The following is a 72,089-nucleotide window of genomic DNA, read 5'->3' as shown; positions in this document are numbered from 1 at the left end:
CCATATCTTGAGTTACCATTTTCAAAGTACTTCAAAGTTTATGTTGTACACCTACACGTAAATCACAGTATTATTCAACTGAACAGCTTCTCTTGGACTGCTTCCCAGAGGGAAGACATTTATATACAAAATTGTCTTTTTGGCAGCAGAAGTTCTAAGTAAAGTAAATAGTTCTGATTGGTCTGGACATAAAACTACAAATGCGCAATTGAAAAAAGAATAGCTCTCTACCATAATGGCCCCAAAAAGCAATGTTAAGTAGCTTTAACATGAAGTATGGTTATCAGATCTCTTTCCACTAAGATGGAGAGAAGATTTCAGTTTTCATGTGGTAATAGAAATAAGTCCCATTTGTGCAATTTTCCATTCAAAGGATGATATTTGTCACTAGAATATTTCATGCTATACCATACTCCATATTCCTTGACACTGCTGATGCCAGCATATTAAAAGTTGAATGGCTAAAAAGTACTTGCTGAAACTTTATTAATTTTGTATTTCTGTCATTTAACATTAGAAATAAATATGTGGTAGCTTATAAAGTGAGAGTTACATTAGTTACTTTCCACATCCAAATCTATGATCCTATTATTCCATGACCTCCTATTTATATAGAATATTGGGGAAGTATGCAGATAAATTATATTAAGGCAAATGTACTAGGGATTCCATATATAGAGATTATTTGGAATTCAGCCAAGCTTCAGACAACGAGATGGCATGGTGGATAGAGTGCCAGGCCTGGAATCAGGAACACTTATCATCCTGAGTTCAAATTTGGCCTCAGACACTTACTATGTGGCCCTAGGCAAGTTATCTAAGTCTGTTTGCCTTGGTTTTCTCATATGTAAAATGAGCTGGAGAAGGAAATAGGAATCTACTCTAGTATCTTTGCCAAGAAAACCCCAAACGGGGTCACAAAGAGTCAGACACAACTGAATAATAGTTTTCAAATGTACGTATAAATATATTACATATATTGTAACACATATACATATATGCGTATTTAGGCAACTAGGTTGAGGGTGCAGTGCATAGAGCTCCAGTCCTAGAGTTAGGAAAACCTAAGTCAAAATCTAGCCTCAGACATTTAATAGCTGTGTGACCCTGAGCAAGTCATTTAATCCTATTTGCTTCTGTTGCCTCATCTGTAAAATGAGCTGGAGAAGGAAATGGAAAACCAATTCAATATCTTTGCCAAGAAAACCCCAAATGGGGTCAAAACGAGGTAGACACAGCTATACAACAAAAATAAAGAAAAGAATAGGCAAGGTTCTAGTCCCCATCATATTTTACTAATAATCCACAATTTATCAATCAATAAGCATTTAACAATTGCTTGTTATATGCTAGGTACTCTGTGATATATTCTTGGGACCCAAATATAAAAACAATACATTATCTACCACGAAAGTGCTTACATTCTATTAGAGAGATGAAGCATGTTTACAGAATAGCAAATAAAAGGTATATGAAAAATTAAAAGCACAGTGATCGATAATAGTACGGTATTAACTTAGAGAATCTGCAAAGGCCTCTTGAAGGAAGCAGCAGTTGAGCTAAGCTTTTAAGTGATATGAAGGTTCTAAGAGGTGTGGGTGGAGGAGGGGAATGATTTAGGAACATTTCATACTTGAGAGATAATCTATGCAAAGGAAAATGGGAAGGAGATAGGATATCATGTATTGAGAACAGCAAATAGGCTAATTTACCTGTAATGTAACATACATGAAGGGAAGTAATATGGAAACATTATAGAAAGAATTGACAAGGTTATATGGTATTCTAAGGACAATGGTGGATAAATGGGAACCCAGAGCTCTAGACCTTGAGTCAGGAAGTTGTTGTCGTTCAGTTGTTTCAGTTGTATCCTACTTTTTATTTATGGTTTTCTTGGCAAAGATACTGGAGTGGTTTCCCATTTTCTTCTCCAGCTCATATTACAGGTGAGGAAACTGAGGCAAACTGGGTTAAGTGACTTGCCCAGAGTCATACAACTAGTAAGTGTCTGAGGCCAAATGTGAACTCAGGAAGGTGAGTGTTCCCGACTCCAGGTGCAACACTCTGTCCAATGTGCCACCTAGCTAGCTGCCCATGAGTCAGGGAGACCTAAGTTTCAAGTCCAGCTTCAGACACTTACTAGCTGTGTGACTCCAGGCAAATCACTTAACCCCTGCTAGCCTCAGTTTCCTCAACTATGAAATAGAGATAATAGTAGTACCTACCTAGCAGTGTTATTGTGAAGATCAAATAAGATAATTTTTTTAAAGCATTTTAAACAAGCACATGCAGGAACCATATTCAGTCATGAAGCCCTGCTATGAATCAAACTTGTCTCATTGTTGCTGTTACCCCTCATTGTCATGGTTACAGCTCACTAAGTAACTACTACCATATATAATCAATGTTTGGCCTCAATAAAGTGAGTCTCATCAGTGTTGGAGCAGACCCTGGCACATGTATCTAGTTTCCCTGCTCCAAAAGAATAAAGCTTTTTACTTATGACCACTGTTAGCTCTTTGTTTTAATTTTATTTCTTAGGATTAATTGTGGTTATAATAACCCATGTGAGCTCTTTGATATTTTCAGAGATATTTTCATATTGACATCTCTGTGTCAGTATGGGGTTATTATAAGCAAGTGCATAAACTCTGTCATTTTTTGGTCGTTTGCTTTCAGACTTGACAGCACACAGTAGAATCTATAAATGTGGAGTCCCTTCTCCTTTCCCTTCTTGATCAGAGAAGTAGCATGATCAGATGCATACTTTAGAAATAATTCCTTCAGTTACTAAGTAGAGAATAAATTGAAGAGATGTAGGGCTGGATGTAGGGAGATCAATTAGAGAACTTGTAATTGTTTAGGTGAGTTGATGAAATTCTTGTTTAGTAGAAGTAGATTATATAGGTGTCAAAAGTTAGAATTGAAAAGAAAACAATTTATTGGATATGAAGGTGGTGTGAGGGAGAGTGAAAAGTTAAAGATTACTCCAAGATTGCAAATGATGGTAACTGGGAGAATCGATGGTATGAATGGTATTGAGTGAGTTCAAGAGAGGCAATTCAGTAGAGTTGCTAGAGCCCTGGATTGAGAATATAGAAAAATTGTATTCAGATCTTGCTTCAGGCACTAGCTATGTGACCCTGAGTATGTCACTTAACCTTTCTGGTCCTCTGTTTCCTCAACTATAAAATAAGAAGTCTTGAACTTGTTGACTTCTAAGGTCCCTTCTATCCATAAGTCTATGATCTCATGATAAGTTCTAACTGGTTATGTGATTTTGAATAACTTAAAATGATTTAGACTTTAGTTTCCTTATTTTTAAAATAAAGGAATTTTTCTAGGTTTCCCCTTCACCTAATTGAGCTAACCCTGCCAGACATCTGGGTACAATAGTTGATTTGAATTTGAATTATTGAATTGCTCCTACAGGTTTTTTTTTTCCTGTCATGTCTGAACTGCATATCCTCTACCTTACTGCTCTGCCAGGAATGTGCCAGTAAGTGTTTAACAACCAGCTCTCCAGAAAAAAAAAAAGTTATCACATTACACTTTTAAGTTTAATTGACATTATTAACATTTTGCTCCATCACTTTCTTAAGTTCACACAATCAGCAAAACAATAAATCAAGCCCTGATTTGTAGCATTTGATGATTTCCAAGCTCTAACTGCTCACCAACACTGGAAATTTAACAATAAGCTAGGCCTAACACACAACCTAAAAATTTTGGCTTCAAAAATTAAAATATTTGACTTCATTCAAAGCTCAGATCAGGAGTTACTACTTCTACTTTAAATTTTCCTGAATCCCCATATGAATTTTCATTATCAAATTATCTAATATTTGATTACCTGTTTACATGTTGTATCCTCCCAAAGAGTATAAGCATTTTAGGGCAGATGATTTTGTTTAGCTTTATATTTCCAGTGCTTCACACACTGCCTGGCATACAGGGGGAAGTTAATAAATGTTCATTAAGATTTGATTCCTGAAAATGAAGAAGATAAGGATGATATTGAGAGCTTTAGAAGGTGAAAATTGTAAACATGGAACCAATACTTTGCAATCTTTTGCCATTTGGGTGTTTAGACAAGGTGATCTCTTGTCTCTATTCCTCTGGGAATGCCTCCTAATTACTTAAGGTACACATCAATACTTAAACACCATTACTGTACCACACACCAATTTAATTTTCTTTTATAATAGTCCCATTTCCTCCCTTTATAATCAGATATTAAAATCTCTTTCCATTAGCATATACATACTGTTGCATGTAGAGCAGAAAGATAATAGGTCTAGTTTCTAGTTCTGCCTCTGCCACTAGTCATTTAACATGGCATGAGTTGTTTAAGGTCCTTGGAGCTTAGCTTCCTTTTCTCTACTTTGTAAGGATAACCTTTAAGTTTCTTTAGTCTTTAAAATTCTATGGTTCCACGGGTACATAATAATCAAGCATTGAATTGGCTATTCATTTTCCTTTATCACTAGCATACTTTGTGAAATAGAAAATTCTTTCATTATATTACTTTTTAGATTTCATGGAAAAGCTATAAAAAGACAGGGAAAAACCTTACTTTTCAAAAGACAATGATTATTTAAATTGACACATTCAGTTTTAAAATAGTAATTTATTTAGAAGGCATGACCAGGAGGGGACTGTTTGGAATGGGCAACATCAAAGAATTAGGCTTTTGTTCAAGATATAGCACTAGATTGAACATAAATATCCTCAATTGACAATATATTTAGAACTTGGATTATATCCCTTTGAATGTGAGTGAGGATGCTTAACTCACATATTCCTCGCCACATTGAACACCTGACCTACACAATTAAACTTGGTCTTCAAAAGGAAGAGCAGAAACAGACCTTAAGAAACAGAAAAGTAGAGCTGGAACAGAGGACCTGGCCCACCACATATAGACTTCAGATTCCTGGAGAGAAAGTCTTTGATGTTTCTTCAAATACCTGCAGACAGTTATATACCTTCTTTCTCTGCTCACCAGCATGTCTTCTCTTCTTTTGCCTAACCATCTTTGTGTGACATGATTTAATGCTACATTCTGACTAGGACAGAGAATAGCTAGACTTTAAATTCCCTCATAGTTATTTTGTTTCCGTTAAGGTAACCTAAGATTCCATTAATTATGTTGGCTTCCATATCACACTGTGTGATCATATTGAGCTTGCAAGGAAATAAAACCTCCATGAACTATTTTCAAGCCATATTATCCTCTTCCTGTACCTGTACAATTGATTGTTTTTTCTTTCTTTCTTTCTTTCTTTCTTTCTTTCTTTCTTTCTTTCTTTCTTTCTTTCTTTCTTTCTTTCTTTCTTTCTTTCTTTCTTTATTTTAATACACATTTAGGACTTTACCTTTATATCAGTTAGAATTGCTTGGATTTTGATTTCTCATTTAATATTTTTATCCAATACTTGTTAGTCTGAGTGATATTTCCCTTTCTAGTGAAATGTGAAATTATATAGGAATTGAATTGTCAAATAAAACATGAATAGTTCCACTTTTCTTCTTGATCTGTCCTTGTCATCCCATTAACAAGCATCAGTCTAATTCTATATTTCATTTTTCTCTTGCCCCCAACATGTTGTCCTTCATTTTCAAAGAGAACCAATGATGTCACAGGTGATGTCTTGACTCATGGGTGAGTTGGATTTAAGTGAGGCAGAATGGCATAAAATCATCAGCCTCACTCTCTTCCAGAGTCATCAAAATCTAGTGGCAAGCCAAAAATCAAGATGAGTGGCAATGGCCCAGGATGCAGTGGATGACCTTGGCATCTTCTATTACTGACCAAGCTCTAAGCATTCCACAGTGGCTTCTTCAGGCACCTTCATGACTGTTAGAACAAATTGTTCTCATCTGCCCATTCTGCTGGTGGAAGGCTTCATATGCATGGGGTAGACATCCCCCTAACTCACCAACAGTTCTGAGGCCCTCAACCTGGTTTAGCCTGTCCACCAAGACAGTTGTACCGGGGTGTGGCCACTGCACATACTATGGCCTCTTGGAGCCACAGGTAAGAATTGATTGAACGGCGGACACCAAAAATGGATGAGCAATCCTGAAAAGGGCTTGGAAAGGCTTCATACCAGAGATGCTAGTCCTCCTAAAATACTCCATATACTCCAACATAGCTTAAAAATGAAAAAAAAATGTTGTTTTCCTTTGTTTCATCACACATCTACACTCATTGTGGGATTTAGATTTCTTTGTACCACTCTTGTGTATTTTAGCTTTACCCCTTACTTGTCTCTTCTGTACTTAGCTACCAATATGATATATTTATATCTATAGATATAGATACATATATAAAATATGTGTATGTAGATATATATGAATATCTAAAATTTATACACAAATATTTATGTTCTATCCATAGATATAATCTCTCTCTTTCTACACACACACACACACACACACACACACACATTTATATGTACATATACAGAGACAAATAGAGAGAGAGAGAGAGAAAGAGAGAGAGCCCATCCTCTACTACTTGTTAGGAATTTTCATAAATGTGAGGTCAGAGAGATTGAGACTAAACTCATAATTTTTTATTTAAAATAAATTCCCTAAAGCAGAAAAAGAGGTTAGGGTTCATTATATTGCCTTATAGGATTTAAATTAGTTGATTATTGTAACAGGGTATTGTGCAACCTCATAAGATAGATACTTATTTGCAGATTTCCTTTAAAACCACATTATTCACAAACTGGTTTCTTCCTCATTAGACCTCTTTTTCCTCACTCGACCAACTTAGATTTATGTTTTTAGAATTTTTATTTATGAAAGATTTACATTCCTTTTTTGGTTCAGTTTTTCCAGAGGAGTTAGAGCTCATGGGATTTTACTTCTATCTCTGTATTTTGTTGAGTCTGATTTTTCAAAGTCTAGCTTTGTGTCCTACTATACCTTTCCTTTCACATTACAACATTATTTTCTCTCGTGGTTCCTGTCATTTGTTTTATCAGCACTTCCTTCCTATTTGGTCTGTGTTACAAAATAGCAGTTCCTCTGGTTGCTGCTTCACCTTATTTTTACAATACTTTTTTTTTTTTAGTAATCCTGACATTCCAAAGTATTCAATACTAGTTTTAATGATATTTTAGAAGAAAACAAAAAGATCAATTATTTAAAAATCTATAAATTATGGCAATAAGCAAAATCACCACAGGCTACCAATTGAGAAGACTTATTTTTAATGCCTTTATTATGAATTTGATGACATTAACAAACATGATTATTTCCACATAAAGTTATAAGGAAATTCCCCTTTCTTCTATCAGCTGTTTGCTGCTGAAGGGGGCAGATAATGAATTCTTGTGGAAATAAAAATGATGTCATCAACTTGTGAAGGATGGACAATATTTCCACTTTTGTCAATGAAGAGCTTGGTTATTGACAACGGCAGAAAAAGAACAATTATTCATTAAAAATTGATAATATCCATATGGAAAAAAGATAGTTGTTTTATTTGTTTTGTTTTACATTAAAAAGTGAGGATAAATACAGGATGTTAGGAGGACCAGAGAGAGAAACACTTCTCAAGTGAAAAGACTGAGTGAACCTACTTGAGGTCAGAGAAACAATTGAGGCTACATGTTATTGTGTGCCCTCAACACATTTACACGTGACTGTTTTCAAGGCTGAAAGGTTAAAACTCACAAAGTAGCACAACATATAAATAGGATTATTAATTTCATAATCGGCAATTAATTCATTTCATAAGGAGACCCATTGACCTTTGAGAGTTTCTGATTTTATCCAGTAGAAGGAATGAAGAACCCAAAAGAAAAGATCCTAGGTTGCCATCAGGAACAATCAGCTAGCAGGAAGAATTAAGCTACTGCATTGGGAATCTGGTAACTGAAAGATAACTCAATTCTTTTGCAGTTTAAGCTATTGCCATTCATCTCCCTCTATAGTTTGTGAGAGGTGGGTAATTGATCTCTACTGCCCACTTTGTTTTGGAAGAGAAAAGGGGGAAAAACAGGCTTTGCTGCTGATTTACAGCAAGTACATAGTTGAAGATGATTGGATGAAGCAGCATCCTATTAAGTGAAAATTAAGCTGGGCTTGTTTACATTGCCCAGAGTCACATTTCCAGGATGTTGTCAATGAGCTCTGTTTTATTTTACCAGGGCAACTAAGGGCAGCTAGGTAGTTCATTGGATAGAGCACTAAGCCTACAGTTAGGAAGACCTGAGTTCAAATCCTGCTTCAGACACTTAATAGCTGTGTGACCTTAAGTGTGTAAGTCACTTAACCCTATTTGCCTTAGTTTGCCTCATCTGTAAAATGATCTGGAGAAGGAAATGGCAAACCACTCCAATATCTTTGCCAAGAAAACCCCAAATGGGATATCAAAGAGTCAGGTGACTGAAATGACTGAACAACAATTGGTATAACAAGATAATGAGAGGTGTTTGGATGATGCAGAATCTTGTTGAATAAAGAGCTAATTGATATTGTCTGTGCTGCCCAGAGAGCCAACTTAAGGAGATTGATAGTACTCTAACTTGAAGGAATTGCTTTTGTCAGTAAATCACAACACTTTCTCAGTGTCTTTTTAAATACGATTGCGAATTTAAAGAGCTTATCACTAGTTCATTGATGGACAGTGAATGCATTGAAGACTAGAAAGAGAGCAGCAAGTAAAGAAACAGCTTCATATGGTGCAGGTTGTTTATTAAAGGAGCTAGGACATCAAGAGTTACAGTTTAGAGTTGCTAATGATCTCAAACGTGGATTTTCTTTACTCGTGTAACTTTATACCAGGTTTCTTGAAGTATGTGCCCATTATCCCCTATATAACATTGTTTGTATTGGTAAGAAAGTGTTACCCAAGGTTTGTGTGTGAACTGTGATGATTTTATTATTCTACTTTTGCTTCATTTTATTAACTGTGATGGTATGACTACTGTTTCTTACACCTAATCATTAAAAAAAAAAGTTACACATTAAAGAATTAATAGCATTGGTGGCAGCCACATCGGTGATAACAGGAGCACCGCATTGACTACAGAAGCAAAGCATGGTCTGGCAAAGCTCAGTCCAGCATACAGTTGCCCCCTCCCCTGTCAACTAAGTGTTCCTTCTGGTCAGCTTGTGACTTTGATGGGACAGGTAGACTGATAGGCTCAAGAGATCTGGACCCTGAGCAGCACAATTCAGTGATTAAAAAAAAAATGGGAAAGAAAATAGCAAAAGTTAAAAAAAAAAAGGGCAGAGAGGTTTGTGGAGGAGAAAATTCTCGGTTGATAAGTACTGAATAGGAAAATTCAATATCTTTTAAAATGGAAAGGATTTATAAATGCTGAAGGTATGTAGGAGCCTCCCCCCCAAAAAAAAATTTAGATCATCCTCCAATATTCAAAGGGCATTTATGCCGCTATAATGCTTAGCTTACTCTCAGGTCTATCTTGTGTCCTGGGAAGACAAGCAGTGAAAAATGAAAGCCACTATGCTTATTTTTTTTTTTAATTTATAACTACTTACAGCATAATTCCCTAATTTTTCGACAACAGTAGATCATTTATTGTAAACATCTGTCACTTAAAAAAATAACTGGCAAATCTTTCTATCTACAATAATAAAATTCAAAAAAGAATAATTACTAGTCTGTATAACTGAGAGTATTCTGTTGACTTCTTTTTCTGGAAAATTTGGTTATCTATGTGTGGTACACATATATGGTAATTATCTATTAAGTGGAATATTTGCCTACCCATGACACCATTCTAGGACATGCTGGATAAGGGAGAATTTTATTATAGTGTCAATATCAAATGAGTGTGTGTGTCTCTGTGTTTCTGTGTGTCTCTGTGTATATGTATATACACACATACATAAATACACACATATATTCTTTCAGGACTTTGTATGCGTAGCTTTTACTTTAATACTCATCTAAAAATTTGAAATCTTTTTGTTTATTTATGACCAAACATATGACTTAGAAACACATCATTGTTCTTCAGATTTCTACTTGCATGGAGGGGAATTAAAACTCAGGGGACAGAAACACTTCCTCATAATTAGAACTATCCAAGAATAGAAAGGGCTATATTAGAAGATAGTAAATTTTCCTTACTATAAGTCCTTAGAGCAAAATTGGATGATCACTTAGAGATGTTACAGTGGCAATTTCTGTTAGGGTAAAGGTTGAAGTCCATTGCCTCTGAGATTACTTCCAACTCCATAAATCTGTGATTTAAATATGTGATTTAGAGGAACTTACATTCCTCTATTTTTTTTTTAATCTGGAAGGAAATTTTATGCCAATGACAACTTATGGGAATATACACACGAATATAAGTATGTGTTGTGTGTATATGTGTGTATGTGTGTGTGAGTGTGTGTGTATACACACACACACATACACACACATATGTATATGATGAGGAAATAAAGCCTATAATACATGCAAATTAAGTATGGCAATTTTAATTTTCCCCTTTCTTCATTACCATCCACAATTATCTGAAATATAGGTGTAAGTTACTATCTTTAAGAAATTGCTTTTTCATGTCAGTTTGTTGCTGTATGGTCTGTTACAATTCTAAGTGAAATCATTTTGCACTACCCTAAGCAATTTCCTATCCCACTCTCAAAAGCTGTTTTAAACCACTTCATCCCTCTTCAATTCTGCCACTACATGTCTTCCCCCAACAATCTTGATTGAACACCTTGCTACACAGAAAACAAAGCAAAACTGAGACCATTTGCAAACAGCACCCTCTTCTTCCTTTATCCTCTTATCCTATCACTCAGAAATTGTCCCACACAATATCGTCCTTCACTCCAAACTCCCATAAAAAGCTTGCCCTTCTCATTGCCAAGGCTAACCCTTCTCCATGCGTGCTTAATTCCTTCTCCTGCTTACTTCTCCAGAATATTCTCACTGTTGTTCTCATTCTCTCTCTAATCTTTACCAACCAATACCTCCTATTGATGCCTACAAATATGCCTGTTTCCCACTTTTTGACTAATTGCAACAGTTTTCTAAAAAGTCACCCTGCTTAAAGTCTCTCTCCATTCCAATCTGTCCTTTAATCAGTTGCCAAACCGATTTTCCTAATGGTCTGCTCTATGTCACCTCCCCATTTAATAATATCAAGCTTTAATAAAATCCCAGCAACTGTCTATCACCTCCAAGATCTAACATAAAATCCATTGTTCAGCATTTCAATACCTTCACACCCTGACTCCTTTCTATATTTCCAGTCTTACAGTTTACTCTCCTACACATTCTGGTATCATGCTACACTGGCCCACTAGCTGTTCCTCCCACATAACATTTCATTAACCAGCTTTTGCTCTGATTTGTACTGGCTGCCCCTCATATTTGGAATGTTCTCCTTTCTCACTTTCAACATCTAACTTTTACTTTCTTGAAGACCCAGCTCAAATCCCACCCTCTTCAGGAGATCATTCCTGTGCCATCCTACACTGTCCCTTTGCTCTGAGATTGCTATAAATTTTCACTGTGTAGTTGCATGAACATTGTTATTCATATATCATCTTCCTCATTAGAATGTGAACTCCTTGAGGACATGGACTATTCGTTGTTATTGCTTGTAGTGGTTGTTTTTGTTTGTTTTGTCTTTCCTTTCTTCTCATCCTTAGTACTTAGCCCAGTCTGGCACCTAGTAAGTCTTTAATAAATGCTTGCAGATTTATAGAAATAATATTACTGACTTGCAGTTTTGAGATTTGTTCATTTTTTATGTTATAAGCTGTAGGATACTATAGCAACAAGGATAGCAGTGATTATGGGACAAATGAAGTTTATATGATTATATAGAGAAGATGAGAATTTGGTTACTAGCCAGAACCTTTGGCAGCATCTTTCTCAAAGAGAGCTCACATTCCTAACCTAAGAATGTAAGAGAGAGATGATGCTGGAAATGATAGATATTACAGTTGTTTAGGAGCAAGCCCAGCTGAAATCTTCAAAGCAGAAAATCAAAGAAGTCACAAATCAGATTTACTACATTGTCTGAGACATCAGACTCAGCATGGGTCTAAAACTTAGTGTCCATCAACCTGGCTTAGTAGTGAATGAATCTTTTCAGCACTAAAGGTACATCCATCCAGGAACTTTTATAGATATTTTCTGAGACAAAAACAGTACTGCAAAGTTTAAATTTCCAGAGATGAAAGGTACCCAGAGCCTCTGGATTTTTATCACTTATCACTTTGGAAGATTTCTATAAATACAAGTCCACTTTCACTCATAAATATGGATTGCATTGGTGTCACAATGTGACCCAGATTTATGTTGAAGATCTAAATGTATCATCATTATGAGTAACTGGTTGTTAATGGAAATAATTTGCTTTACTGGAGGTTCAAAAGGTAAAGTGCTGAGTAGGGGGAGTATATTTCCCCATAGAAAATTACTCCTTGGACACTGAGGAAATTTGAGTATACCTATGCAAGTGATAGGCCTTCTCAATTAATCTAGGCTTGTGAATGTGAGATAAGGTTGGAATAAGTGAACCAGTCAAAAAGATTAGGTGGTTGTCAAAATGCTCTATGTGAGAGGTGTAAGACAATATAGCATGAGTGGACACTTCATACAGCAGTTAGATAGATAGATATAGCCATGTAGGCTTATGTGCACAAATACATTATGTATGATATAACATATTTTACATATACTGATTATTTATTGTTAGTATGATTTAACAGAGAACGAGAAAAAATAGTTCATTATTTTTCAAAGAAAAAAAGATTGAGGTGTTAGAAGAAATTTTTAAGTTAACTTTTAGTTAATTAAAATATCTATTACAGAAAATTCAATGGATTGTATGAACATCTCATCTTTTAGTCTTTTATAACAATTTTCCAAATTGTACGGTGATAGTTTCATCATAACTTCAATACCTTTTCTGGTGCCTAGGAACATGGACATTGTGCCCAAGAATTTTGATTGTAATTTAAATAATTTTACATCATACTATACCTTTCTTACTGACCTCTGTTGAAATCAATGATAAAAAGAGAATATCATGTCACATGTATATATCTGTGTAGGAATTACTTGCCATTGTGGCAAAAGCAAAGATATTTGGAAATCATCTAGTTGCTTGCCCAAGGAAAAGAAAATGACATGGTAGCATCTAAGGATGTTCCATCAAATGATAAAAAATATTAGCTGCCCTTTGAATCAAATGTTTGTGATGCCTTAATTATATGCTTAAAATTATCATTTGAAAAATAAGTACTGATCTTCAACCATGCATAGAAGTCCTAATTCTTTGTTAAATATAACATAGTTGTTAGGCTAAGTTAATGATAAAATCAAAGTCATTTTATTTGAGAATATAATAAGATATCCATCCCATCTTTTAGCAATGGAAATATAATTCTAATGCACTGGAATTAATATGACATTTGGAGTCAGAAATCTTGAGTTCAAATACTAGCTAAATTCCTAAGTGTGAGACCTTGGGCAAGTCACTTAACCTTTTGGGCCTTCTTTTCTACATCTATAAAATCAAAGTGGAGAGTTGGACTTGATGACCTCTACAATCCCTTCCAACTCTAAAGTTATGGTTTTAATATTCTAAATACTTGTAGGTCACTTATTCTTGCTTTAATAATCCAGGTTTGTCCAGGAAAGTGCATAGGTACAGTCATCAATCCCTTGCCTAATCTCCTACTCACATTCTAGCAAACAAATAATAAGATAATTCTGAATTCTTTTTTGCAGGAGAAAGAAATACTAATCTCTGTGGTAGAAGATAATAGTGAAGTAAGGCAGGGTCATTCCAAGTTATAAGCCGATATAAGGTGATGTAATGCACTGACTTTTGGAATATGCCATGTCTGTGTGCATGTATACATGCATATATGTACGTATTATGTATTTATAAATATCCATTGAGAAATTTATTGAGCTCCTAAGTGGTTTAGGATTAATGACCCTTTATTATTTTGTTTGGTATTTGCTAACACATCCATCCATTTTTTGCATGCAACTCAAACATTTTTGTCAGTATGCAATACTACTTTCCTTATCTGAAAGTCAAACTTCAGTTTTTGTGTCTAACATTGCTCTGTACCTGGAAGTAAGCAAAAAAGGCCTTCATAATGCTAAAATAGCCATCATCATATAGCCCAGGAAGGAGAGTTCTTTTGTTTTATAGACCTTTATTCAAAGTGTATCACTTTCAGAATTCCAAGAAGCTTGGCTATCTGATCTCTCTGTGAGAGAACAGAACGTATTGGGTTAAAGCACAATACTCTAAATGAAGTTCATATTGATGAATTTCATCATCAAAAACGTGTTTTCCTTAAGACAAGTTTTCAGTAAACTTTAGAAATGTTTTATGAAAATATTTTTTTTAAAAGACAATAAAGAATTAACTTTCTGTCATATGGAAAATGCACTTCTGTGACACAAAACCTGATAATTCCAAATGAGGTACTACACTCTGCACTTTTGTGCAATACTGTTGCTTTATTCCTACATACTGTGAAGATTTGGATATGACAATCATGTTAAAACTATCTTTAACCATTAGAAGGTAGTCATCTATAAGAAAGGCAGATTGTGGACTTCTGGTGCTAAAATAGTAGAGTGAGGGAGGAATTCCCTGGACCCTTTCCAAATTCCCCTCCAAACAACTTGAAAACCTCCTCAAAATTGATCTGGAAGCAGGAAACATCTTACAAGCACAGAAGAAAAAATCCATCTCTTCGGGATGGGAGTGGAGCAAGGAACCAGAACAGCAGCTGCCAGCCTCACAGCAGGGGGCCTGCATCAAGGCTTCAAGCCTTAGGCAATCCACCAGTAAGGCCCCACTATCTTGCAAGCCAGCAGCCCCAGAGGCAAGCCAGCAATCAGCAGCACATCAAGGCCCCATCCCAAGGGGCCTCACCCACAGTACAGGCCACAAGCCAGGCCTTGCCTCCATTACTGACCAATAGTGAGGCCCTGCTCCTTCAGCTGGCCAGTAGCAAGCCCACTCCCCTGTGACCTACCAGTAGCAAGACCATGCCCCTGGAGCCCACCAAATAGAAAATACTTCCCCAAGGCCACTAAGCAAAGAGTTCTGTTTGCATAGCAACCCAGCAGCCTGCCCTGGGGCAGGCAAAGAAGGAATTCCTTTTATCACACAAATATTGTGATACCTAAACCTTTCCTAAGCCACAGTTAGGTCCCCCAGACAAACGTTCTTGCTCTCTGTGGCACCATACTCACCAAGTGAGTGATTGTTCCTCCTTGCCCACTACTGTTGTGGTTTGGGATGCTGGCAACCCTGAAATATATGGGTAGAGGGTGAGTCTGCCTTGAAAGAAATCGACCACCCAAGCCTTCTTTCAGTCAAAATAGAAAGGTTTCATTGTAACACCAGCATGGAGGGCAGATTCCTAGTAAATCTGCCATTGTATTGCCAATAGGAATGAGAAGAGTTCCTAGTGAGTCTGCAGTTTCTTAGGGATAAGACTGATAGTTATATACAAGAAAAGACAGTGAGAAGATCTGGATAGAATTAAAGAGTAGAAAGTAGCCTAGGGTGGGTCAGGTGTAGACAGTAAAGGAGTTAGTGGTCTGAGAGTCACAGTAAAAGGGCAGTTAAAGGGATTATTGAGTACCTAGATCTAGATCTAGATCTAGGCTGGGCCAGGCCAAATGCCTCAGGCAAAACACCAATGACCTGGGCTGTTGCAATATGTGGGAAAGTTCAGGGGCTGGGTTGCATTCAAAGACATGGTCTTTTCCTTTTAGGGGTCCAGGTCCCATAACCCCATCACCACCACAGCCCTGGATCATGTCAGGTCAGCTGTGCTAGGCCTGGAGTCTAGAAATAGTGGGGGTCCTTCAATTTTCCCCAACTCATCATCTGGTGTTCCTTAGGGGGAAAAAAAAAAACAACATGTGAGGTAAAAGTTTGTAGAGTAAAATTTCTTGAGCCTGCGAGTGAAGTGAAAGTTGAGGTGAAATTTTTCGATGACTAGTGTGCTTTCTTACAGAGCTGCTCCAGGGCCTGCTGTTTGTCGATTCAATGGAGTTGGCCTAGAGGTTTCTGCCCTTCACTCAGGCCAAACCTCAGACCCTGAAGGTTTTGTCTTTTCTGAGTTCTTCTCAAGCTGTCTTGGGAGGACAACTGCTTTACCCCTTTATTTTTGCTGCTCTATATTCATTTCATGGCAATTTTCTGTCTATTTGTGGAAGAAATCTGGAGAGCCTGGAAATTTCCCCACCATCTTTGAAAAGGTGGGAATGAAGTAAAGTGTCCAAATGTTTATCAGTAAACTCAAGTTTTGTCAGAATACTGAAAGTTATTACTAAGAAGATGGGTTATAAGAACTTAGAAAGGAAAACAATAATCAGTAAAAGTCAGTTTGATTTCATTAAAAAAATGCTACAATTATCTTATTGCCCCTTTTTATTAAGGTAGCTAGGCTTATAAATTAGAGAAATCTTGCAGATATAACCTACTTGGTTTTCAGCAATGCAATTGACAAAGTTTCTGTTGTTATACTTCTGAGTAAAGTAGAAAGAAATGAACTAGAGGATTGTACAAGTTGTTTAATTTAGAAATGATTAAGATCCTGATCAAAAATGTAGTCATTAATGGTCCAATGTCAACTTTAAGGTGTACCATCAAACATTTGTCTTCAGCCTTTTGCTAGATGTTTTTTTTAAAATATATAGATAAAGACAGATAGAAATCTTTTCAAATTTGTAGATGACATGATGCTTGGACATGTATCTAACATATTTCATGTTAGACTAAGAATCTAAAAAAAAATGGGCTACAATGAGGGACTAAATAAAATAAGGTACAATTTAATAGAGGTAACCACCAAGTTCTACACTCCAGTTCAAAAAAATGAACTTCACAAGTGTAACATGAGGAAGGCATGGCTTCATATTTATTACTATGAAAAATAATCTATAGAATTTTAAGAACTCAAAACTCAATAGGAGTTCACACTGTTACCAAGGGAGTCCTTGCATGGTTGTGATTGGATGACTGCTGCCAAACCCTGTTTTGTCATAAGGCAATGATTTTTCTCTGTATGTTGCTATAAATTTATTTTCCCAACTATTTTATTTTAATTATTACAGGGTATTTCTTCATAAGAGAGGTTTTCTGACTTCTTATTTTTATGCCAGGATTCATTGTTATCTTAGTGTTTGCCACCATATATACTCTCAAAATTGATACATCTGAGTTCTTGACATGAAGCTACTTTATGGGACTTTTCTACTCTAGTCTAAGTGTGCAAAATTCCTCAGTTACAGAAATAGCATCTTCACTTGGATTAAGAAAACAAATAATTTATCTCCATATTACCCTGCCAGGTGGGATCTAGCATATGTTTAAGACATGAAGAAGTAGGCCACAATTGTTTATATTGAAAACTGCTAAACAGTTTATACTACATCAACTATAAGGGAGTTATTGATTCCTTTAATTATCCTGCCTATGTTTAAAATAAAACCATATTACAAAGCATGAGAGATTGATGTTTTTATGTTCCCAGGAAACTTTGACTTAGTAATACCCAAACTGCAGCCAGAAAGGCTAATGTTATCCTAGACTGCAAGGAAAAAGAGAATCACAAACAGGGAGACTTCCTTTGTCCCTCCCAGACCAGGTTAGCATATATATGCATACTATATATTTCATATAAGTTTCTTGAAGGCAGAGACCGTTCCAATTTTTATGTCTAGTACTGAATAGGCATTAATAAATGCTTGTTGATTGATCATTTGATTAATAGCTCAGATCTATTCGGTCTTTCTCACTTCTACATAGACAAGACAGAGCCTCTTGAGAAAGCAATGATGAGGTTCAGAAGGAAATCAGACAACTTGTCAAAACATATAAGATGAAGTGATTGTGAATGTTTAGTCTGGAGAAGAGAAATCAGGGGTATGGAGAGCTCAGAACTAGGGACAATGGATACAATTTGAAGAGGATCAAGTGGAAGGAAAAACTCAACATGAAGAAAAACAATTTGCTACTTAGAGGTTCTCTCTCACCAGAGGTCATGTAAAATTGACCATCTTAGTGATATTGTTTTGGGGGATTCCTCCTAAAGTACTAGTGAGATTCTATAAGTCCGTATCTTGTAGTTCTTATCCAGTTTGGCAGAGTATGTGTCTTCTCCTCTAAATCCATGGAGCACATGCATTTATATGCCTTTTTCTTCCTGTGTTTAACATGGGAACAAAGCTTCTTCTTCTTCTTCTTCTTCTTCTTCTTCATCTTCTTCTTCTTCTTCCTCTTCTTCTCCTCCTCCTTCTTCTTTGTTTGACAACTTTTCCTAATGCATTGTGTGAAACCCTGTTTAAAAAAATGAGAACATATGAGGCATATTCCTTTTATACTATTACTGGAAGAAACATAAATTTGTCTGTCCCTTGAGGCATATTTCTAATAGGTTAATAATTGATATCTTTAATTTTCTTTACTCTTCTGAACTTTGAAGTCTTTTTATTTGAAGGAGATAGAATTTCTCTCCAACCAGTAGAAGTTCTAATTAAATCTTTGGAAAAAAAACCAAACAAGGTATGAAAGGAATATCATGAGTTAAAAATTTCATGCAAAAATTATTTAAAATAAAATTTCTATCATATAATTCACATCCCTGGTTTAGCTTAAGACATAACCTAATCCTCTTACATATAAAGTTTTGGCAGTATAAAGTATGTAAGCACTTGGAGAATGAAGTTTGTTTTCCTAATATACATATATACATACATATATATACATACATATATATATATCTTTCTGAGGTAAAATATTTAGTGTTTATCCTATAATACATAATAAAGCTGCATTCATATATTAAGCCATAAAAAAAGAAATTTTCTCATAACTGATTTTTTTCTAGCTATCTCTTATGCAAAAACAACAACAAAAGGTGACTCATGTTGACAGGAGCTTTGTGCCATATGGAAGGATTTCCTTTTTCTTTATTTCTTTCCTTTATTTAAAAATGAAAAAAAATGTGATTTTGAAAAGCAGTTAAAAATAATACAGAATTTAGTATCTTTAATTGAAAGGAACCTTAGAATTCTGTCAGTCAGTCTAAGCTCCTATCAAATTCGAGAATCTTCTTTACCTTATAGATAGACAGATACACAACTTCTGCCTATACAGTACTTATTTGGCCAATGCTACCAATTACTACCTGACTCTATACTGGAATAATCCAGAATTGAGGATCAAGATGGTTATTTGGGCCAAACAAAATTCTGAGCGAATAAAGTTTCTCTTTCGGCCTGTATCTTTGGCATTTTTTGTTTCTTGAATGAAGGGGGAAAAATCCAGTCCACCCACATAATGATTATCACATCATTATATATAAAATTGCAACCTAACCAGTCTTGGAGTCTAAGCACAGAATGAGATAAAAAGTGGTTTAGAATGTAGGAATAATAGGGGAAAATATGACTGCTAAAATGATAGATTAGTGACAGTAATGTGAGTCTTAAGAACTGTACATGATTTATCAAAAACTGAATTTGAATATGATGTTTCTTTAGATCTAACATTCCTTTCCCCTTGATAGCTAATCTACCACTCCCTCACCAAAAACCACAATTGGGAAGGTAGGTAAAATAACACGTTAAACTCACATCTTCTAATTAAAGCATCAGTCTGAAGTATACGGATATGTTGGTATGTCATATGGCATTTTTATTATTAACTTTTAATCTATTTTTTATATTTACAAGCAGAGGAAGGAGGCTATTATATTAATTATAGGCATTTCTATAAGAAAGTAAATTCTTTCTTCCATCATTGCATTTCAATCCTTTCCATTTCCTCTCCTTTCCTTTTTGTCCAGAAGATCTGCTGCAGCTGCATTCATACTGATTTTGCTTTGAAGAGTTATTGTCCTTCCTATAGCATCTGTTTGTGGCATTGGGGAAACGGATGTTGTATTTGTTCTTCCTTCTTAGTGTTTTATTTTTCTCTCCATTCTGTGCAATTACACTGCTCCTGGTAACCAAGGTGTCATAAAAAAAAAAAGAGAATGTGCTTAAGAAATAAATTTCTGTTATCTGATCAGAGTGAAAAGACTAAAAGAAGATTGGATTAAGATGGGAATAGGTATTGGAGATGTAGGATAGGAAGAATGAGAGGTATAAACTGATGTACGTTGCAAACAGTAGCAACACCAAAAGAAATCATTGTAACTAAAATTGGAAAGCCAGTCCCTATCTAAAGAGATCCATAGTGATAAATCAGGTTGGCATGTTCTATAAAAAATAAAGAAGTACTGAGATTAGAATTAATGAAAATGAACTTATTATTTTACTGAGCCTGGACAGCCAAAAAGCTGCTACTTTTAAAAATTACTTTATGTATAAATTAAGTATATTGGGACCAGTAAATTTTTATAAATTCAAATAAATATAAATCAACAAACATCCATTGAATTACTGTGTTCCTTTGCTAACATGACTTTTGTTTCTGTTCAATAAAGGTTTTTTGAGTACATACACATAGTATACAGTGCTAAAACACTAAGGAATGAAGAATGAAAATTTTAAAAATGAAAAGCTTTCTGTCCTCAAGAAAGTTACAGTAAAATGGAGAAATTACAAACATATACAATGATTATAATAAATAATAATAAGCATATAGTAGAGGTCAAAAAGAGAAAGATGAGAGATTGGTTGGACAAGGAGATATTTGCTTCTATTGGGGGACTGAAGAAGGTATGAAAGAAATAGAACTTGAACTGGGTCTTGAAGAAAGAAATGGATTTCAACATACAGAAATGTGTTCTTTTAAAAGCATGGAAGCTGGACTTTCCATACATACATATGTATGTATGTATGCACATGTCTGTATATATTTATATATCTATGAATACATATATAGATGTACATACATTCATAATACATTATATAAATGTATGGATGAATATGTGTGTGTATGTGTGTATATATGTTTGTGTGTGTGTATAGTTAAAATTATTATCGAGTGTAGGCCTTACTAAGCTGTGTCCCTATAAATAAGCATTTATATAGCACCTATTATGTCCTAGTCACTCTGCTAAGCACTTTATAAATATCTCATTGAACTTCACAATAACCCCATGTGGTAGGTATTCTTTTCATTCCCATTTTACAGTTGAGGAAACTGAGGCAAACACATTTTAAGTGATTTGCCCAGTTTCACACACCTAGTAATTGACTGGGGTCACATTTGAACTGACATCTTCCCTATTCCAAGCCTAGCACTCTATCTACTGTGCCAGTATCTGCCTACCTATTCATCCTTGGAGAGATGAATCTAATTGTTAGAGCAACCAGCAAGGTTCCTAAGAGTAGGTCAGTGGTAAGCAAGAAAAGTCTGCAGAAGACGTACTCATTTTGAAAAGGCATAAGACACTATTGACACTATTGTTTAATCTGAATATTTGCTGAGTTAGAAGAGAAAAGAGCCCAGAAATTTTACCTCTGACCCTTTGTTAATAGGAACTGATAAAGTTAAAAAAAAAAAAAGAAAAGTTTAAAGGGGCTTCTGCTTTTTGCCCAATGTCAAATAAAGGAATTTTGGAGATTATCCTATTTCTGGGCTGGTATTTCTAATAAAAATAAACACACACAAATACACATACACACACACATAAACATACACACACACATGATATGGCAGATTGTTTCTGTGAATACAGAATGGCAAGTGAAATGGTTTTGTAAGGACTATATATTTGATAGGAAAAAATGTTATATATGTATATAATAAATGAGCAAATGATCAACTGGCATTCTAGCAAGGTTTCATGATTTTATTTTGTTGTGATCCGTTAACAATGTTATTGTGAAAAAAAAAAAAAGTTGGTCCAGGCAACCTAATGCAAAATGTACCTATATTTTGGAAAGATCTAAGAGTACATTGTGCAATTCTTTTATTATTTTTTTTGTTTGTTTTGTTTTTGGCTAGACAATGGGGTTAAGTGACTTGCCCAGTGTCACACAGCTAGTAAGTGTTATGCGTCTGAGACCAGATTTGAACTCAGGTCCTCCTGAATCCAGGGCCAGTGCTCTATCCACTGCACCACCTAGCTGCCCCCAATTCTTTTACTATTTCAAGAAAGTCATTAATCAATAAACATTTGTTAAACTCATATATTATGCCACACTCTATGCTAAGCACCAAGGATACTAAAAGAGGGGGGAAAATAGTCTTTGTACTCAAGGAGGAGACAACAAGCAAACAAATACGTATGAACAACTTTATGCAGGATAAATAAGAAATAATTTAGAGAAAGAAGGCACTGGAATTAAAGGTGATTGGGAATGTCTTCCTGTAGTAGATAGGATTTTAGTTGGGACTTAAAGGAAAACTGGTAGGTAGAAATGAGGAGGGAGAATGATTCCAGGCATAGAGTACAACCAAGAAAAATGCCTGGAGCAAAAAGATGGAGTGTCCTCTTCAAAGAAGCTAAATATCTTTGGCATCTCCTCCCCAAAACTTCTCCAGTAGAAAACTAATTCTAGCCAGGAAAAAAATTTTGACCAAATTATTGTTATAGGAATTGAAGATAAGCTCACTGTCCTACAGTTCACTATATTCTCTACCATTTTTGGAAAACAACCAACATCTGTTATTGTATAAAGAACCCTGTTCTTTACGATCATTTAGAGACCATAGACAATGCCTTCTGTATCAGTTCTTTCAGTTATCTGAATAATATTAATGATCTGGACCTAGTGCCTTGAGTTCAACTCAAGTACCTAGGTTTGGTCTTCTCACCTTAATTAAAATCAGTCACTTTTGATCTGCTCTTTGTATTATATATATGTATATGTATGTATATGTCTATATCTATATATATGTATACACATATACACATATATACACATACATACATATACATATATGTATACATATATAAAATAAACACATATGTATTTCATATATATACATGTATATGTGTGTGTGTGTATATATACATATATAGGTATAGATATAGATATAGATATAGATATAATATATTCCCCGCCATGGGCATGAAAACTAATGCAACAGTGTAAGTTCCTGTCTGTCCATTATAATTTCTCTTTCTAACTTGAAGTGACTTATTTTTTTTTAATTTTGTTTTTCTCAATATACCTAAAAATTATTTTCAAAAAGGATTTAAAGTTGTTACATAAAGCATTCTATTTATTTTAAATTTCTCCTCTTTCTTTTAACTTAAATCACTTGGCAATGGCCTAGGTATGAATAGAAATCAGGCTATTTCTCTAAGTCCATACATTATTTCTCTAAGTCTATACATCCAACCCTGATGTGTTTCTCTAACACTAAAAAACTTTCTCCGCTGCTCAGAGCATTTCAATCTAGAGAAGTATTGTCTTTATTAATAATTCATAGTAATAAAGAAAAATGAAACTTTCTATTTAGCTTGGAGTCATTCACAAAATTATCATATTTTGATTTTATATGCTAATTTGGTTAAATTTTTCATTAATATTATGTTAAATCTTCATGTGTAACATTCTTTCACTAAAGGTTTTGGTGTAGACAAGAAATCAAAATGGGTAGAGGGCTAATTTTTGGATATGGTATGATTTATAGACTTGTATGTGATCTATCTATCTATCCATCCATCCATCCTTATCTCTCCCAGATTGCCATTTAAGGTTTCTGGGGGGTTGTGTTTTTACAAACAAATGCTGCTGAAATAATTTTTTAGCATAAAAAATGGACAATTTTAGATATCAGTTTTCAGTAGTATCATCATTATTATAATGCATTTAAATGCCTAATTTTGTTTCATGCTGAGCTATATCCAATTTAAAAAGCACTTCTTAATCATGTCCCAATCCTCCTGGGGCTTTAACTCTCAGTCAGAAACTGCCAATACTCAGTGCTTTTCAAATAACTCTCAGATGTTCCTCCCATGGTTTCCCTTCTATTGTATGGTCATTTAAAATACCAACCTAAATGGTGACTTCAGTGTTAAGTGTCAACTTATTCTTTGAATCTCAGCTTTTTTGGATGACCCTCTACAGAGAGGTAATAGTATAAGGATGAAATGGAGCCCCTCGAGGTGTCCTAAACTGATGCAGATCAATAGTGTTTAAACCTAAATCCTTGACACTGCATTAGAAGCAGATTAGCCTCCTCATCTACACTCTTTGTTACTTTTAAAGATTTCAAATGACATATATACAGAATCATGTTTCAGCACTTAAAGTGCATCAATTCTAGCAAATCCACCTTGAGAAAAATGAAAATTGGCTTTGTGCCCCAATAAGATTCAAGATGGGTACAAGAAAACACAACAAACTCAATTTATGGTGGCCATATCAGTGATATTCTTAAATACTGACTATATTACCTTGTTACCATGTAAATTCTTCAATGTCAACAACATATAGTTACAAACTGTTTATCTCTTGGCATGTCAAATAAATTAGTATTTATTATGGGGCTTATTTATTTTTAATAAATTAGTATTTATTATGGGGCTTCAGTCTCATAAGAGTATATGATTTCATCAATGCAGGGACACCCTCCATTAATGACACAGACACAACAACTGTTCTATGGTGGAGAGGAAAAAAAAAAGTCATCATTGAGACAGACTCTTGGGACTGGGTTGCTTTGAAAAAGTCACCAGAGGGTACATACACACTCCTTTGTTGAACCTGAACTGAAAAAAATTGACCAAAGATTTCTATTCTGCTGACATATGCTTTCGGAGAACCAAGGATCACCTCTATGCATGCCCAGATGAATATCAGAATAATTTTTCCCACCCTCAGGGAACTTATAAGTTATATGTATATTTTTTTTCTTTTCTCTTTTTAAAAATAGTATTTTATTTTTTCACAATTTCAGGAAGTGATCAGTGGATTCTTTCAATAACTATTTAACCCTCTGGTTCTAGGATATCAGGGAAATTTTCCTTGAGAATTTCTTGAAAGATACTGTCCAGGCTCTTTTTTTGATCATGGCTTTCAGGTAGTTCAACAACTTTTAAATTATCTCCCCTGGATCTATTTTTTATTGTTTTTCCAATGAGGTATTTTACATTTTCTTCTATTTTTTTTTCATTCTTTTGATTTCATTTGACTGATTCTTCATGTCTCACAGAATTGTTAGCTTCCATTTGCCCAATTCTAATTTTTAAGGAATTATTTTCTTCAGTTAGCTTTTATACCTCTTTTTCCATTTGGCCAATTGTACTTTTTAAGGAATTGTTTTCTTCAGTCGTTTTTGTCCTTTCTTTTCCAAGCTGTTGATTTTCTCTTGCATACCTCTCATTTCTTTTCCCAATTTTTTTTCTACATCTTTTATTTGACTTTTAAAAGCTTCTTTGAGCTCTTCCAAGAAGGTTTTTTGGTCTTGAGACCAATTCATATTCTCCTTTGAGGTCTCTCATGTAGGCATTATGATGTTGCTGTCTTCTGAGTTTTGTTTTGTTTTGTTTTGTTTTTTAATCTTCCCTGTTACCATAGAAGATCTCTATTGTCAAGGTTCTTTTTGGTTTCTTGTTCATATTTTTACCTATTTTATGACCTTGACAATTGAGCTCTGTTCCTGGAGCACAGGGGGCACTGTCCCAAGCTTCTTGTGCTGGGGCCCAAGAATCTGGTCACAGGCTTTGTGCCTTGGGTTCTTGGGTGCTGAAGGCTTGCTCACTGCCCTGGGGTGGCCTGGTCTAGTCATGCCTGTTGTTGCCTGGTTTCAAGGGCTGGCAATTTGCCTCCTGTGCTGGGGCTGAAGACCTCTCAGCTGGCCTGCTGTGCTACTGGCCTGCTCAGTCAGGACAGAGTGGCCTGGGTTGCTTATCTGTGCTGTGGCTTAGAGCCTCCCACTGGCTTGCCCAGGACTGTCTGCACTGGGCTGTGCAAGGCTGCGTTTGGCTGTGCTGCCGTTTTACTCAAGCGAGACAGACCTTTCCTGAAGTCCTTCCAAGTTATCTTAACGCAGAAAACTGTTTCACTCCATCTTTTTGTAGGTTCTGTAGCTCCAGAATCTGTTTAGAGGCTTGATTTAATGTTACGTCCTAGGGAAATGGGGAGGGCTCAAGCAAGTTGCTGGCTTCTCTCTGTTATCTTGGTCCTGCCCTCCCCCCCAAAAAAAGATTGGTCCGTTTCTTCATTGTGTATTCTAATTTCTTCAATTTCTTTTTCTTCTCTTATTGTCATGGGTAACATTTCTAGTACTATATTGAATAATAGTGGTGATAATGAGAATACTTGTTTCACCCATGATCTTATTGGGAATGCTTCTAGCTTATCCCCATTACAGATAATACTTGATGATGGTTTTAGACAGATATTGCTTATCATTTTAAGGAATGTTCCCTTTAGTCCTATGCTTGTTAGTGTTTTTAAGAAGAATGGTGTTGAATTTTGTCAAAATCTTTTACAGCATCTATTGAGATAGTCATATGATTTCTGTTGGTTTTGTTATTGATATCGTCAATGATGCTGATAGTTTTCCTGTTGTTGAACCAACTCTGCATTCCTGGTATAAATCCCACATGGTCATAGTGTATAATCCTTGTGATATATTGATATAATTGCCTTCGTATTTTATTTAAAAGTTTTGCATTGATATTTATGAGGGAATTGGTCTATAATCTTCTTTTTCTGTCTTAGCTCTTCCTGGTTTAGGTATCAGCACAACATTTGTGTCATAAAAAGAATTTGGTAGGATTCCTTCTTTGCCTATTTTTCCATGTAGTTTATATAATATTTAATAAGCTGTTCTTCAAAAGTTTGGTAGAATTCACTTGTAAACCCATATGGTCACGTGATTTTTTTTTTTCCTTAGGGTGTTCATTAATGGCTTCTTCAATTTATTTTTCTAATATGGAGTTATTTAGGTCTTTTATTTGCTGATCTGTTGATCTTGGTAATTCATATTTTTGTGAATATTCATTGATTTCACTCAAATTGTCAGATTTGTTGCCATGTAATTGGGCAAAATATGTCCTAATTTCTTCTTCACTGGTGGTGATTTCACCCTTTTTTTTCCTGGATATTTGATTTTCCTCCTTTTTTTAAATCAGATTAACCAGTGACTTATCTATCTTATTTCATAAAAGCAGCTCCAAGGTTTATTTATTAGCTAATTGTTTTGTTTTGTTTTTATTTTTAGTTCTATTAATCTCACCTTTCATTTTCATGATTTCAGATTTGATGCTCAATTGGGAATTTTTAATTTGTTCTTTTTCTAGTTTTTTTTTTAGTTGCATGTCCAATTCATTGATTTTTTCTTTTTTTTTATTTTATTGATGTAAGAATATAGAGAAATAAATTTTTCCTTAAGTACTGCTTTGACTATAGCCCATATATTTTGATATGTTATCTCATTGTTGTCATTGTCCTTAATGAAATTATTGTTTCTATGATTTGATCCACTTATTCTTTAGGATTACATTATTTAGCTTCCAACTAATTTTTACTCTATCTTTCCACTGCCGTTTGTTAAATGTAATTTTTATTGCATTATGATCTGAAAAAAATACATTTCATATTTCTGGCTTGCTACATTTTATTTAGAGGTTTTTATGCCCTAATATATGGTCAATTTTTTTTGTAGGTGCCATGTACTGCTGAGAAAAGGGTATATTCCTTTCTGTCCCATTCAGTTTCATCCAAAGGTCTGTCATATTTCATTTTTCTAAAATTCAATTCACCTTCTTAGTTTCTTTCTCTTTTATTTTTTGGTTAGATTTATCAAGTTCTGAGAGAGGACAGTTGAGGTCCCTCACTAGTATAGTTTTGTCTTCTGTTTCATCCTGTAACTCATTTGACTTCTCCTTTAAGAATGTGGATGCTATACCACATGGTGCATATATGTTTATTATTGATATTGTTTCATTTTCTGTGGTACTTTTAGCAAGATGTAGTTTCCTTCCTTATCTCTTTTAATTAGGTCTGTTATTGCTTTTACTTTGTCTGAGATCAGGATTGCTACCCCTGGTTTTTGTTTGTTGTTGTTGTTATTGTTGTTTTGTATTGTTTTGTTTTGTTTTACTTCAGCTGAAACATAATAGATTCTGTTCCAGCCCCCTTACCTTTACTTTTTATGTGTCTCTCTGCTTCAAGTGTATTTCTTTTAAACAACATATTGTGGAATTCAAGTTTTAGAACCACTCTGCTATCTGCTTCCATTTTATGGGAGATTTCATTCCATTCACATTCACAGTTATGATCACTAACTATGTATTTTCCTCCATCCTACTTTTATTCCTTTTTATCCTCTCTCTCCTTTCACCCTTTCCCTCTTCACTAGGTTTTGTTGTTGTTGTTGTTGTTGTTTTTTGTTTTTTGTTTTTTTTACTCCTGTCTATTCTACTGCCTTCCCTGATCTGTCCTCCCTTCTGTCAGGTCCTTCTCTCCCCTTACTTAATCTGTTCCTTTCCTATTTCCCTGTCAGGTAAGATAGATTTCTATATTCAACTGATTACTTATATGATTCCCTCTTTGAGGAAATACTAATGAGAGTAAGGAGTGAGGTTTAAGCAAGGTGAGGTCCATAACCCACCGTCCTGTCCCCTCCTTTACTGTAATCAGTCATTTGTGCCTCTTTATGTGGAATAATTTACCCCATTCTAACTTTCTCTTCCTTTTTCATCCAGTATACTCTTCTTTCTCATCTCTTAATTAATTTTTATGTCATTCCCTCAAATTCACCTTATACCCATACCCTCTGTCTATGTATATTCCTTCTAGCTATACTATTAGTGATACAATATTTAAGAATTACAAGTATCATCCCCCCATGTATGTATGTAAATAGTTTAGTTCTATTGAATCCCTTATGTTCTCTTTTCCCTTTTTACCTGTTTATGCTTCTCTTGGATCTTGGATCAAATTGTTGGTTTAATTCTGATCTTCTCCCTGTGAAAGCTTGAAATCTTTCCATTCAGTTGAATGGTCATTTTTTTTCTCTTAATGTGTTATGCTTAATTTTGCTATGTAAGTGATTCTTGGTTATAGTTCTAGCTCTTTTGCCTTCTAGAATATCATGCTCCAAGCCATCCTAATCTTTAATGTAGAAGTGAAGTTCTGTGTAATCCTGAATGTGGCTCCCCAATATTTGAATTGTTTCTTTCTGGCCATTTGCAGTATTTTTTTCCTTGACCTAATAGTTCTGAAATTTGGCTATTATGTTCCTTGGAGTTTTTATTTTTGAATCTTTTTCCTGAGGTAATCAGTGAATTCTTTCAATGCCTATTTTGCCCTCTGGTTCCAGGATATCAGGGCAGTTTTCTTTGATAATTTCTTGAAAGATGTTGTCCAGGTCCTACTTTGTATTATAGCTTTCAGGTAGCCCAATGATTCTGACATTGTCTCTCTTGGATCTATTTTCCAGGTCAATTATTTTTCCCATAAAGTATTTTACATTTTCTTCTATTTTTTTTTTCATTCTTTTGAATTTGTTTGATTGATTCTTGATGTCTCTTAGAGTTATTAGTTTCCACTTTCCCAATTTTAACTTTTAAAGAGTAGTTTTCCTTAACTTTTGTACTTCCTTTTCCATTTGCCAATTGTACTTTTTAGGGAGTTGTTTTCTTCAGTGGATTTTTATATCTCCTTTTCCATTTGTTGAATTCTACTTGTAAAGCAGTTTTCTTTTTCCAAGCTGTTGACTCTTTTTTTTTTTGTAATTTTCTTGCATCACTCATTTCTTTTCCCATTTTTTCTTCTACCTCTCTTATATGACTTTTAAGCTCCTTTTTGAACTTCTCTGAGTTCTTTCTTAGATTGAGACTACTTTCCATTTTTCTTTGAGGTTTTGCCCATAGGTGTTTTGACATTATTATCCTCTTCTGAATTTGTGTCTTGATTTTCCTGACCACAACAACTTTCTGTGGTCAGATTCCTATATTTAATTATTTTTGCTCATCTTTTTGGGGCTTTGTCCTTTTTTTTTCAATTTGAACTCTGTTCCTGGGGTAGAAGGGGCACTGTCTCAGGCTTCCTGTGCCAGGGCCTGTAGGCCCTGGCTGTTTACCTGATGCTGCATTGATTTTGCTGTGAGGCTCATGGGGGACCCTTACATTTGGTGCTGCACTAAGGCAGTAGGATGTGGGTGACTGGTTTTGTAGGAGACCATAGGAATTTGCCAGCTTACCTGGTGCTGAGCCGGTATCCTAGCATTTGTGTCTGGCATGTTCTGAGGCTGGTGTGGTGTTTCTGAGTTTCCAAGGGCCTACACTGAAGCATGTGGTGGTCTGGTAGCTGGTGGTTACTTGTTTGCCCAGTGCTACCACTGTGAAGCACATGGTGGCTCTCAGACCTGAAGTCTGCCTCTTCCACGGCTATGCTGAGCCACGTGGGGGGCCTGGTGTTGGCGTTTGCCTTCTGCACCAAACTGGGGCTCAGATTCTCCCACTGGTTTTCTGAGGTAGGGCTTGTTGCTGGCTTTCTGAGATGCTTCCAGTCCTGGACTGTGCTCACCTTTTATCAAATGAGATAGCCCTTTCCTGCCAATCTTCCAAGTTTCTTGGGTTCAAAGATTATTTCACCCCATCTTTTTGATGTTTCTGATGTTCCAGGATTTGTTTTGAGATGCTATTTTATGGTATTTTGGAGGTGAATATGGGAGAATTACAACAATTTACTACTTACTCCACCATCTTGGCTCCCATAAGTCCAGAATAATTTTAATACCATTAGAAGTAAAGAAGGTCTAAAATTTGGGGGATTACATAGAATGACTTCCCTATTTCTGTCAGAGGCACCACCATCTTTTAAGTCACCAGGCTCACATCCTCATTGTCATCCTTAACTCTTTATTCTCCCTCTTCCTTTATAACAGTTGCCAAGCCTGGTTCATTCTTCCCTCAGAGCATCTCCAGCATGTGCTACTATCTCTTTACTCAAACAGTCACCACCTGAGTTCAGGCCTCTTTATCTTTCACTTGGACTATGTTAATAACATCCTATTCATTTTCCTTACTTAGTCTCTTCTCTTTCCAATTCCTCATTCATACAAACTGCCAAAGAGACGTTCCTAAAGCACAGTGCTAACCAGGTCATTCCTGCACTCAAAATGTCCCAGTTATTCCCTATTATCTCTGTGATAAAATACAAACATCTTTGTCATTCACTCTTTACCATCAAGATCTATCCTACCTTTGAAGCTTAGTACATATTACTCTGATTCACAAACTCTAACTCCTAGGCAAATTAGTTAATTGATTTTTTATGTATACAGTATTCCAACTAATACATGCCTTTGCACAGACCTCTTTATGCTTCAAAGGCTCTCTGTCCACACCTCTACCTCATGGATTTCTTAGTTCCCTTTAAAGCTCAATTCAGGTGTCAGTTCCTCCATGCAGACTTTCCTGACCAACTCTTATTCCTTAGTGTGTCCACTCCTCTTCAATAGAAATTACTCTGTGTTTATAGTGTATTTAGTTTATATTTACTTTTCTGTACATGTGTTGCCCCTGGAATAAAATGTAAGCTTTTTGAGGGCAGGGTTGGTTTTGTTTTTGTCCTTGGTTCCTCAGTGCCTTTCACAGGGCCTGACTCATATTGAATGCTTTATAAATGATTATAGAGTGAATGTTTATTGATTGAAATTTTTGCAACATCCACTTGGGAAAAAAAATTAATTTCAAATTCAAGGTCCCAGACTTACCAGAAGTAACATGATAGAGTAGAAAAAGCAAGAGCCTTGGATTTAGGAGACCTATTCTTCACTCATCTAAAAAAGAAATAAAAAATAAATTTCATTGTGTACAAAACTCTATGCCAGTCATAGAGAAAAAATAACGAAGTGTAGTTAAAACATTTTCTGTACTTCCATGGAGCTTACAGTCTAGTACAGATAACTAGTGTAAAACATTACATAACTATATTAAAGGATATTGAAATTGAAGTAGGTTTTTGTGTTAGGGAACAGCAGAATGTCATGGAAAGGTCTATGTAATTTTATTAAATTTGTCTAGGCAGCAAAGGGTACACTAAGTTCCTTATTATAGTTTAATATTTATTTTTCTTTATAACATATTTAAATTTATCCTTTAAGTCTTTCAATAGTATCCAATTCAGTATATATGTATTAAATATGATATTAATTCATTCTCTATGACACCTTTCAGTGTACTGTGGTTTTCCCATTTATCCCTTTTAATTAAACCAATTTTTGGTGTTGCCTTGTCTGAAATCATGATTTTAATTCAGCTACAATATAATAGTTTTTTATCTAGTCCCACCTATTAACTCTAGAAATCTTTGTGTTTCAGGTATGTTTCTTATAAATATATTATTGGATTCTACTTTTTAATCTATTATGCAATCTTCTTCAATTATTAGAATGAGTTCATCACATTCACATTCATAGTTATAATTGTTAATTGCATATTTAGATACTGCCTATTATTTTATTTTTTCTTTTTTTTCCATACCTCTTTTTATAGAGAACATAATGGTGAGAGAAAGAGAGTAAGTACTCAACACAACTGACATACATTTGATATAATCTGCTTTCATTAATTTATCCCTTTTCTCTCCCACTCACCCAGACTCCATTCAGATCATCCTCACATTTTCTTTATTTCCTTTTGAATTCTCTTTTCATGATTTATTCTCTCAGTTTAGAATTTTTTTCTTTATGATTAACTCTTCATCTTATTCCCCATCTCCTTATTTTCTCCTGTCTCCCCATCGAGTCAAATTTATTTCTACAATCAACACTATGAGTGTATTCATATATATATGTGTGTTCTATCTTCATCAACAAACATTTATTGAGTGTCTATTATGTCATCGTCATTTTGCTATGTGCTGAAGATATAAAAAGAAAAAGACAAAGAAAAAAGAAATAGTCCCTGTCCTCCTAATGTCCCAAATAAAAAAAGTCTTAGGTGGGGTAAAGTAGTTATATATAAATTCAGAGATTTTTGGTAACAAAGATATTCCAAAGCCAAAGAATTATTAACAGAGAATTATTTTCTATGGAATCTACACCTTGAATTTCTCCTAAATAAAACCTGAAAGTCTTTCCCAACCAGCAAATATTTATTTAAAGCATTTGTAAAGTATTTATAGAAGCAAATCACAAAAGAGGTTATATTTCATGTTCAATTATCTTGAAATATTATATTCATTTTTCACCATCTAATCAAATCATATGTCTCCTCTTCTTTGCATATGTCCACATAAATCTAACTGAGATTAGGCTATGCACTTAAAGGTGATAACATCAGCTTGTTTCCTATGCAATAGTTAATAGAATCACATAATAAAAATGAAAGTCATTTTTTTCCCACCATTTATGTGTTCACATAAAGATCCTTCAGACTACTTGGGGCCAGCGTAGTGGTAAATGACAAATGGTATTTTATGATACCCCTTTTCACTGCTGCATGCTAACCAGCCTAGAACTAGGGCTGTAAATTTCTCTTTTACATTGTAGTATATTTAGTAAATTCTTTATTTCCACCCCCACTCCATTTTATCCACCTAATCCTCCTATGAAAAGGTTTTTATTTATGATAGATACATAACATAATCTTAGTTGATACATATAACTGAAATAATTAAAATAATTTATAATTATTTATATTAATTCTTTTCTCTTTAAACCTTAAAAATTCCCTGATTTACTTTTCAAATTAAAAGAAAAGTTTGTGTGTGTCTGTGTGTTTTTCAGTTTGATTTTCAGTTTTTCAGATCTATCTATCTATCTGTCTTTATATATGTTATATAAATTTACTGCTGCCTTTAAGCTTCACATTAATAGGGCTCTGCTCATGCACATTAGAATAAATAATGGCAAGAAAAGGTTACCAAAAGTAAGGAGAGGACAGCGGGATATGCAGTTGGCAAGAAGTTGAAAATACTTAACTGTAATGGAAACCACTTAGCAGTTTTTATATAACCATCAAACTTCTCTGCATCACTTTTATTACTTAAACCATGTCCAAAATTCATTCTTATTTGCCTATATATTTCAGAGTGAAAGAAAAGTATGAATGATTCCAGACTTGATTTCTTTACCTGTATAGGGATGCTGTATTTCTATGCATATCTATGACTAGTTTATATTCATAGAGTTTATGACCTGGATCACAGATTCACAGAGTCATAAAATCTGGGAGTTGGAAAGCATCTCAGAGGTTATCTAGACCATCCTATATATATAAGCAAAAAAGCCTCTATGCAGTACTCAACAGTCATCTAACCTTCATTTGAAGGTTTCAGTTGATAAGGAATCATTTATCTCTCAAAGCAGCTATTCTACTTCTATACAACTCTAATTTTTAGCAAGTTTTCTTTTTTCTTGTGTAAAAATGAAATCTGATCCTTCACAGCTTTCATTCTGTCCTTCTCATTTTACCCAATCTGTTCAGGTAAAACAAGTTTTGTAATTCTTTCACATGACAGTTCTTCAAATACTTGAAGCTATCTAACCATCCCTTCTTCAGGTTTACTATCTTAAGATCCCTTTAACTGCTCATAGTATCTAAGAGTTGGAGAGAATCTCATAGCTCATTTTTTCTAACAAATTCCTGGTCGAGAAACTGCTCCCCAATTAAAAAAAAAATTCTTCACTTCTCTCGGCTAAATATCCTTGGTTTCTTCAACAGATATTCACATAGCACTATTTTCTTTCACTTTCTTTCATTTCATTTTTATTCTCAATGCATTTTTTTTAAAATGAGAATTTCTGTATATGTTTTAGAACACAAGGGGAGACTTGTACATGAAACTCAAAAACAGATTATATGAAGCATGTTTTCTCTTTTAAAATACATAATAAATTAACCTTTGTAAAATTCAAAATTTCTCTGCTAATCTAACCTTTCTGTTTTTCTGTCCTTTTGTGAGAGAGGGGAATTGGGTGACAGGGACAACATTCCAAGTTTGTTTGCTTTTTTTTTCCTGCCCTCTTCACAATTAAATAAAAATAATAATAATAAAAACTTTTTTTTGTTTTGTTTTTTGGGTGAGGCAATTGGGGTTAAGTGACTTGCCTAGAATCACACAACTAGTAAGTGTTACATGTCTGAGGCCAGATTTGAACTCAGGTCCTTCTAACTCCGGTGCTCTATCCACTGCACCACCCAGCTGCCCCTTAAAAACAAACAAACAAACAAACAAACAAACAAACAAACAAAAAAAACTTTTGAAATGGATTGGCATAGATATATTAAATAGATTGATAGATATGCATTATCTATCTATCTAATTAAGCAAACAAATTCTCCCCAACCTCCCATCCCCAATGGCCATATTCAACAACAATGTATGTTTCATTCTTCATTTTGACTCTACCCATTTCTCCATTATGAGGTATATAGCATACTTCATTAAAAGTGTTCTTGAATCATGGTTCATAGTTTCATTGAGAATGAGTTTCCTTAGCAGTATCCTATGGCAATGAAATCATAAAGGCCAATTAAAAAGAAATCAAGCTAGCAGTCTCAAAAATACTCAAGTTCTTTTCATATGAATATTTGTCTAGTAACATCTCATCTATCCTATATTTTTTCAGTTGACTTTTTCAACTTCTAGTTAGGACTTAACATTGATTCCTGCTAGTTTTATTGTTTTAGATTCATATCTTCCTAATCCATTGAGACATTTTTGGGTGTATTTAGGTGGTATATGACTTGGGAGAAGTGACTTGGGGCAAAAGAAAACTTTGATATAGTTTTATGTTGTGACAACAATGGTCATGTATGTTCCTCTAAGACATGAGGCTGACTCAGAACAAATGAACTTCAACAGATAAAACTAGCTTGATTTGGTTTCTCTGCCTTTAGTTAGTTCTCTGCCAGTTGAATGTTGTACTTTGTGCAATACACTCATTTCACATTTCATTGTTCTCTTTTGTGTTGTTTTTAATTCTGTGTACACTATTCCAGGACAATGTCTGAAAGTTTAGCTTAAAAAAAAAAAAACTTTGGTGACTAATTTTTCAGAGGTTATTGACTTAAAGAAATAAAATGAGTTAATGGTCTTTCAAAATCACTATGAAACAGAATTAGGTTGCACTGAAGCACATAGGAAAGGAAACATTTTTTTCCATTCATAGTTACAATAAAACTTGTTAGAAGATATCCAGGTGAGCTTATAATAATCTGAGCATATTCCTAGGGATGTAAAACATCTACTCAGAAAGAAAAAGGGTCGGGGGACTTTTACTTCCAGTTGGCTTGGATATTTTACCTCCATTGAAAGAATAATGAGCTCTTAATATATTGATATACTGTTATATCTAATAAATATATTAATATACCTATTATGTATGCCATGCTGCACATTGTGGAAGGTTAAGAAATTTGTCTAAGAGATAGATATAGACATGCTTCAATGGTCTTGGAACTTTCCTTATTTAAAGTACATTAAAAACCTATGAACTATAATCAATGCTAAGGAAGAAAATAGACTTTCATTAAAGGCACATTTAATAGCCAATTTGATAAAAGTGGGGTTTTGTAATAAAGAATTAAAGCATATTGTCAAAATCCAGAGATAAAGGTGAGAAGAGAGGGAATTACAAGCATGAATAAAGACTGTGTAAAAGTTCTACCACAGGGATTAAGAATATGATATTGTATAAAGAGGAAAGTGAATAGACAAGTTTGGCTGCAGTGTGGAATATTTGAGAAATAATGTAATGAGACTGGAAAGATAAGATAGATCAAAATTGAGAAATATTTGAAATTCCACACAGATGAATTTGTTAGTGTATCATAGCATCAGCAGAGAGCCCCTGGAGTCTCTTGAATGGGGAAGTGAAATGATCAGATTTATGATTTAAGAATATCATTTTGGCAGATGTGGGGAGAATGGAAAGACTCAATCTAAGGAGGCCAGTTAGGAGATTATTGTAACAGAGCAGATAAGAGGTGATGAACAGCTTAAATAGAGTCTTTATGGTTTAAGTGGAGAGAAGAAGACAGATGTAAGAGTTGTTGATGATGCAGAATCAACAATGATTTAAGATGGAGGATATGGAAGATTAAAAAGCTATAAAGGATTCCTAGTTTGAAGAAATGACAATGGGACAAGGTTTTCGGTGATCACTGTACTTTTTTCTAAAGTTTCTTTATTCATCACTTTAATAACATATTCTAGAATTTTCCAGCAACCAAAATTTAAATATTACTTATTTATAAATCATATACTTTCCTCAAAATTCTGTTAGATCATAATAATTTACTATATCTGCCCATGAATAAAAGTGATAAATTAAGGATAAATGTGAAGCCTAAATATTAATAATGCAGATTTTAGCTTAGTTTTAAAATTCATCAACAATTTCTTACTGAAAGTTGATTAGATTCAATTGAATCTTTATTTAATATGTTCAAGGGACATATTTTTCCATGACTTAAACTTTGTAACAATATCTGGAGCACTTCTCCCTATTATCAAGAAGTCTATATTTGAAAGCGTGGGTTAAGTTCCTCTATAAAGAGATGCAGATGAATAAAAGTTAAGAAGAACAATCATACACACACACACACCCCAAAAACAATAGTATCCCAATATAGATTTTAACTTAAGAACTCAGTTCTCATATATTCAGCAAGTGCCTACTTATGTTCAAGGTACTGAGCTAGAGTTTGGGCATACAAATTTATAAAATGAAATACTGTTTAAATAGTCTTCTATCTTTGTGTGAGAGGCTGGATGAGACATCTATACAAAAATATACCATATGCTAAAATATGATTATGTGCTTGATATGTCAAAACTCTGGTATAAGATATGTTGAGAAAGGAATCATGTTAAAGCTTTATGGAGGATCTACACTTTTAAAGAAGAGATTGATATCAATAGCACTTGGAAGTTCCTAGAGGAAATGGGTCAGTATAGGATCAATACAAATGCAATACAACACAAAACAATACAAAATTTAAAATATTTGGAAGACAACAGGGAAGTCACTTAATCCAACTGTCTGAGAGAGAAGAGGAAATTTGGATTTCCTCCTATTTATTTTTCTTTTCAGAAATGATGAATTTTATAACTTTAAGGAAACACTAATGTGTCCACAAGGATGATAGGTATTGCACTAACTCCCAGTTTTGTACTCTGACATAGATAGGTTTCAGTGTTGAGTAATCTGTTCTCTAATGATTGGTGTTCTTTTTTCTCATTCTCTTCAACTTTTCTCCATATAAATATGTGCTGTTCTTACTAATTCATTTATAATTGTTGTGCTTTTTGTTTAAAAAACAAACAAAAAAAAAACAAAAAAAATTATACATATTGCAAAGCCTATGGTCCCAAGGGAGGATCAAATGTTATCTTCTCAAATGCCTTTCCAATGCCTTGAGTTAAAAAATACTAAATAATTCAAGTCCTTTTGGCACACTTGTTAACAGTCAAATCCCTCCCCTACATCAAAAAAGAGGGGTTTTGGGGGGGATGGGGCAGGACTACCATATACTTTCAAGGTATTGAGCTAAATAAATCATTATCATTCCCAAATACAAAGTTAGTGAATTCAACAAACTCTAGAAAGCTTATCAAGGTTTATTAAAGGGCTATCCCAACCTAAACAACTAGAGAAAAGGAAAAGAAAATTAGGAAAAAATAAAGAAATAATAAAAGGGAGACAGAGACCAAAAAACAAAATAAAACTGAGTTTCTTCTCACAGAGAGACTCTAGTCTCAAATGGTCTCCCAAAATATGAGGCGCTCTCCCAACAGAAATAAGAGATGTGGAGTTGACTTAGGGGTATGTTTGAGCTAGCTCAGGAGAGCCAATTGTTAACTTTTCAGAATTAACATTTACACCTCAGAAATCTGCAAGTGCTACAAATTAGGGTTTGAATTATTACTTTGTTGATTGTCTAAACTCAAGAACAGAGTGGACAAAATGTTAATAATGCAGATTAAACTTAAAAGTGTGTCAAGTGTTTATTTTTTCCTCCAGAAAGCCTTTGGTTGCTTGGAAGTAATTTCTGTGAATATTAGAAATAAATCTATATTAAGTTAAACTTCTTTTATGATTCCCTGCAGAACAAAGAGGGATCCAACTGGAGGTCCAGGCAAAGAGTTTCTAAGTACCACTCTAAAAAACAGGGCATACCCTCATTTAGCCAGGTATCCCCAGCACACATAGGGTGATCTCATTGGAGTTGCAGACAAAAAATTCTCTCTGGGTCCCTATGCCATAGGGCACCAAATTTTTTTTTTCCTAATAGGCCCCTATCTGCTTATAAGGCAAACAAAATAAGGTTCCAAACTTTCCCAAAAATGGGCCAAGAAAGCATAATACCAAAAGAAATAAAACAAAGTCAAATTAGCCCTAAACTTTGAGGGTCTGCCAGTTGGATGAAGCATCTAGAGTTAATTGGAATTAACCCCTCAACAATTGGACAAGGTCCCCACATAAAACATCACTTCTGCAATAGAAAATTGAGCCCATTCATAATTTTGTATGTAATTGTACAGGTCTGTAGTTCAGTCCTGTGGAGTACATGGAAAAAAAATAGTCTCCCTTTTCTCATAAACTTTGGTTCACTAAACTCTAATCTCAGTTCCTTGGGGATACTTTTACTTGTAGTTTAGATAATGGCTTACTTTTAGATTTTCTTCAGAAAATGATTAATAAAAAGACACTCGACATACAATATGAAACAGGTATGGGGAGAGTTAATTAAATACTCACAAAATGCTGAACATAAAAGGCATCCAGTCAAGCTTGGGCCAATTCAGTGGCTGTCTTCTCCAAGATCCCTGGAATAGCTGCTGGACAATCATCTGAAATGCCTTTTGATGAAACACCTATTATAATATATTTTTTATTCCAATATGATGATTTATTACCAAAAGTGCTTTGGATTAGAAATGTACAAAATGGAGTTAGGTGCTTTTTAAAAGTTATAGGTGATTGAAAAAGTTCTAATCAAATTGTTCTAGAAGATATATGTGAGAACCATAATGGTATTATGAGAGAAAGAGCCCTGGATTTAGAATCAGAGCCTCTGGATTTATATCTTAGCCCTACAAAAACCAGTTCGATCTTTACTGTTACTTGCTGTTACTTGCTCTAGGCTTTAATTCTCTTATCATTAAAATGAGGAAGCTAGAGTAGACAGTCTCTCCAGCTCTTGTAATCTAAAATCTGAATGCATTTTCTTACTAATATCATTTGCAAAAACAGTATTTTAAAGCAATGATTTCTGTTTTGCTTTTATTCCTTGTTTACATAATTCTGAAGTTCAAAATTAGAGTTTGATTGAAGTATATCAATTAAAAACCACTAGATGATGACCCCATGCAAGGTCACGATTTCCTGTAAAAAGAAAAGCAGGCTCTTAAATAAAATTCAATACATTAAATCATAAGAATCCAGTTTCATGAAGGATATTTTCCTTATGTTCTAAAATATGTATGTATGTGTATATATATACATATATATGTATCAAAATGCTCATTGAATTTCATTTTTTAAGCTCAGAATAGAAATAAAAAAAGATGACAACATCACAAAACAATATAAATCTTAAGGACTCGAGATTGTAAGGATCTGGTTTTTTTGCTTTTGTCTTTTGAAATGATGAGACTTTTCAGATATGTTGTAATTTCTTACAAATAACACTTTCTTCAAAGCTATAAATTTGTCAAATGAATATAAAGAATTCTGTTTGTAGTTGAATAGTAGATTTGATATGCTGATAGACATTCCTTAGTCTTTTTCTGTTTTCAATTTGTCAGACTATGTTTAAAGTTAATCTAATACATTTTTATTTCCAAGTGAAGGAAATGTGTATCTCTCCATGTTTTGAATTGCAAGAATAGGTTTAAGGGGAAAAAAAAACTTACTATCACTCTAAAATGAAGAACTTTTCCCATTAAATTCAAAAGAAGAAAAATTATATTTTACATAATCTCTCTCTTTTATGACATACTGGTGCTACTAAGATACATCAAAGTACTGCTTCTACTTAACGCCCAACAGACTGAGAAAGCACAAAGATTGTTTGAAGGGCATTTCACCTTTCTGAAGGATGGGCTTAAAGTGACACCTTGATAGTCTATCTTAATGCTTCTGATGAAAGTATTATCCCCATGGAGTTCCTTCAAAGAGCTTTTCTGAAACTCCAAACTATGTCTCATCCTGTTGTGTTATGTGGAGCTGATTCAGCATAGAGTTTCAAAGAGTAACTTCAAACCATGTATTTAATTGACCCTTAGTGCACAGTGATGGCTCCTAAGCATACTTTTGGCTTCTGACTGATCATTGTCATTGATGAATACAGAGAGAGGGAGAGAGAGAGTGTGGGGAGCAGGGAGGGATGGGGGAAGAGAGAGAGAGAGAGAGAGAGAGAGAGAGAGGGAGGGAGGGAGGGAGAGAGAGGTTGCTCTGTTGATTGTAAATTTCTTTTTGGGATGTGGTAATAATCGTATCTAAATTGAACATATGTGAGGTCAATCAATTAATACATTATAAAATTTTACAGGATGCAACCTAAAACAAAACTTGAAGACTTGTTTAATATGTTTTTGAATGAGTTGCTTCAATTTTCTTTGCCTAAATACCCTGTAGATATTGTGACCCTATGGGTCTGGGTTAGGGTCTATAAGTAACAGTCCCAGGAATCAGAGTAAAGCAAAGTAACATCATTCAGTGGGCTGGGCCCACACCAAGATGTAAGGTTATGTGCCTCTGGCCTTAAGAATCAAGATTGCTGAGTGGTTCACTTGGGTCCATAAAAAAATAAATAAATAAAAATTAAAAAAAAAATCCTGATACAAAGACATCTGCCCCAGCCTCTAGAAAGAAAGTGTTTTATACAGAACTTTCAGGCAACAATCTATTGCACAGGTCAAACACCAACCAGACCCTAGTTAGGTTAGTCCTTAAAGTGGATTGGCATACTGGAGATTTTTGTAAAGAAGGAGTGCTAAGGTTGATAGTTGGGGTGGATGCAGATGGGGGGCAGGTTGAGAAAGGAGGCCAGAGGAAGGCAGCGCTTGACCCAGTTACTGGAGACTGTCAGCCTCAGAGTAAAGCTATAGGATGTAACCAGGGTTCTGCACTTTAAGTTTAAAGTAGTTTTCCTGGTTTTCTTCCACAATATTAACATTAAATATTAATACCTGATATTAATGTAACATTGTAAGATTGACAAAGAGTTTTGCATTTGTTGTCTTATTTGAGGTAAATAATAACAGTTGTGAGGTAGATGATTTTATTAATCTGATTTTACACATAAGAAAAATAAATTGATGTTTGATGAAGGTTACGTGACATGCTCAAACACATATAATTTAAGTAGCTGAGGAAGGATTCAAATACAGGTCTTTTTGAGTGTAAGTCTAGCATTCTAGCCTGTATGCCATGTTGTTTGTCTATAATTTACCTTAGGAATATTGCAAATTGATTGTGTGTGTGTGTGTGTGTGTGTGTGTGTGTATGTATGTGCATTTTTCCCTGACTATCTCTCATGCATGGAACTCTCTCCCTTCTCATCTCCTCCTTCTAGCTTCCCTGATTTCCCTTAGATAAAGTCTCACCTTGAGTAAGAAGTCCTTCTCAGTCCTCCTTAATCTTGTGCCTTATCTCTGATATTAACTCCTATATATACATCATATATACATATACATACATAAATATATACATATATAATCATGTTTATAGATTGTTTTTGCACATTGTCTCCCCCATTAGACTTTGAGGTCCTTGAGAGCAAATTTTTTTTTCTTTTTTATATTCTTGATATCCCCAGTAATTAGCACAATATCTGCCTGGTTTGTACTTAGCACAATATCTGCCTGGTTCATAATTGGCACTTAATAATTGCTTGTAGAATTGTCTTGATGTAGACACACATCTTAAAATAGCCACTTACCAGGGCTGACTAACACTTTATGGATAGTGATTGTTAAGGTATGCTAATTTCATTTCATTTATTTTACTTTTTAGTCAGGCATATTTTTAGTATGTATTGATTAGGTCTGGCATAAAATAGACAGGGATTGATGTGAAACTCGGAACAATTCAGAGGAAGCTAAAACAGCCACCAAGTTGGAGCTATGAGATAGCTTGAAAAAGGTAACAATGAAAGAATTCCTGAGTTAGAGTATCTAAGTAATGACATTAACCTTTCAGATGGGCCAAGGAACCCTCTTCTGGAGTAAAGGTAACAAATTAGAAGATATTAAAGAGAGGGAAGAGTCAAGTCAAAGAATAGACGAATAGAGAGAAAAAGTAAGAACACTGAAGAGAAAAGAAGACCCCAGATGGTCAGGTCAGACTAAGAGATTTCATGCTAAATAAAAGAGAAAGAAACTTGAATAGTCCTTGTCATAGGATAAATAGGTATAGATGATGATAGGGAATGGCAGGAGACGGTGATGCTTTGCAACTAAAGAGGAAAAAATCATTGGACCCATTTTTAAGCTTTTTCACCAATACAATAGCTTGCATTTATGAATTTATAAAATGTCATCTTTACAATGATCCCATGAGTCAAGTAATACAAGTCCCATTTTACAGATGAGGAAACAGAAACCCTAAGAAAAACTTATTCATGTTCATAAGATTTCCTAAGTGGCTAACTGAGAGCTTGAAGACACCTCTTTAGGTTTAAATGACATCAAATGTACTGCAATTCCTATAGTATATTGCCTCTCCAGGTATTTAACACAGGAATAAAATATCAGGAAAGGTAATATTACTTTTATTTCTAAATTTGTCAATATAATTTCAACAAATGTACCAGCCCCTCAAGGGATATTCCACCAACTCTCACTCACAGTGCTGTGCTGATCCAAGTTTAAAGGTACTTTTTAGGTCAACATTCCCAAAACTATAACACACAAGGTACTCTCAGTGTACTTAACATTAATAGTTATCAGTAGACACAACTAAAAGAAAATTACTTATTGAGAAGGCATAAGAAGGATCAGAAGTGCAGGAAAGGGGAGTCTCTGCAGTTTCCTACTTCAGTGGTACTTGAACTGAACCCGCTGCTCGATCCCCAGCTGGAGCTGCCCTTGCTCACCTCTCCACCTTCACCTCCACTAACCAACACTTCTTCCATCCTCTCGTTCAAGCAGCAGGCCACCCTCCTCCTCCTCCTCCTGCCTCCGTGAAGACCTCGTCTCCCTCTCAGGTGACAGAAATACCACCAGGCTCAGAGGCCCCCATCAACCTGCAGATCAACCTGGAGCTCTACTCCTCCTACGTCTACCTGTCCACGTCTTACTACTTCGACCGAGATATGTGCCGAGTATTTCCTACACCAATCCCAGGAGCAGAGGGAGCATGCTGAGAAGCTAATGAAACTCCAAACCAGCAAGATGGCCGGATCTTCCTGCAGGACATCAAAAAACCAGACCGAGATGACTGGGAGAGTGGACTGAATGCAATGGGGTGTGCTCTGCACTTGGAAAAAAAACGTCAGTCAATCATTACTGGAATTGCACAACTGGCAACTGACAAGAATGACCCCTATTTATGTGATTTCATCGAAATCCACCACTTGGACGAACAGATAAAGTCCATTTAATAACTGGGTGATCAGGTAACCAACTTGTGCGAAATGGGGGACCACGATTCTGGCATGGTGGAATATCTTTCTGACAAGCCCCCTCTTGGAGACAATGAAAGGAGAGCTAAGCCACACCTGGCTTCCCCCACACTTGGGAGTTATAGGAGTGACTCCTACTGTCTTTCAGTGCTGGCATATTTTGGTTATCCGACCTTTTCATAACCTGTACCAAAAAACTACCACCATTTACACCCCAATAAAGTAACTTGGTACTGATAAAAAGAAAAAAAGCATAAGAAATCAGTAGCTGTAATAAATTCCACTCATAAACTTGGCATGTACTCTTCTCCAACTACCCAAAACGTTAATAGGAAGAGTGGAAACAAACCTAGAAAACATAAATCATGAGACACACACATAGACAAAACATGTAGCTAAGACAATCCATGCCTCAAATACTACAGAATTCTGAAGTCTTTTTTCTACTCTTGCTTATTGTTTGTCTTTTTTGGGGGGGAGGGGTAGGGGGAGAGGGGGGCAATCAGGGTTAAGTAACTTACCCAGGGTTACACAGCTAGTGAGTGTCTGAGGCAGGATTTAAGTTCAGGTCCTCCTGACTCCAGGGTCAGTGCTTTATCAACTGGGCCACCTAGCTGCCCCATTTGCCCTTCATTTTCAAAGCCTACCAATAACATCATGGGGTGATATTTTGATTCCTATCTGAACTGGATTTAAGTGAGGCAGAGTTGAACAAAGTTGTCAGCCTCACTCTCTCTTCCAGAGTCATCAAAGTCAAGGGGAAAGACAAAAGTCAAGATGACTGGCAATGACCTTGGCATCTTCACTGTCTGATCAAGCTCCAAGCGCTCCACAGTGTCTGCCTCAGTCATTGGAACAAATTGTTCTCATTCTACCATTCCACCAGAGGAAGTCTTCTCATGCTTGGGGTAGACAATCTCCTAACTCACCAACAGGCTTGGGCCTATTGGTTACCCTCAAGATGGTTTAGCTCATCTGCCAAGACAGTTTTACTGGGCTGTGACCACTGAGTGTGATACAGCTTCTTCTCTTGGTGCCCTCATACTGGCCCTCCTTTGGTGGAGCATTCTGCTTCTCTTCTCTGCAGCTAAGATCATACTCCTTGGAGCCAGCTGTCTTGACTTTTTTTTTTTTAGGACTGTGTCTTGTTTTATTTTGTGTTGTCTCTAAAGGCCACTGGGGAAATATCTGAACTTTGGCTAGCCAATGGCAAGCTGCCTTCTAATTTCATTGGGGAAGTAATTCTTTACACCTCATAAAGGCTTAATCTGCTGCTTATGTCATTTCACAGGTGGGGTGGGGTGAAGTAGAGAGGGAGAATCAACGGATGTCATCATCAGTTCTCCTTACTGACACAAATAATTAGCCAATATCTGACACTTTCTCATTAAAGAACAAACTTTAGACTTTGTAAGATATTATGAGAAAATATATCTATAAGCAGAGCATCTATTTTTTACTGAACTTTTGCTTGCATTTACTATGTAGAAAAACCATAAATTTAAATGAAATTTGGCATAATTATAGCCTAGATTGTTCATTTTAGAGAGTAGCAATATAAATTAATTTCATTTAACTAATTAACTGAATATTTCAGTCTCTCATCTACTTTGCTTTTCATTTATATTTTCCAGTCTCAATTTCAATAGTCATGATATAACAACTAATCACTCTTATTTCTTAGTGATAATAGGAAAGCATTAAAAAAAATTCTTAGTGAATATGAAACTTAAAAGTTGAATTTAATGTAATTGACAATCAGCTAGATTTAAATTCATGACCTTTTTTTTAAAATATCACTAGGTTTTATTTTTATAAACAAATCAGGAATAGTTTTATCTAACAATTCTGAAAGTCCACAGACATTTCAGATAAATTTCTTTGCTCACAGTTCACAACTTTATATAATAGTGAGGTGACAAAGTACAGCTGTCAATAAAATTAAGATGAATATGGAAGTATGAAGTAGTGATGAGCACTGTAATTCATAGTCTCAGAACCTGTCAGGGAAGAAAGGCAAAGCTTAATCCATTTTATCACAGAAAATAAATCTATCAGTACCTTACAAGCTATGGGGTTAAAACTAGTATAACTGAATAACAATCAAAGATATATGAAGAATAGAAAGGAAATAATTATTTTAGTATTTTGTTATATTGAAGAATATGCCTTTCATATAAAGTGGGGAGGGGATGGGGAACTAACTTCTATAATGTACTACTCCAGTCCAAGGAGAGAGGACAAAATTATTATGAAATAGTGGAAAAATTTGAGATGGTCTCTGAAATTTGTCATTCTGGGGCCCTGCTGTGCTATAGAGAAGCTTTCAAATGTAATGTATCATAATTGGTAGAAAATAGCATAACACAATGTCAAGATTTCTGAAAAGAGACTAGATTATTATCAATAGCAAGGCTAGTACTTTTTCTTCTTTTTAAAAAATAGATCTAATCTTTAGTTATGGTCTACACTTAAACTTTATTCTTATCACTAAGTTCAATAATAATGATTATAATGAACAATAATAGCTGTCACACATAGTGCCTCATGGTTTATTAAATGCTTTGCATCCATCATCCAATTTGTTCCTTATAAGAACACAAAACATATACTTCTAGATTGGTTAGACCTACAAAACATGTTGGTTCAATGAAAACTAAAGATAGATATGTTAGGGAATAACACACTAATATTTGTTTCTAAGATATTTTGCTATTAATTGGAGCTTATTTGGATTGGTTATCACATAATTATTCTTGTTTTCTCTATATTCGAAAAATAATTGAGAGAGAAATATCTTTGTATTTCTACATAACTTCCCAACCACTCTTCCACCCACTCATAAATATATAGTAACCCTTCCTGCTCCCCTGCACAAAAACACACATGCCTTCTACTTTGGTTAGTTTCTCACAGTATTTCATTTCCCTCTAGATTTAAATCTAAATATGTAGTAAGGTAGGTTTTTGAACGTAGATTATTAAGTTTAAAAACTTAAGAGAAATTTTCTGGTTTTCAGTGTCATGTCAGTGTTTTAATCCTTAGTAATAGCATTTTGTTCTTTACTTCTTTATTCTATAGATAGAAGTATGAGGCATACCTAATAGTTTTCTTTCATTTCTTTTTCTTGCCATCTCCACCAAGGTCTGCAAATATATATATATATATATATATATATATATATATATATGTATATGTATATATGTATATATATGTGTGTGTGTGTGTGTATTCGTGTGTGTGTGTGTGTTCATGTGTGTGTGTGTGTGTGTGTGTGTGTGTGTGTGTGTATATATATATATATATATATATATATATATACATATATAGTCTACCAAGACATTTTATTCCAACTTTGTGTTTTCAATTATTGATTTCCTAGAGTGGCCTTAAAAGAAATTCATTTTTACCACATTTTGAATAAGAATAAAAACAACAGATTCCCAACATATATCAAGCAAGAGGTGATCCTTACTTGGCATTAAGAGCTCAAGAATGATCACTAAAGCAGCAGTTACATCCTCTATAGGGATCTGTATTCGTGTAAAGCCTTTTACATAAGGTCTTGATCAGAAGTTGGCATTTCCAAAGGTCATGGAGCTCCTCAGCACCAGTCAATTACTGAACAAAGGGTACCACTGACAGTTTAAACACTTGCTGTGAAATGAGCCAAAGTACCCAGAGACACAGAGCCCTTTGGACAGAAACAGTTTGAAAACACTTCAAAAGAGTCCTACCAAACTTTCCTAGTCAATTCATTCTGACCTAGCTAGAATGTCTTCATTTTTTTTTCTTTTTCCCTTGAGGAGAAAGTAGATTGTTTTAGAATACTGGATCATAATTTCATTCTATAATACTCTTCAGGAAATCTAGCCTCTTTTTCTTTTGTGCTTACCTTTATAATTATCACTAGTTTCAAATATAAACATTGAAATTGAGAAAGCATAATGAATTAAAGTATAAAAAGTACAAAACCTAACATAAAACATGTTTAAAAACATAGAAGCAAATGATTTAATGAAGAGTAAACAATGAAAATATGTATTCATTCTATTTCACTGTTTCTGTCTATGTATGATGAGTGCTTACCACAGTAGCTGAGGTATACTAAGAACTAAATAAATAAATGGCTTGGTGATTGAATGATAGATAAATGGATATATGGATGAATTTTCTGAGATCATCTGAATTTTACTCCTTTTGCTTTGAAAGTTATTATTAATGTATCTTTCATCTTATATTTTTGATGGGGTTGAAATAGGAAGAATATTAGGACAAGTTGCTATCTTGCTATTATTATTTTATATTTAATGGCCTGTGTAGAGTTATATGAGTGAATAAAATAAATTTTTTTTATTAAAAAAGTATTAGGATGTATGTCATTTTCTGTCAGCTGAAAACATGCTTCTGAAAGCATTATTAATGCAATTCTAGGAACTGATAGGAAAATAGGGGTGACATGTACCTCTTCTAGTTCCCATGTGATTTTGACTTCTTTAGCTAGTTGTCTAAACTTCAGAAGCCTTTAACTCCATGTAAATTAGAAATTATGAGAATTTGACATGATGTCTCTCAAGGAAAAAAATGTTCTTAAATTTTAAGGTTATGAACATCCGTTTAGTCAGTAATGATTGACCATTTTCTGTACAATTAGTTGTTTGAGATCACTAGACTACTTTGAGTACTATATTTCAGGAATAAGGATTTCTCAGTTGTCAGTTCCTGAAAGAACATGAGGTTCTTATGTGTGATTCAAACTACCAAGTCATCTCTTCCCAGTTTATTTGACAGATCCTATGCTGTTGTTTCTATTTTGTTTGTTTTTAGCAGATAGCAGTAACTTGTTGAACAGTTTTTACTGTTTCCTTGAATAATCTATGTTAATTATTCTGGTGCCAGTGACTTGTTCCTGAATTACCATCTATAATTCTCTTCTTCTTTTTGTTATGAGAAAGTGTTCATCTTTCTGTAACTACCTTAGGATATTTGATTTGATGTTTTATTAGTATTGTATGCTTTGTTGTTTATATGAAAATATTTTTCAAATCTCTTTTCATCTATTCTATTTCATCTATTTTAGTTTTGAAATTATATATTAAGACTGGCATGATATAATGGTTCATCATATTAAACTTATATTAAGTATATTTTCTCCTATTCAGCTTTGATTTCAACATTCTAATAAGATATATTTTTGTTATTAGAAGTAGTAGTATATTAATATCGACACTTAGAGTAGAAGTATACAATTCTCATTCTTTTGACTTTGCTTTAAAATAGTCAACAAATGTATTTCTATATTATGTGTTTACTGTTACTTTTTATGACATAATATTCCATCATATGTAGCATATTACATGAATCTACCATAATTTACTCAGCCATCATTCAGTTATTAAATATAGAAAATATTTCTAGATCTTTTGTGGGTGCAGGGAGTGCTTTTCAAATAACTCAGTTATTAATATTTTGTACTAATAGGCACATGTTTATGTGCATATATGTATATTTACTCTGGTGGCATTATGGGAAAACAGGAAGTCTGTAAATTGTAAACTGATGCAAACATTGTGGAGAGTAGTAAAACTGTATGAGAGTCACAAAACTAGTTACATCTTTTAACATGATGATTATGTTGCTAGGAATTTAAATTTAAAAAAAAGGAAAAAGGCATTTTAATACTAAGATATAAAATAGCAAATTTTTACATTTGTTGTCATTGCTGTTTTGTTATTTCAGTCATGTCTGACTTTTCATGCCCCTGTTGGGGTTTTCTTGGCAAAGATATTGGAGTAGTTTGCCATTTCCTTCTCCAGCTTATTTTACAGATGAGGAAACTGAGGCAAACAAGGTTAAATGACTTGCCCAGGGTTATACAGCTAGTATCAAATAATTAGAAGGGAAAGTACTTTTTTATTGGAGCCGGGGATGGATGATTATTACAAAAGATTTATTCACAAGTAGAAGCAGTTCTATACAGTGTGAAATCCCATCAAATATCTAATGATATTGGACAGATGACATAAATGCTTGTGGTATCCAATCTAGATATTTTCCTTCAATATGCATGAGACTCACCATGCTATAACATATGCATGATTATAATATCTCCCATTGAACATATGTACCTGGGTTTTCAGCATGAAATTACAATGTAGAAGAAATTCAGAAAATACCAAGGTGGGGCAGCTAGGTGGCGCAGTGGATAGAGCACTGGCCCTGAAGTCAGGAGGATCTGAGTTCAAATTCAGCCTTAGATCAAACACTTGACATTTACTAGCTGTGTGACCCTGGGCAAGTCACTTAACCCCAATTGCCTAAAAAGAAAAAAAAAAAGAAGAAGAAGATACCAAGGCCATTTTGTTGTTTTTAAAGAGAAAGCAGACATCATTGTATGTTTTAAAATAAACATTGTGTCACATATTTAAAGGTAAAATATATTAAATCAATTTATTCTTATTTTTCAATTGTTTCTGACTCTTTGTGACCTTATGTTAAATCAATAAAATAATGTAATTTTAATGTTTAAAAAGTGTTTTTTTTAAGAATGAAGTATTAAATTTGATTTTTATCATTCTACATAAAATTTAGAAAGCCCAAATTTTGCTGAATATCAAAATATATCTGATTTTCTGATGAGATGAATACACATTTCATGACCTCTTCTAATAGGGTTTGAATATGAAGATATAGAGATTGAAACTCTAGGAAATGTGGAAATTAAAATTAAATGGATTTTATGTCTCTTCTTCCTCTTCTTCTTTGACAGCAAAATATTGACTACAACCCATCTCTAGTGTCAGTTCTGTTCCTGCATGTTATTACTCATCTCAGAAAGTGATAATTGTTCATTAGTAATTCCTAATACAAGAGGAAAGCACTAAAGTGAATTAAGCTTACAAATTTTCCCTTGGTATTTATAACTTTCCTGGCCACTTTAAAATAATTTGAGTCCTAAAACTAAAGACTATAGCTATATTGGTTATGCCTAGAAGAAGGCATATAGGGCACAGTTTGCATAAGAATCACTTTTTCACCTTTTCAGATCCCTCTTTATTTTAGTGCCTTCCCTTTGTTGATTATTTTAAATTTATCCTAGATATAGCTTGTTTATAATTAGGTGTTTATCTGTTACATCCCCCATTAAATTTGAGACTAAGGGCTGTCCTTCACCTCTCCTTATGTCTTCAGCACTGAGCTTGATGCCTGGCACATAATAAGCCCTTTCAAATGTTTATTAACTGACTGACAGCCCTCCCTTTGAGAAAGAGGGCAGAAGTGACTATGCTACCCACTAAGTCTCCATAGTCTTGACCTTCTTTTGACTCACCTCTTCTATTTCCACCTGGGGTTGAGGAAAACCCAAAAGCACCTTGGTAAAAGCTGTACACTTGGATATAATGGGATTAACTCTTTAGGGTTTTAATCCAAGACAAAGGTTCCTGTTCCAATTGGTTTTCTTTCTTTGCAAAACCAAGATTTTAAAAAATACAGATTGCAAATAAAATCCATAAAATGTCCCAAGCCCATAGGCAATCTATTGCTAACCAGAAGGAACTTCTACCCAAATGAATTGAATATAATCAGTTATCCACAGGTTTCCATCCACTTTCTTAGTAAAAACAAAAACCGAACATAAAAACTTCCACATACAAACATTTAAAAAAAAACCCTCAAATACAATTAAACTTAATTTATCTTTATCTGGTAATAAACAAATATTTAAATTAAAAAAAAAACAAAACTTAGTAATGAGCTCTATGGCCCTTTGTAACAAAAGGAAGTAATGGAGAGTGTCTAAAGCCAGATTTAATCTCAGGAGGCCCTCCTTTCTGTCCACAATGCCACATAACAGTCCCAAATATTTCCTAACCACTTAAGTCTCAGGTCCTGAGCAAAGCACTGGGGAGACAAAGAAAAAAAAAATCTTTATCCACAAGGAGCTTACAATCAACACTCAAAAGGAAGCTGAAAAGGAGTGTGTGGGAGAAAGTATAGGTCTAGCCCTCTATTAAGAAAAGCTGTGGGAGAAATTTAGTGTTCTACCCTCCAGCCCTCCAATCATAAGGGAGAAGAGGCTGAGGAAATTGGAAGAGTGTTGAGTTTCTAAAGCTGAGCTTAATGATGAGATTTCAGGGGTTCAGTTTATCCCGGGAAGAACTTCATATCCCTTGGAGTTCAAACCAAGCAGAGCTGCAGATGAAAAGTCAAGAGTTAGCTAGAGAGTCCATGTGATGAGGTCTAGATTCTTGGGGTTCTGGGACCCCAACACAGTATAACAGGCCCTGCCCACATGAATTTGACCCAAATCTTCTTTCAGCCAGAGATGAAGGCGGTGTTTTTTGTTTGTTTGTTTTTTAATAGAGATGAACCATACAGGCCAGACTCTTAAGGAGTCTGAACATCAGCGATGCCTGTAAGGACAAGTAGGCATGGGAAATCTCAGCATTTAAACGGGGGTCAGAGTGGATCTTAAATATACTCAAATAATTTTGAGTGTTTGGAGGAGGGGCTGGAAGAAAGACCCTGAAGCTGGGGTGAGTTTAGGGAGAACTCTGATGGGAATGTCTGGGAGGTTGAATAGACAATGGGAATAGACAATGGAACAAAGAACTGGGAGGAAGAGGCTGATAAAATCAAAAGTGGGGGGGGATCAAAGACTAGGCTTTAGGATTTCAAAGGGAGATAGGGAGAGAACAAGAGATAAGGAAAGGTCAGTTGAGTATAGTATAGCCTCAGGCAACACTTTGAGACCAGAATGAGGTCAAAGAAATTTTAAGGGTTTTCTGGGGCCTGTATACAAATGGGACCCAAATTCTTTATATATATATATATAAATATGGTCTATATATATATATATAAACCATACACAGACACACACACACACAGACATATATATATATAAGATATATATAGATATAGATATAAATACATGTGTGTATGTGTATTTAAGTAGAATTATGCTTTCCTAACTTGGCTAAAATGTAGCTACTGCTGATTTTTTATTTTATTTCATTTATGGAATATATATCCTCAAAGTCCATCAATATTAAACTAATATCCTTGGATTCCACTCAGCCTGAAATCCATTACTTTTTGATTTTGTAGATTTTTTGGGTAAGTGTTCCTTGAATTTATCCCTTGCCACTTCCCAAAGACTCTGTAGTCAATTAAAAATAAATAAATTAATTAATTAAATAAAAAAGGTTCCCATGGATTTCCTTTAACTTCATTCAAGTGTTTTCCCCAAAGTTTCATTCATTAGTTCCTTTGAGAACCTGCAAATATCTACTATTTAATTTTATTTACTCAGTGTTTTTTTGAAATTTGTTTTTCAGATAAAAAAAAAATAACCTGAACTATTTTGATCCATGACAATAAAATTTTTCATTCATTCAAGTTAAATATGTAATGATGGTAGTATATTTTTAATATGCTAACCAAAGGTGGGCTAACCAGATGTTTCTTTCCTAGAGTCAGGACCTTTCAAAACTTGGTATGCCCATGTTCTAAACCACATAAAAAAAGTCACTTTCATATCCCCACCGATAAACTAAACTACTTTTAATCCTTAAATACTTCTTAACAGAACATTTATGTTATGGTCTTATTTTGGTGTCACCTTGCAGGAATTTCTATCCTTTCAAGATAGAAGTTTAAAATTCATCTTGATTTTTAGATAATTTAATACAAGAAAAAAAGGTCATTCAGGTTTGCTTAAATTATTAAATGATGCTCTGAAGACAGGGAAGTTACTTCAAATTAGGGATCTACCACATTGATTTCTGAACTTGTGATGAGCCTATAACAGTTATTTCTTTATTTTGTAAAGCAGGTTTTAAAGTTGACACTAGATTTGGATATTGTATGTACATTTAGATTTGGAAGTAATGCCTGATATATTTGTTAAGTAGAAATAGTTTATTATGTTGACACTTTTGTTTTTGTTGTTGTTGTTACTGTTCTAAGTCACGAATGAGGTTCCAAAATCTTATCCTTCACCTATTTTACAACACAAATAATTAATACATTAACTGAAAGTTAATATTTCATCTATTAGATTTGACATTGGTCCACTAGATACCTTACCAAAGTTACTTGTAGCATTTAAAGAACCATGAAGAGAATGTTGAGATACATGAAAAATTTATATATACATATATATATATATAATGTGTGTGTACATATTTATATATATATACACATATACACACATACATACATACATACATACATTTTAGAAAAAATAGAAATGTCAGTCAACAAACATTTAAGTGCTGTGCTGAGGATAAAAAGAAAAAGAAAAACAGTTCCTTGCCTCAAGGAGCTCAGGGTCTAAAGACAGAGAGCACATAAAAACAATTATGTACAAATGAGCTATATAGAGGTTAAGTTGGAGATAAGAGAAGGAAGGTGCTAGAAGTAAAGGATACATGGAAAGATTTTTTATTGTTTGTTTGTTTGTTTGTAGAGGTTGTATAAAAGCTGTGTCTTAAAGGAAGCCAGGGAAACTGGGAGGCAAAGATGAGGAGGGAGAGCATTTCAAGCATGGGAGAGGACTGACAGAACAAACTTCTATATAATGACTGCATGACTGAACATGTGTGAACATACCCCAAAAGATCCCACCATAGTACATAAGCTAGAATTTCACATAGCAATCCAGAAATCAAAAATACCTCATTCTTTCCTTTCCCATTGAGCTAAAGTATACTTTATTGCAAACTGAGACTCTTATTTATATCTACACTTAGATTTTCCCATCAGATTCTGAGTTGCTCAAGGACAGGGACTGTCTTTGTCTTTCTTTGTATCTCCAGTCCTTTGCAGAATTTCTGGGACTTAGTGGGCACTTAATAAATGCCTATTGACTGATATCAACACCTACATTTATATTTACAGTTATATTTATATCTATGACTGTCATCTACATCTATCTATAGCTATAGCTGGATCTAGTTCTAACTGTGTCTAGTACTACATCAAGTGTTTCCTGATAAAACCTAGATAAAGATGGGGATACAGCATTAGCTGTGTATGTATTTTTGGTTTATGACGAAGATGTTGTTTTTGTTTTGGGATTCTGCATCCAAATATATATATATATATATTTATATAAATACCAAAACATTTCCATGTGACAAAATGTGTTGAATAATGTAATCATAAGGATAAATTGAAGTTATTTCAAATACCGCATCTTTCCAGAATTCTTGTATGAGTCTAACATATACACAGAAGAAACTTTTTTATTTAAAGTGATATTCTTTTCAATAAACACTAAAAACTAGTGGGATTTTAAAGTTTCTACATCTTTTAGTGAATTTTGGGATTGTAAAAATGAAGTTTTCTATAAAATATTTATAAAAGCTTTCCTTCTCATGTATTCATCAAATATACACTTGATGGCATGTGTAGATTATTTTTTTTTAATAAAAATGTGGAGATGCAGAAAGTGTGATGTTGGAATACCATTTTGGTGGCTCTATTTTATTTATGTAAAAAAAAAGTTTGTTGTAAAATTGATTACTGTTCCTTTTTTATTATTTTCTGCTATTGCTTCCAATATTATCCTTAAATGTCCAAGGTATGATCCAGCCAAAATAGATGTCTTGCCATGATTTAAATTTATTTGTTGTCCTTTCTCTGCTTCTTGTGCTTTTGTGAGATACCAATCCTTAGAATCTTCCTAATCAAACTTGAGATTTAACAAACAAGTTTATTCATTTAAAAAAAAATTTTGGCTTATAATTCTACACAGGAGGAAAACAAAAACAAAAAACAAAACTGAGTGATGCAAAACTTTTATCAGAAAATAAGTTAGAGGTATATCCAATCAAGTTGTTATCTTAGACAGAAATGGAAGCTAGACAACAGCCTGGATCCTGAATTTAGTAGGAGGAGTGAAGGCAGAAATATTTTTTGTAAATACAAACACAATTCAAAATGATTCCTAACTTTTTTCTGAAATGAAAATGAAATTCTATTTTAAAATAACAATATATCTCCAGTGATGTGATATGGCTTAGACACATGGAATACCAAAAGATGAAGAATTAAATTTGAAAATCTCCAAAATGGTAGTAGAAAGAAGAATGAGACCTGTGAGTATGCTGTAATAATCAATGAAAACTCATGCAAGAAGATACTATTAAAATGTGTCTTTATATAGACATATGACTCATAAATAAAAGGGGTCAGTGATGTAGCAAGAATAAGAAAAAAGTGAGGGTTTTTCATGTTCCTTTGGTTTCTGCAAATGTCCAAAGAAGGGGAGTAAAGCTTCCAGGATGTTGGATGGCATTCTTGTGGTATACAGAGAAGTAATACAGGAATAGAAAGCACAGCTAGTTTATAACCTGAATCATTAGAGGGAATACCCCCATTGATGTGATTACACTTTCAATGAAGTATTAGATTATAAGGAGAGGGAGAAGAAAAACCATTTGTAGGACTGATTTGAAGAATTGCATTAAACATGGTCTGTCTTCAAGATAACAATGATTAGATTTTTGAGGTACACAATAGGTTAGGCTGAATTTATAAAAAAGAAAAACAGGGGCAGCTAGGTGGCGCAGTGGATAGAGCACTGGCCCTGAAGTCAGGAAGAACTTAGTTCAAATCTGGCCTCAGACCAAACACTTGACACTTACTAGCTGTGTGACCCTGGGCAAGTCACTTAACCCCAAATGCCTAAGCAAGAAAAAAAAAGAAAAAAGAAAAACAAATATTGGGAATGATGGATATCAGAACAAGAATAAAAATGAGGAAAAATGGTGAAGCTAAGGGAAGTGGCTGATATGGAGATGGGATTTAGTCTGGAGTTTCATTTGGCAGATGAAATAAAATCCACAATGGAGAGAATGAGATTTGGTGCTGTAGGTTACATGAAGGCAAGTAAGAAAGGCAGGACTAAAATTTCAAAACACAGATAAAGTCAGGCTAAATATTATCTGTTAGGAAGACCAACTTGTAGAATCTGGGGATGCTATCAAGAATAAGATTGTATGTGAAATATCAGATGAGCTTATCAGCACTGACCAGCAAATAAAAATGGTTGAAGGAAACAAAATGAAAGTCAAGAGGAAAAATGGACTATAATTAGTGTGGGGTGGAGATGACCTATGCCAGCACCATGTAACAATAAGTTAGCAATTTGGTCTAGTATGGAAATGAATTTTTTTTTTGCATACCACTTTTGTGCTTCCAAAAAGCTTTTACTAATCTGATATTAGTAGAATGCAAGCAACATTAAGGAAATTTTACTCAGAGTAGTGATTTTAAGAAGCTCAAAAATTCAGGTTGCTTTTTTAACTGGTCTCACTTTATTCACTCTTAGAAATCAGCAGCTCCCTTTTGTCTCTGTAGCTTTCCCTAATCAGTATGCCCTTTTAGAAATCTTCTGAAAGAATGTAGCAGCGTATCAAATTTTCCTTCTTATGAAATGTGTTTTGTACCATGTGTTTCAATTTTATGATTTTGTTCAGCACTGTACTCGGTCAATTGTTTCTGTGCATGACAAAATTGAACTCACATCGTGGTCACATATTTTATTGCAACATTATTATTAGAGTGGACTTTGAGGTGTTGGAGATTATGGCATTTTGGATGCTTAGCAGGGGTGACCTATACCAACAGGTTTATATACATGTCTCTCTGCTTCTCATTAGTAAAGAAAAAAAAAGGTCTAGACTCTTTTCTGTTTCAACTCTAGATATTGTTTTCTCTCTGAAAGGCTTTATTTCCCAAGTCTCCTGGAAAAAAAAATAACATGATTGTGCTTTATTACTTTTTTATTGTGACCGAGTGCTTTTCTAAAATGAAGTATCAAATTTGCAGTAATGAACTTCAAAAAATATCAATAAGAATTGTGATTCTTGTTCTCATTATCTAAAGTCAAATGACGATTTGTGACTACCAAGGGAAGTATTTTTTAACTATTTGGGATTTTATAAAAAAAAAATACTCAAAAGATTATTCAGTGAAATTGTGTTGCATTTCCCTCCCAGGAAAGTATAGTTGTGGCCTGATTGCTTGATGTCTCTAATGGATGTTGATTTCTACTATTGAAATGTCAGTGACCTTTAAACCTATAATAATAAATACTATTCCCTACCTGATCAGACCTTCTGATAACCTGGAAAGAATTTGAATATCCTCTTCCTTTTGCATGTTCCTCAAACCTGTTTTCACTCAGTGGAAAAATGTCCATGGCTTCCTTTCTCCCTGGGGACAGCTCTTTGACCATTTTTCTTTACTAGTGCTATTTATGAACCAGTTTTCCTGCTAATTATCTTAATGTCATTAAGTCAGCCTATTTAGAATAGCTAGTTCTTTAACCAGTGATTACTACACACTCACACTTGGCACCTTGAATGTGTGCATACAACTAAAATTTTGTATTATTTTGAATATATCAAACAACACAATATCAACAAAGAGGAGAGAGTGAGAGAGACAGAGAGAGAGAGAGAGGAGAGAGAGAGAAGGGCGGGGAAGGGAATTGGGCAAGAACAAGGACAGAGACAATGAATGTTTTAGTTGTAGTAGTGTACCTAAAGTCATAAACAGTATGAAACTGAAGCAGAGTGTGATTAGTGTAGACAAGAAAGCATAAGCTTAGAAGGAAATGAGAGGGACACAGTGACTATTATCAAAGAGGTAAAGACATAGAATCTTATCCCCTATCTTTTTTTTTTATTATCTCATGGATCATTACCACATGTAACAATGAATTTCTCTCAGAAGCCATGTCCATTGGGCATCTATGACTGAAGAAGGTGGACCTGTCAAGTATTAAGAGATAACTGATAGACAGCCCTCATGCTCCTTTGCTATCCACATAGGGGAAGGACCCGAGCATGTTGGGTTGACACCCTACAGAGCATTTATGGAGGACATGAATACTAGGATTTAGAGAATATAAAGTCTTTGAAACCAGGGATTGCTTCATTTAATTTCTCATTTATGTTATTGAGGTCGTATTTGAACTCAGGTCCTCTTGACTCCAAGGCTGGAGCTTTATCCACTGTGCCATCTAGCTGCCCCCCATCTTTGTTTTTTATAATGCTATTTTTGTTTTCTCATGAAACACACAGGAACTATGATATTAGTCCAATTTTACAAGTACTTTCCATTTTCCCTCTGTTGCTCTCCTTCCAGGTTCATCCAAAAATCCACATAATAATGTGGCTTATTTTGGTCACCTGTCAAGTTCTCAGTAAACTTGATTTCCCTGCATTTTCCATAATTTTATAAGGCTTAGAGTCTAAAAATCATTTGATTATTACCCCTTTCTGACTGTTTTCTACCGTTCTACTAGCATCATTGCAAAAGCAGAACGGAATCATACAGAATGGAGAATTATTTTCCTCTCTTAATTAGCTATTTCATATGCTGTCATACTCTGCCTCTCTGTCCTAAGCTGTACTGAACACTAGAAAACAGGTCTATTGCCAGGACCATAGCAGAATACAATTTACCAGAGCTTGCATTCTGCTCACATGATTTTTAAAAATTCAGATACTCCATGACCCAATGAAGCTTTGAAATAGGATATGGGATTGAAATAGATTATCTCTATTCTTTAGTAAGATTTTATGATCTATGATTCTAAATTCTTTCATCATTATACCATCTGATTTTCACCTTATTTCTGCTTTGTGATAAATCTTTAAAAACTTTTTTATGCTTCCCTAGTTAGAGGGTTTTCATGTGTACTTTCAAATAGGTCATGCACTTAAAACTGTATTGCTAATAGTGGTGATAAATTTACATCAATTCATCTGAATGTTCACATTCAGTCCATCTTATGACAAAAGACACTGATTTGTGAGAACTTTGATGAGAGTTAAATTTTAAGAAACTGGGCATCTGCTAGAGGAAAAGAAATTCAGGGCAGATATGATAAGGTTCTTCAAGTATCTGAAGCACTGTCATGAAGAAGAAGGATTTGTTTTATTCTCTTTAGCTCTAGAGAAATAAGGACAATGGGTAGAAGTTGCAAAGTGTAAGTTTGATGTCCAGAAAAACTTGGTGATAATTTGAGTGGGTCAAAATTGGCATGGACTGCCTTGAGAGATACAAGCTTTGCTCTTCTTAGAGGCTTTCAAGCTGGGTCTAGATGAACTCTTGTCAGATCTGTTGGAGTCAGTTTTCCTTTTGCATGGGAGTTGGACCAGATGGCCATTGAAGTTCCTTCTGACTCTCATATTTTGTGATTCTGTGAAAGTTGTGATGTCTAAGTATGGGGCAAAGTGAAGCTAATGGGTCTAACTGGAGTTAGACCTCATAAAAATCTCACTGTGTTCTTCTCTACTGAGGTAGTGAACCACAAATATTTGTTTTTGACAAGAAGATGACACTACCAATAAATGTTCGTATCATTTTTTTTATTGTCATGAGGAAAACGTCACCATTCACACTTAAAGATTGAACTTATGTAATGTGTATATATGTATATATATGTATGTATGTATGTGTATGTGTGTATATATGTATATATATTATATATATATACATATGTACGCATACTATGGGTATTTAATGTACTAATTCAATATTCTTTGAATTCCTTAGTGTTTTGTACCTTTTGAATTTTCAGTGATTTCTGAAACAGTTCCTAAAAAAACATACTATGGGGTATTACATTTAATGTACTAATTCAATATTCTTTAAACTCCTTAGTGTTTTGTACCTTAATTTTCACTGATTTCTGAAACAGTTCCCAAAAAAATGTATGGTCATGTTGAAAGCCCCCTTTATTGTAAATTATTCTACTACAGATGCCTAAGTGGTAATCATTCATGGAAGGGCAGGCTATTCAAGTGTGCCCATTGCAAATTTGCTACTGCTTCTGGCATTCCCAGTGCTCCATTAAGACAGCTTTCTAGGATTCTTAGTTTAATTGAATTTTAATGATTTCTTAGTCATATCATCAACAACATAAACTTCATAATATCATACATAGTGATAAATAGCATAAATCTAAAAGAACAAAATGATATGTGAAAATATTTTTCAGTCATCTTTTAAGGTTACAAATCAATCAATAGTACTTATTTTGTGCTAGACACTATCCTAGGCCCTGGGACAGCAAACACATAAGTAAGACTATCCCTGCACTCATGGAACTTACTTTCTACTAGAAGGAAACAGTATGTTCACAGGTTAGTAAATATAGGATTTTTTCAAAGTATATATTTAGTTACTGTGGAGAGCACATTAACAACTAGGGGAATCAGGAAAGGTCTTTTAAAGGATGTGGTAGTTTCTCACTGGGAGACAGTATTTTCAAGAGGCAGGGATAGTAAGGGAGAGCATTCTGGGCATAGGGGATAGCCTGCAAAAAGTCACTCAGGTGGGAGACAGAGTGTTGTACAAGAAACCTCAAGTAGGCCAGTTTGTCTAGAGTCCAGGTAATGGAGAATAATATGTAATCAGTGTAGAAACATACCCTGGAGCCAGTTTGCATGCAGAATGTGTTTTATTCAAAAGGCAATGAGGAGCTACTAAAGCTTCTTGAGTAGCGAAGAGAATGTTCTGACCTGTGATTTAAAATTATCAATTTGGCAACCGGATGGGAGATTATATGAGGTTTGGTAGGAAGGGGAGTTTGGAATCAGGGACCAAGTAGCAAACAATCATAACAATCTAGGCTAGAGGTATAGAAGGCCTGGACTAGGATGTTTATGGTACATACAGTTCAAAGGGGATTTACTTATATGAGATGTTGTCAAGGTATAATCAACAATGCTTGGTGTGTCAATGGTATTAATGTTCACCCTCATCCAAGGAAACAATGTGCCATCTAAAATGTGTATGTTCTTTAAAAAAACAAAAACAAAAACAAAAATAAACAAACAAAAAAACCTTTCCAGTTTTACTTTTACTAGATTGTTTCTTCTCAGATTTCCTTCACTATAAACAACCATTAAAATACTGGGAATACTGTGAGTTGTTTGTTTTTGTTTGTTTTTTTGTTTTTGATATTTGTTGTTGTCATTTTTAATTATATTCCCAAGAGTGAGGATGTGTTCCCAAATGCTTCTGTCTTCTGAGTCTGTACCTTTATATTCTGTTAAACCAAATCCACAATTTCTTACCACTGACATTTCATCTTAGTGTACTGGGAATTATGATAAGTCACATAAAGTCAGCTAGGGATGAAGCACCAAGTTTTTACTACTCAAGAACCTTTCTAATACTCATGTCATATATAGAATGGGAATATGCCCAAATTTCCAAAGAAGCTTTGTTGTGCTGACGGGTAGCCACTTCCAGTGCTTCCTCTCCAGCTGAACTTTTACAGCTTATACTGATCACAAACCTCTTATAGGACTCTTTTCTAAAGATGCCCTATATTTTAATTGTGTCATCACATGGGCAGCACTTGAGTCTTCTACCCAGAGCTTATAATGTCCATGAACCTGAAAAAGCATGACCTTAATTAGCCATCTGCCTCTATCGATGCTAGGTTATGTGGTAACACCTCTACTCAAAATTTTAATATTAAAATTTCCCTAAGATACTTTTTTTTTTACTGTGAGCAAATCATAAAATCTCCCTGCATATAATTTCTTTTTAAAAATTCGTCCTTCATGTAGCTGCCAAAATAATCCCTTTAACTCATAGGCTTTATCATATAACTTCCCTACTCTAAAATCCTCAGTAACTCCCTATTGTTATTAGGATAATGAAGGAAGGAAGGATGGAAGGAAATAATAATTTATTAATCATATGCCAGACACTGTGCTAAGTGCTTTACAAATATTATCTCATTCAATCCTCATAACAATCCTGGGGGACAGGTGCTATTATCATCTCAATTTTACAGCTGAGAAAACTGAGGCAAACAAAGGTTAAGTGACTTCTCCAGAGTTGCATAGTTAGTGAATGTCTGAGGCCATTTAAACTCAGGCCTTATCTACTCCAGGCCCAGTACTCTCCCTACTCTATCCACCTAGCTACATAAAATTAAATTAAAAATTCCCAAAGTTGACATTTAAAACCCTTAACAAATTGGCTTTTTTAGTGCCTACCTTTCAGCCTTACTTCACATTATTGTCCTACTTACACTCTAGGTTAGAGCCAACAGGAATACTAGGTTTTCCCAGAATGCTACATTCAATTTTATGCCCTTGAACCAAAGCATATGCTGTCCTGTATGCCTCAAGTAAACTCCCTCCTCATCTCTGCTCCTGAGGTTTTTTTTTTTAAATTCTTTCAAAGCTCGACTCAGATGTCAACTTGTTCACAAAGTCTTTCCTGATCTCTCTAATTTTTATTAAGCTCTTCTTTCTCAAATTATCTTGAACCTTCTTATCTCTTAGTATAATAATGTACTAAATTAGTAGAACCTAACCCTTCTCTTTGAGACTACAGTTTGTTCTTATGCTATCATTTTATCTTCCATTCCTCATACAATATCTTACGCATAATAGGTACTTGATAAATGCTGCTGAATGGAAATGAGAACGGAGATCACAGAGTATCTTCAATTGAGTGGAAGAATTGCGAATGATTCAAACTGATCTACAGCCTAATTTCTACAACCACAATTAGCACCAATCATTTGTACCACACAGATGACCGGAAACCACGTTTTCGGACAATGAGCCTGTATTTAATTTTGTTTCATTTAAAGAATGTTTTGCACAGGAATTGCATGGGATGAGAGGATATGAAATTTGCACTAGTAGAAGGAGTAACCAAAATAATAATATGGATTACTGAAAGTAGACAAGAATTTTCTTTGACCTGTTACCGTAACACTTTATTGCTGTGAATCACTTGCATGTAAATTATTAAAGTTATCCAGAATCACATAGCAGAAGACAAGTCAATATGATTTACTAGGTTTCTCATAATTTTATAACACATCTCATACTTAAAACAGTTATAATAGTTCTGAATTGTTAATATAATGATGTCTCAAAGCATCTCTCAAGGATTTCATACAGACATAATGGAATTATCTACTGTTCCTCTCTGCTTTATAAGATGCACATAATCTTCAATTCTTTTAATTATGACTTGTAATTACTCTAAGGAATTAGACCTATCTATCCACACAGGAAAGATCAAGTGGATGAAGACTATACATTGCCAAGATTTCAATATGCAGTTGTGGAAGAGCTGAATACCTATGAGTTTGGGGGAAATATTTTTTCCCCAGATAAGGTGAATGCTGAGAACAAAGGAATAGTTAGGATGTATGAATGAAGATCTTTAGTTTTCTTTCTTATGGCAATAGGAAGAAGAAAAATGATTCTTTAAACAAGGCCTCCACCATCTAAGAAATTTCTTCCCAATACAGGAAATTTGGATGTCTAAATTAATTTCTCAGAGGAAAAATCCTGACCTTTAGCAAATCCTATGACTCCAAGGCTTGCATATTTCCTACTTTTCCATTGTACTGCAGAACTCTCTTAATTGTCTGCATACACTAAGTGTGTCTGAAATGCTATAAAGTCACAGTCTATGCCTTAACAAGCTGGAGCTGCTCTAGACAAAGGTATCTTTTTAGTTAATGCACTAATAAATGTATTTTCCTTTCAGTCTGAATACTCACTTTTTTTTCACTTTTTTTATTTAGTATTTTTTATTTCCCCAGTTATATGCACAAACAATTTTTTACATTCGACCTTAACTCTGAGTTCCAAATTCTCTCCCTTTCTCTCTCCCCAACCTCATTGAGAAGGCAAGCATTTGGTTATAGAATATAGATTATAGATTATACTTGTGTACAGACTACTCACTTCTTAACCCCTAGTCTTTCAGACCACATGGCAGGTGAAATTTTTTTCTCATGGAACTCAAGCTGGGAAATTTTCATAATACATTTTTAGAGACACATTATAAAGTTTATCCAACAGTATTTATATCTGGTACAATCAGCCCAAATGGAAAATGCACTGGTCCTAGAGGTGAAAAGGAAAAGAAGAGGTTGGCTGCTTGGGGTGATGAGATCTAGAGGTTTAGGGGGGCTAGAACCCCCAAGATCGCGACACAGGCCCTGCCTGAATGAATTCAACCCAAATCTTCTTCCAGTCAGAGAAAAAGTTTATTAGAGATAAACCATACAGGCCAGACTCTTAAGGAATCTGAACATCTGTAACACCTGCAGGGACGAATGAGCAAGCATGAGAAAGTCTCAGTCTTTTGGGTATAAGAGAGTCTCAGCATTTGAATGGGGGCCAGGGTGGATCTTATACACATTAAAGTAACTTTGGGTGACCAGGGAAGGGGCTGGGAAAAGGGTGTAGGTGAGAATTCTGATTAGAATGTCTAAGAGATTGAATAGACAATGGGAATAGATAATGAGAGGAACTGGAAGGAAGAAGTTTGAAAGGCATCTGAATAAGATCAAAAGGTGGGGCTAGGGCTTTCAAAGGGAGATGAAGAACTGGGGCCTGTAGACAAATGGGAGCCAGATTCCCTTTGGGGCAAGGGGCTTGGGCCCACACCCCATCATGGGGACTTACAAACTTCTTTTACTGTCCCCAGGGTTCTTATGAATGAATGTAAAAGCTCATCTTTTCAATACTAAGATTTTACCAGAATTGTTACATGTCAGCAAGTTGTGACAATGCCTATCAAGTACTAAATACAGGTATCACTGGGAGGCATTTACAATATTTATGGTGGTATTAATAATCTATAGCATATAACCCATAAGAACTTTGATGAAAAGCAGGAGTAGAATATTTCCTCAAGGAATTATATAATAGAAAGAGTAGATGGGCTAATCACATGTTAAGAATGAAGAAAGACAGGTAGACAGCCAGATTGTTCCACATGTATTTTGTGTCAAAAAGCATCAATGAAGTCCTTCAGTACGGTCAATCTTCAACTTTTGTGGGGATAACATTCCTAGAAAATGTCATGAAAGGGGGGCAGCTAGGTGGTGCAGTAGATAGAGCACCAGCCCTAGATTCAGGAGAACCTGAGTTCAAATTTGGCCTCAGACACATAACACTTACTAGCTGTGTGACCCTGGGCAAGTCACTTAATCCCATTGCCTAGCCAAAAAAAAAGTCATGAAAGAAAAAATGCACCTATAGGAAATAGGGGGTTAGGTTCCTTTGGCCACCAAAAATTAATCTTTCTGTAGACATTGCAGAACATACATTTTTCTGCATACAATTATAAATCAATTATTTATAACAAATCATCAATTCTGATAATAGGCACTTTTCCTAGCACAATGACCATGAAGTAACCCATAAAATACAGTAATGAAATAAATTTGGTGACACATAAAACATTTTTTCTTATTAGCAATTCTCTGGAATTCTGTGACCTTTTGTGCTAATATCTCAATAAAAACAAAACAAAACATTGATGTTGGGAAATATTCACTTTCCATAATGCAGGAAAGGTACAGTACCATAAATAATATACAGCAAATAAAATTCTTAAAACTAAAACACTTTATACTTCCATCTTACTTTCCACTGTGTAAGATGTAATATGTGTAAGGTGTGAGAGAATTGAACTATATACTTACTAAACTGTTGTAAGCCTCTCTACATTAAATGGCCTCTGAAAACTAAGGGAAGAGTTGCTGGGACCTTTAGTTGCTTCTATTGGAAGATTCCAGCAACTGGTCAGATCTTGATATCACTTCCAATATTCTGTCCTTCATGGCTGGTGGATGATGTTGGAAATTATGAAGGAAGGACTAGCTTGAAATAATCTTCACAAAATAGAAGCTGCTTTGTGTGCAATTTGAGATCCTTAAAGATCTGGGAGTATAAGAGCATAGCAGAGACAAGTAAACATTTAATCTTTTTTCCTTTAATTTTTTTTTAAATTGATTTATTTTGATTTATTAACAATCACTTCCATATGCTTCTGAGTTTAAAATTTTTCTCCCCCTCCCTCCCCACCTCCGTCCCCAAGACAGCACACAATCTGATATAGGCTATACACATACATTCCTATTAAACATATTTTCACATTAGTGATGTTGATGGGGTATGGGCCCATCATTCAGTTTCAGAAGCTGAGACCTTTGCCCCTTTTCACCAAAAATAATTTGGATCCCATTTGTCTACAGGCCCCAGAAAACCCTTAAACTTTTAGGTTCCTTATCAACTCCCCTTATCTCCCTTTGAAAGCCCTAGCCCCACCTTTTGATCTTATACAGATGCCTTTCAAACTTCTTCCTCCCAGTTCCCTTCATTATCCATTCCCATTGTCTATTCAATCTCTGAGACCTTCCAATGGGAATTCTCATCTAGAACCTTTCCCAGCCCCCTCCTCTGGCCACCCAAAGTTACTTTAGTGTATATAAGATCCACCCTGGCCCCCATTCAAAGGCTGAGACTTTCTCATGTCCAAAATGCCCACTTGTCCCTACGGGTGTTACTAATGTTCAGATTCCTTAAGAGTCTGACCTGTATGGTTTAGCTCTAATAAACTTTGTCTCTGGCTGGAAGAAGATTTGGGTTGAATTCATTCAGGCAGGGCCCATATCATGATCTTGGGGGTTCCCAGCATCCCCAAACCTCTAGACCTCATCAATGTTGTAAGTAAGAATTAGAACTAATAAGAAGAACCATCAGAAAGAGGAAACAAAACACAACAGAAGAAAAAAAATTGCAAATAGTATACTTTGATCTGCATTCAAACTCCATAGTTCTTTCTTTGAATGGGGATAGCATTTTCCATCATGAGACCTTTGGAGATGTCTTAGATCCTTGTATTGCTGAGAGGTATTAGGTCTATTAATATTAGTCATTGCACAAAGTCACTGTTACTGTGCACAACATTCATTTGGTTCTGCTCACTTCATTCAGCATCAGACTATACAAATCTTTCCAGGTTTTTCTGAAGTCTACTTACTCATCATTTCTTAGAGCACAATATTATTGCATTACATTCATATACCACAACTTATTCAGCCATTCCCCAATTGACGGGCATCCTCTCAATTTCCAATTCTTTGCCACCACAAAAAGAGCTGCTATAAATATCTTTTGTACATGTGGGTCTTTTTCCCATTTGTATGAACTCTTTGGGATACAGACCTAGAAGTGCTATTGCTGGGTCAAAGGGTATGCACATTTTGATAGCCCTTTGGGCATAGTTCCATATTTCTTTACAAAATGGTTGGATCATTTCACAACTCCACCAACAATGCATTAGTGTCCCAATTTTCCCCTATCTTCTCCAACATTTATCATTTTCCTGTTTTGTCATGTTGGTCAATCTGACAGGTGTGATGTGGTACCTCAGAGTTGTAAACATTTAATCTTGAGGCTATAATTGATGATGGGATCTATAGCTTTGATGTCTCTAGCCATATGGTTGATTAGGTCCACAGTAGCTGAAGACAATCTGGTATGAAGTTTACTAACACCTATATTTTTTCACTAAGTTGCATCATTGACTTTACATAGTTGGGCTGAGAATCCAAAGGATTTTCACTGTGCTTTGGCGGCATAAACACAAGACAAAATTTTAGTTTTCAAGGCAAACAATGAAAATATGCAATAAATGCACGGGGAGCTCTTTACTCTTCAGTTGTAGGGTGAACAAGACCACTGAAGCACCTAACAGGATATCAGCCTGTACAAATTTGCAGGTATCTCATTTTTTTTTCTCTGCTATGTATTGCTGCAAATATGCCTGTTTGCCAAGTGGAAAGTGAGAACGAGGTTACTAGTAAAAATCACCCAAATACTTGAAGTTGCAAAAGTTAAATGTGAGGATGTGAAAGACTAACTATGGGTTGAATGACGGGGACCTTTTGAGAGAATATGGACAAGAGTCATATAAGATGAGCAGGAATGAATAAATTGTGATTTGCATTGTTAAAAGGAACTCCTGAACCTATGAAAGGGCACTTCTGAATATATTGGAATTTCTAGGAATGTAGTACAGTAATGTTCAAGTTGACTGGTTCCTTTCCTGTTTTACTGACATGATACACAATAGTTTCTACCTAAAGGAATTACTTCAGCAAAAATTTCTTGTAAGACTTTTAACCCCAAAGCAATCTCTTCAAGAGACAAAGTCAAATATGGAAGACAACATTTAGCCCTTTTCCAATGACATTAGAAGGAGTCTTGAAATGCTTTTAAATATTTATGTACTTTCAGATTTCCTTAAAGGCAGATTTTCTGAATTTGCTTCCAGAAGCCTTTTTCAATGGGTGGAATGAGTCAATGGGTTGAATACCAATATCAGTTCATGTGCCAACAAATAAAAGAAGTCTCTATGTTCTTTTAAGATTATATAGAAATGATATTTTTCCCCCTTCAAATGGTTGAACCATCTGGTTACCCATACTTTATTGAGTCATTTACTTCTTTGCAATATGCAATGTTGGCAGCAGGATCCTGTGCAAACTGAGATAAAATAAACCAAACAGCCTAATAATGCAATAAAACAGTATTTTCAAGAATTACATTCTTTCTGGAGACTTGGAATGCCATAAAAGCAATCAGAGTTCCCATTGGGAAATTAATTAGCATAGTGGTCAATAAAATAATCTCTCTTCAGGTATATGGAATTTCTGAGTTGTGAGTCTTATTTTCTTCTTGAATTAGCAATAAAGTCAACTTTAAGGAAATTTCTATTAATGGTCAAAATGAAGTACAATTAATAGGAAAAACAGTAGGATTTTACTGTAGGATATTTTTATGTTATGAAGGAAGATATCCTAAACCAGTGTATTGTTTGATATTTAGAGTATAAGACAAAAATATGTTTGTCATTTCTCCATAGCTTCTCATTTCTACCAACCTACTGCCCAACCTGTCACCCTATAAATAATCTTTACAAACAAATTTCATTTTGCACAATACATTCAATATCAGGAACTAACCGATGTTGGTATTTTTCAAGTCCTCTTTCCTGTGTACTTATTTTCCTCTTGTCCTGCAACATGCACTTGTTAAAAATGATTTCTTTCGGTAATTTGAGTCTTGGAGACTCAGAGTTCCACCCTGCCAGCCTTCTGTCCAAAGTTGCTCAGAAGGACATCTCTGATAATGAGATGGCATTGAATCTTCTTATCTTGGTCAAACTCCAACCTAGGCCTGAACAGATTTTATCCTATTCAGGTTTGGGTGGAGATAGACATCCCCAAGACTGGGGGCAATATTGGCTCTGTGGACTAAGTGGTATAAGGTATATACTCGAAACCTCATTTTAATATGACCCACCTCCTGGTATGTCGACCAGTCATGGTTGATTGGCACCCCTTGGGAACATATACTCTTTGAAGGGCATATAAGGCTATACCCCAAAATCCCAAACCGAGTCAGTTCTGAACTGGCCACCTTAGGGTGACCCAGTTTTGGACTGAACTCCCCTGCAATGCATGTCAAGCCAGCTGAAAGAAATTAAACTGTGGACAGAGGCACCTCAATTTTGATTGTCTCTTAGAATAAATAAATTTGGGTTCACATACTTTTTTGTTTTTAGCTTTTTGGTGAGGCAGTTGAGATTTAGTGTATGTATGTGTGTGTGTTTGTTTTTTGTTTGTTTGTAAATTGGACTACCTCTGGACACTTAAAAACACTAGAGTGTTTATCTACTTAGGTGTGACCCTAGTCCCAGAGCCCATGGATATAGGGCATACTCTTCTCCTTGCTGGAGATAAATGCCTTGCTCTTCATGAAGGACAGGGCAGAGTTGGAAAAATCTGAAGATGATGGGCATGGGATCTGAACCCCTAAAAGGAAAAGATGTTGTCTTTGGCATCTGGGCCCAAAAAAAGAAAAGCCCTGGACTTTCCCACAGGGTTAAGTCTCTAGTGTTCCCCTGAGGCTATAATCCTATCTACTAGCCTTTCATTATTGCCAGTGATTATGCCTGTTCAAGAAGTGACTCAAGAGATGGCCCCTTTAATAAAAAAAGAAATAAAACTGGGAGGGAATGACTCTCAGGGTTGCTAACTGAAAGAGAAACAATTACTATTTACATTCACTCAGAGCCAGGAGGGCCCAAAAACGTAACCATTAAGTGGTGCTTGGGCAGGGACCTATTGTTGGCCAATCAATGAGAACCAGAGCTAAATGGGTTTAAGGCTCGTCTTTAAGAAAGAAATCTAGCCAGTAAACCCCAAGATAATTAGGTGGGTTTCAGCCACCGTTAGGCAGAACACCCTCAGGTAAGGACATGTGGGGAGAGGAGACTAAAGGGAAAGGAAGGGAGGAAGAGGGGAGGGGAGGACAAGCTGAGTTGCCCAACTGGAACCAGCCAGCTGGGTCCCCATTGGGGCAGCTTGGACTACTTACAGCTTGTGGTTTGTCCTTCCTTCTTGAAGAGGACCATGAAATCAGGAAGATGATGACATGACTTGCAATTGAATTGTATTTGAGTGAGGGAGGACTGTGCAAAGGCACCAGCTTCAGTTTTTTCTCTGGCGCCATCTGGATCCAGTGGCCAGATACAGATCAGGACTACTGGAGATGGCCCAGGATGCTGTGTGAGACCTTGGCCTTTTTAAGCTAAGGTCTTTCCTAGTTCTCACTTTGAATGAAGCAATGCCCATTCAGTGATGAGGCCTATTTAAGAAGTGAGTCAAGGGATGGCCCTAATGAGGATGGGATCTGGACCCT

The 72,089-nt window shown here is 34.9% G+C and overlaps 1 pseudogene; it reads left to right on the top strand.

The window, feature by feature from the left end:
- The first annotated feature begins 30,274 nt into the window (after nt 1-30,274).
- LOC114048097 lies at nt 30,275-44,694 on the top strand (annotated as a pseudogene).
- The last annotated feature ends 27,395 nt before the right edge of the window (nt 44,695-72,089 follow it).

The sequence above is a fragment of the Vombatus ursinus genome, unplaced genomic scaffold (assembly GCF_900497805.2).
Source record: "Vombatus ursinus unplaced genomic scaffold, bare-nosed wombat genome assembly UNPS02014791.1, whole genome shotgun sequence".
Lineage (NCBI taxonomy): Eukaryota > Metazoa > Chordata > Mammalia > Diprotodontia > Vombatidae > Vombatus > Vombatus ursinus.
This window is presented reverse-complemented; position numbering and strand designations above follow the sequence as displayed.